The sequence below is a fragment of the Abrus precatorius genome, unplaced genomic scaffold (genome assembly GCF_003935025.1).
Source record: "Abrus precatorius isolate BTA unplaced genomic scaffold, Abrus_2018 Scaffold11, whole genome shotgun sequence".
NCBI classification, from domain to species: domain Eukaryota; kingdom Viridiplantae; phylum Streptophyta; class Magnoliopsida; order Fabales; family Fabaceae; genus Abrus; species Abrus precatorius.
Window position 1 is genome coordinate 8,301,848 of NW_020874303.1, and position 60,204 is coordinate 8,362,051.

Consider the following 60,204-nt stretch of genomic DNA (forward strand, 5'->3'; position numbering starts at 1 on the left):
CATTCCATCCATATCAAATATTATCTAGGAATAAATGGGAGAGGATGAAGATAACAAAGAACTTGAGACATTCTATTCCTGGATGATATTTGATATGAATGGAATGGAATAGAATGCCTCAGCTTCTTTTGTTTTTGACTTGTCTATGTATTAATAATTTTTTTTGGGTAAATTTGATTATGAACAATTGTGTACTATTAATGGAATAGAAATAAATGGACTCTATCTATGTTTTCCTGCCATAGTTAAATATCTTTAGATGAGTAGAATTGACTTTGATAACAAATTTTACAAAATTTTATCTTTTAATAATATGTTGTTAGTTTTTACATAATTTACTTTTTTTTTGCATAATTCGCTTAAGACGTCCAAAATTTGCTTAAGTGAATGACAACATGAGGCTCATGTTCCCGCCAAAACATGAGATAATTCGAATCCCTTTAAAGTAATATTCTAAATAAATAAAAGATTGAAATATGCATGAGTATGACAAAGATAAATGATTTATCCCTTATTATATATAATTATCACTTAGGACATACTGAAATGCTCCATGACATGCTCATAATTGTAAGAGAAATTTGTGTAATATATATATATATATATATATTGTTATATTGTTGTAGAAATTAAAAAAAATTATAATAGGAATGATGAAATGATCATTCTACTATTTTAAAATGGGTTGAATAACCCGTTTAAGAATAATTTTTTAAAATAATATAAATTAAATAAAAATAAAGTTTTACATAAATAAATGATGAATTTTATAATATAATATTTATCTTTTATTATTGATTAAATTTGTGTTTGCAAGAGATTAGAAGATATTAAAAAATTGTAATTTTTATTATTTATAATTGTGCTAACTTTTAAAGAGTGTGAATATAATTTAACTTAAACTCTATTTTGGTACTAAAGTTTATTATATAGGTTAAGATGTTCCATGATAATATGGCTAAATACTCCTAATAAGTTTTGGATAATTTTTTCTATCGGGTGAATTTTTGAAAATGCGTTAACTTAAATTTTTAATATGGTGTTAAAGTTTATCCCATTTTAATATTAGTGTACCCCCAAAAGTGAATCTTACAAATTTTATTTACCAACTATTCAACTGTGAAGGGGTGCTCACAATATCTTTTAAGAATATAACCAAAATATTCTTTATAAATATAATTCTATTGTCTTATAGGAATAAGTTACAATATCCATTTCTATTATCGTGCTTTAAAAATTTATAATAAAAAAAAAAAATTCATATACTCGTTTTCACACTTCTTAAATAACAACTTTAGTTAAAATAAATCGATATATTCATCTTTATTACCTGCATTTTAGTTAATTAAAATACATTTCAATTTCATATAAAATATTAATTAAAAAATGTTATAAATATAATGTAAATTACAATAAGATTACTACACGAAGTTTCAATATCAAATTAAATATGATAAATTACAATATTTCATATAAATTTAAACTAAAACATTAAAACAATTTTTCACCAATTGCAAGTCCTGTTAGAAAACTCCTATGTTATCATTTTCTAAGGTCGGTAAAAAAATGCATTAATGATAATTAATTATATATTTTACAGCAAAATTAATAGAAATAACCAATTTATTTAACCTTATATTTGGAATCAAAGTATTCAAAAATATTGCTTAGCTCCAATAATTATAATAAGTCGAGAATTAAGGTTTAAGGAAACTTGACAATTTTTAATGCTAGAAATATTAAGTTAAAAAAATTAAGGTAAAAAATAAAAAATGTTAAAAAAATATAAATGTAATATTCTACATTATACAATATATTATGAAATAATATATTAATTAAAATTATTAATATAATATTATATATTATATAGTATAAAATAATAAATTAAAATATCTAAATACATTATTATATATGATACAACAATAAAATAGTAATTTTATAATTTTATAAAAAAATATATTTATAGTTTAATTCTATTTCTCTCAAATTAAAAAGAAAATAAAAAGCAAGCATGAGCAATGAAAAATAGAATGAGTAGTTCCATTAGATTTTGTTATATTTCATTTTCTCATTTTACTAATGGGAGCGATGAAACAAAATATTACTCCACGTCAGCCTCCATTCTATTATACTATATAAACGAATATATAGTATAGTTCTCTAAAATTTTGTACCATCTAATTAGGCTTTAAAATATTTAATTGTTACCGCATTTTCTCTAAAAATTTTGTTATTAAATTAATCTTTTAAAATTTTTATTTATCATCAAATTAGTTTCTCAAAAATTTAAAGTATCATCATATTAGTTCTTAATAATTATTAAAATGATGAAAAGTATTAACTTGATGATAAATTAAATCTTTTAAAAAATCGATATTCCTTCAAATTAATTCTTATAAAAAATGTTAAAAAGACTAAGCTTGATTGTTTTTTTTAAATATAGTTTTTTGTTTTTAAAAATAAAAAATAAAAAAACTTATTTGTTAAAACTAAAAAACAAATTAATAAAAATTCAATTAAAACAGTTTTAAAAATTAAATCATCAAACAAATTTTATTTTAATTTTATTTAAAAAAATATTTTAATAAAATAGTTTTAAAATATATTTTTTAAAATTAAAAATAATTCAAACAAGCCTTAAGTATTTGGTTGATTATTGGATAGTTTCAAAATAAAATTTTAATATTTTTTTATCATTTCAATTTATAATCAACGGTGAGGGCAATTTTGAAGACACGCGTTATACGACTTTATTTTCGTTCGTTTGCTTTTACCGTTTTACTACAAGACCGCTTCCATGCTTTTATTTTATTCAAAGAGTGGAATAGGAGTAGTGTTTTCTTGGTTATTTATTTTGGTTAAATAAACAAAGCAGTGCCATTTTCTGTGAGGAGCACCGCAAATGGCAGCTTTGAACGTTAGTCGCATGGCTCTGCGATCGTGGAAGCTTTTCTGTCGCCCTTCCCCTCTTCTCTCTATGAAGATGCATCCATCCTCTCCTCCCCTCACTCGAAAGGCATCCCATTCCTCCCCTCTCTCTCTTTCTACTTTTCCATCGTTTTCACTTTCACTGCTTCAATCTTATTTTTCTGATTACCATTTTTACCTTTATCATGTCCAAATTTGGTATTCAATGATCGGTTTTATGTGTTTATCATCTTGTCTATTGAGTAATACATTAAATTATCAGCATTAGAAATTATCAAATATTTTTCATTTTAGTTCGTGGTGTTGTAATTTCAGGACCTAAATGACTGTCGTTTTGTAACTATAAAAATGATCGTTGTTGGGTAATTTCAGAGACTGAAATGATATTTTTGTAATTTTAAGGACTAAATTTCTGGTGCTCATAATTTCAAGGACTGATTTAATGCATTACTACAAAATGGATTATTATTATTATTATTATTATTATTATTTTGTGGGATACTCTTGCTACTTGTGCATGAGTCGGGGGTTTGTTTGAATTGCAGATAAGCATCGATGCAAGGGGTGTTGCTTCCCAGCTTAATAGTTCTGGATTGTTGAGGACACAGGGCCTTATTGGAGGGAAGTGGACTGATGCTTATGATGGCAAAACCATAGAGGTTGGCATAGCTATCTCTCCCTCTCTTCTCAATGCTTATTGTCTAAGCATCTTATGTATGTCATGCTGTTGCAGGTTTTTAATCCAGCAACTGGTGAATCTATTGTAAATGTTGCTTGCATGGGTGGAAGAGAGACGAATGATGCAATTTCTGCGGCCTATGATGCATATGGATGTATGAAACTTTCCAGTTTGATGATATATTTATCCTATATTTCAGATTAGAAGCTTAAATAATGGAGAGGATTAAGATATGTTACCATAAATACTACTGGAAATATATGTATATGCATAAGTTACTCAGTGCGTAGTTATTGAATAACTGAGGTACTGATGTTTCTTTTATAACATTTGGGGCAAATTTTCTTACAGTATAAACGCAATGAGATTGTTACCACGAATAACAATAAAGAGTTTTGGTAAGAAATGAAGTTGAATGGTCATTCATTTGTTTTCTTTTCTTATTAGCTTGCGGCCCTGTTAAGAGTAGCATCCCTTGCTACAAACAAAATATTAACTTTTGTTAAACTAAATTGGAAGGGAGTAGCTTCCAATTGAAACTGGGGGTAGTAGTTAATATTGTACATTGTTTTAAAAGAATTTCAACTTTATTTTCAGAATGTTTGTATAAAGTGAGGGACTGAGGCGTTAACATATTTCAATATATAGTCATTGGTGGTGGTTATTACTCTACTTGATTTGCTCTGCTTCTATCATATCAATCATACCGTTTTATCTCATAAAATACCTTTGCTGAGGGATTGATGTTGTCCTGGTTCTCAATTTATGTTCATGTAATTCCTTACTTGTTATTACCACTGAGCAAATGGATCAATTAGCAAGGGGTTGTTCTATCTTAACTTGTGGTCTTGAGTTCGAGTCTTAGTGAATGCAATTATGTTAAATACTCATAGAGTGTAGTCGACTAGTCGGCTATAGTAATCTTACCTGCCTTGAATAAGATTGTTTCCAAAAGAGGATACATGTGGTTTAGACAAAAAAAATCTGTTATTCTTATTGGTGGTTTATTCACATTATTATAATAACTAACATTTCATTTGTGTAGCATGGAGCAAAATCACTGCTGCTGAGCGGAGCAAATTTCTGAGGAAATGGTATAGTTGCTCTTTGCTGATTTCAAGACCCGCCTGCTTTTTTGAAATATTTTAGTTATCTTCTGATTGTTTTAAGCTTTGGGACCATTTGGTGCTGTTAATGTAATTAAATTTATTTTAGCCACAAATACTGCTTTTTCTAGTATCATTTTTTATTATTACCATATTGTGTTAATTCACTTCATAGAGTTATTGCACTAAAGTACTAAAACAGTTTGTGCTCATTTGATATGATATGTAAATAAGCATGTTCACAACATTAGACGCTTAAAATTGCAAATTTTAGATGGGAAGTGTTAGAATGTATGAAAAATATCCAATAAAGGCTTTAGACAAGTATACTATGTACATTGAATATTTTAATTTATGAGGAACTTCGTGATGCTGTAAATTAAGGTAGATTGGAAATGCTAATTGGATTTTGAATTCTTCAATGGCACCAACTTTATAATTCTGTAGTATAAGGGGTTGATTTGGGATTGCTACATATAATACTTTCAGCAGAAATTCTCAGTAGCATATAAGACAATGATATACTCATGATATATGTATAGATAAGTGTTGGGTTGTGTGCTTGGTTAAAAAAATCATTAATTGTGAAGTTGTATTTTCCTATCTTTTTTTTTTACCAGAAAGACTTTATAAAGAAAGTAGTAAAGAAATGTTATTTGTCTCCCTATCTATCTTCCTTCTCCCTGTACACATTTGTTCATAAATTGTAAATAATAAATATTGTTGGTATTTTAAATTAACTATGTTTTTTCTTACCTTCAAGAATTGCTGCATTGGTTTATTATTATGCAAATTCATAGTACTTAATTATACACTTGTTGCTAAATTTAACAGGGAAACAAAGAACTAGTTTTTTCTGTTATTTTTCTGCTTGATTGCATTTGTTTAAATTAGAGTAGTTCCTGACTTTAATGAAGTCTGAATATGTATCTATTTGTTATCTAGTCACCTTATTTTGTCCTGATGATAGTTAGATTATGTTAATTTTCTCCTCAATTTTCAAGGTATGATTTGCTAATGGCACATAAAGAAGAACTTGCACAACTTATAACCTTGGAGCAAGGGAAACCTCTTAAAGAGTCTATTGGTGAGGTACAACATGGGTGAATTTTTATTATTGTGTACTTTGCCAATTGTTTCTTTTGTTTTCTTTTTTTATGCTTTTTCCCTAGTTGAATTTTGTTATTTGTACCGTATGTATGAAAGTGACTATTTGCAGATAAACTATGGGGCTGGCTTTATTGAGTTTGCAGCTGAGGAGGCAAAACGTGTATATGGAGATATAATTCCTGCACCATTAACTGATAGGCGATTGTTTGTTCTTAAGCAGGTAAATTTCAAGTTTAAATTTGGTGTCATAAATTTCATAGTTCAGCAGTTTCCTGGGGAAACTTTATAGGTAACCTGCACAACTGATTTCACTGCAATTGTTCATGATGGGATGCCTACACTTAGGGCACTGTGCTAAAAGAAGTGGAATATGATATCTTGCATTACAAATCTTGTAAAAGAATTAGGGTTGCATTTTAACACATTATTTTTTCATGGTTTAGCTCTAGTTCAAGTGTAATAATTTTTTATTGTGTTAACTGTTTTGTATTTGACCCTTTTAGTCTGTTGCACCAGTTGTACATGAGCTGCATTTTTGCAAGGCAGTGTAAATATATTGTGATGTTAATAACTCTAACCATGAGTTGCAAGTATAGTGTTATTGATGTTTAATACCATCATAGAAATTCAAACTCAAACTAATAGGAGGGAAAAGAGTGAATCAAATGAAGTAAAAATAAAGTAATTGGTTAAGGAATTAAAAATTGGAAGGTGTTATGCAAAAATATTACCAATGCATCCCACTATGATTTTGAATAAGAATTTTCTATTTCTTGCTTTGGTAGCCAGTATCCTGAGGGTACTAATTAGAAAGACCCTTTGAATTGATTACAAAACAATGGTTAATATGGATTTTCATGAAAGTTCAGTACATATTATATGGCATTTAAGTTGGGGATTTCGTTCTGTGTTTCTAACTTGCTATTATTTGCAAAGAACTGGGCATTACTTCCTTTGGTACTGCAATTAGTCTAAATTATTACATTTGCAACAAGTTCATCTCACATTGGTGAATGTGGAATTGTGGATAGAAGGGGAATTTCTCTAGGAACCAATTTTTTTCTTTCATATGGTACTGATCAAGTCTTTCATTGGTTAATTGTAAGGGTGGAAATGGGTTGAGCTGAGGTAGGGTTTGTTAGCCTGAGCCTAGCCTAACACTTGATTCAAGGCCAGAGTTGGAAATTGCCTGATATGGGTAATTTTTTAAAGCCTAGCTTGGCCTTTCTAAAAGCTTTGCTTGACCTATAAGCCACCTATTTAAAAGCTACTTTCCAATAAGGTCTTTAAAAAGGTTAAAAAAAAAAGAAGCCTTCCTCAATATAGATTAATGGGCCTAAATTATATATAAATCAATAGACTTAAACTTTTAAATAAAATAAATATGCAATTTCTAACTAATACATTAATAATAGTCATTCATTATTATTGTTATTGTTGTTATCATTATCATTATCATCCTCATCATTATCATCATCCATATTTATTTAAATAGGTTGGCTTGTTAAGCCTAAAAGACTTTTTAGATGGCCTAAAGTTTGAGTTCAGTGTCAAATAAGTTAGAGTTGTTTTATAAATGCTTGAATGTAATGTTAAATGAGTAAGGTCTTCACACTAGTGTGGAAAGATGTGGATGAAGAAGCTAGTTTATGAATTCTTAATTAGATTTAGTTCATGAAATATTGATAGGCAAGTCTTTAAAACTTGTGGACACTGTGGTTCAAAGAAGGATTAGTATCATGTGTCTTCAAGATACTAAATGGGTTGGAGAAAAAAGTAAAGAGCTAGACACTTAGGTCTCAAACTATGGTACATAAGAAAAATGGGAAGAAAGATTGGAGTAGGCATCATAGTGAACATGATTTAGAAAGAGAATATGGTGGATGTTAAAAGGTTTGTAGACAGGATAATATCAGTAGTGCCTATGCCTTGCAAGTAAGTTTAACAGTTCTTTTGAAAGAAAAGTTTTGAAGACGATTTAAAGGGGTTAGGTCAAGACATTTCACAAGAAGAAAATATCTTTCTAGGGTGTAGAGATTAAGAGAAAAAGAGCATAGAGAGAGAGAGACAAATTAGTGTGATGGAATTGGATATTCTACAATGTGTAGAGACCCTTATATTTATAAGGATACATATGTAACCTTACTGGGCCAAGCCCGTTATTATAATACTAAAATAAACCCTAATCTTAATACGTCTATTCTAACTATTCATAACATTCCCCCTCAAGCTGGAGCATAGATATTAATCATGCCCAGCTTGTTATAAATATAATTGTTACGTGTCCCATTTAAAGCTTTTGTAAACGCATCTGCTAGTTGGTCGCCTGTCCTAACATGAGAGATGAATATAAACTTTTGCTGAACTTTTTCTCAAATAAAGTGACAGTCTATCTCAATATGTTTCGTCCGTTCATGAAAAACTGGATTTGAGGCAATGTGTGTCGCTATTTGGTTGTCAAACCAAAGTTGCACAGGCTTAATACTACCAAATCCTATCTCTTCCAGTATATGTTTCAATCACATTAACTCACAAGTAGTCTGAGCCATCGCCCTGTATTCTGATTCAGCATTTGATCTTGAAACAACATTCTGCTTCTTACTTTTCCATGAAATTAAATTACCTCCCAAGAACACACAATATTTGGTAGTAGATTTTTTGTCCATAGATCTTGCCTAATCAGCATTAAAAAACGCCTTTATTTGTGCATGTCCATGATCTTTATACACAATTGCTTTTCTTAGTGTTTTCTTCAAATACTTCACAATGTGGATTAGTGCTTCCCAATGAGTATTCGTCGGAGATGACATAAACTGGCTAACAACACTCACTGAAAAAGCAATATCTGGCCTTGTGACAGTCAAGTAATCTAGTCTGTCTACTAATCTTCTGTATTTTTGTGGATTTGCAAAAGAAATTCTATCTGCTGTTAGTTTCACTCCTGGCTCCATAGGTGTCTCACATGGTTTAGCTCTTTTTAGTTCGGTCTTAGTCAATAAGTCTAAGACATATTTTTTCTATGAAAGGAAGATTCCTTGCTTAGAGTACATGACTTCAATACTCAAGAAGTATTTCAGAATTCCTAAGTCTTTTGTCTAAAACTTGGTTTGAAGAAATTTCTTAGGTTGCTAATTTCTTCTTTGTTGCTACTTGTAATAACAATACATCAACATAAACAAGTAAAATATAACTGTGGTTAGTCTGTTTGTGAAATACTGTATGATCACTCTCATTCCTCACTAATCCAAATTCCAAAATCACATCACTGAATCTCTCAAATCATGCTCTAGGTGATTGTTTCAAGCTATATAATGACTTTTTTAAACGACATACTCTTCCACGCTCCCCTTGAGCAATAAAGTCAGATGGTTGCTCAATGTACACCTCCTCCTGTAAGTCTTCATGTAAGAATGCATTCTTGACATCTAGCTGGAATAATGGCCAATGATGCATAGCCGCAAGAGAGATGAAGATGCAAATAGATGAGAGTTTAGCAACTGGAGAGAATGTGTTAGTGTAGTCAATGCCATAAGTTTAGGCATACCCTTTTGCAACAAGGAGTGCCTCCAAACGAGCCATAGAACCATCCGGATTAACTTTCATAGTGTAAACCCACTTACAACCAATAGCCTGTTTGCTCTCGGGAAGAGGAACCAAATCCCAAGTATCATTCGTTTCAAGAGCCAACATTTCTTCTTCTATAGCATGTCTCCAACCATCATGACTGAGGGCATTTGCAAGGGTCTTAGGAACAGAGAGAGAGTCTACACTAGCCATGAAGGTTTTAGATATAGAGGATAAATGAGTAGACGTCACATAAGATGAAATAGGATATGTGCAAGATCTCTTATCTTTTCGAATAGCAATAGGAAGGTCAAGGTCAGACATAGGATCTGTTGACACTTGAGGAGATAATGGTCGAGGTTGAGTATCATCTTAAATATCATTAGCTATGGGAGGCACATCATTTGAAGGCTGTTTTGGCCGACGAGAGTATGTTCGTTCAAAGAACTTGAAACTTGTATCAATAGGAGCTAGAGTTGCAATAGGATGTGTAGATTGGACAAGAGTATAAGTTAAGAAGGGTTCATCTACCTTATACATGGACTCAAAAGATGAGGACTTAAAGAATGGAAGACCTTCAAAGAAAGACACATTTGAGGAAATAAGATAACGACTAAGATAAGGAGAAAACAATGATAACCTTTTTGTGACCGAAAATAACCTAGAAACACACATATACGGGACTTTGGATCAAGTTTAGTTACCTGAGGATGAACATCAAATACAAAACAAATGCAGCCAAAAATTTTAGGAGGTAAAAAAAAAGAGAGATTGTGAAGGAAAAAGTATAGAGTGGGGAATATCACCATGTAACACAGATGATGACATGTGATTAAATTAAATATGCAGCAGCAAGAAGAGCATCAGCCCAAAAAAGTTTAGGAACTTTCATTTCAAACAGTAAAGCATGGGCTACCTCTATAAGATGACGATTTTTATGTTCAACTACTCCATTTTGTTGTGGGGTAACAATACAAGAAGACTGATGAAGTATGCCATGTTTATTCATAAAATTAGTAAAAGATGCATAAAAATATTCTTTAGTATTATCACTTCTAAGAATGCGCATACAAGTATTAAATTGAGTTTTAATTTCAGCATAGAAATTACAAAATATAGAATAGACTTCAGATCTAGATTTCATAAAAAACAACCATGTTACAAGAGAATAATCATCTACAAAGGTAATAAAATATTTAAAACCAGATTTAGAAGTAACTGGACAAGGGTCCCAAACATCAGAATGAACAATTTCAAAGGGGACATGAGCTTTTTATTTAAACGAGGTAAATAAACATTACGATGATGTTTAGCAAACTGACATGACTCAATAAAAATTAAACTCTATATTAGGACATAATTTCCTAAGAATTCCTAAAGACAAATGACCCTGACGGCAAATGAAGTTGGAAAGAAGACATTGTTTCATTCCTAGACGCAATAGAAGCTTGCGGAAGTCCTTCTTCTAATAGATATAGCCCATTAGATATTCTACCTCTACCAATGATCCTTTGTGTCACTAGATCCTGCAAAATATAAGAATCAGAAAAAAAATGTTACTGAACAATTTAATGATGAAGTGATTTGGCTGATGGACAACAAATTTAAGAGGAATTGAGACAAATATAATACAGAGGATAAAGGTAATGTTGAAATTGGAGTGATATATCTGTTGCCTTTAGTATGGACAGTAGAACCATTAGCGAGTGTTACAGAAGAATGAGAACTGGGTAGACAAAAAGAGGAAAAGATACCTGAATCCCCAGTCATATGATTAGTAGCGCTAGAATCAATGACCCAACACTTGGAAGAAGAGGAAAGACGTGCAATAGGATTACCTTTTTGGACCAAAATGGCTGTAGAGGATATAGACGGCTGTTGGGAAATCTGAAATTGAGTATACTGAAAAAAATTCCTTATCACTCATATGCACAGTACGTCCTTCTTTCTCCTGAGTAGCTATATCAGGTTAAGATACCGAGTTAGCGAAGCGGGAATTACCTTGTGAGTGAAAAAACGACTGATTCTATGGAGGATAAGTGCATTGATTCCGAAAATGGCCAAATTCGCTACAATTGTAGCACTGTACAATACCACGACCTCCACTACGCCCACGGCTACGATTACCTCTACCACCATTGCGACCACCACGATGACCGTATTGGGCTGCCAAAGTAGAGTGGTCAGGAGATTCATTTTCTGTAGTGCTCTTAAGCTCTTCAAAGGAAGACTGCATAACTTTGGAGAAGACATCAGTAAGATTATCAACTTGCTTGCTTGACAGAATCTGAGACCAAACTACCTTATATTCCGGATCAAGTCCGGAGAGCTAACTTAAAGTCATGAGTTTCTTTTGTTGCGCTATCATCTCGTCAATAGTTTTGCAGGTGAAAAGAGATTGTATCTCTTCAGTATGCTTCTTAAACTCCAAAAAATAATTCATTAGCTTCCGCTTATTTTGTTTGGGTTGATAGTTTATCCTGCAAGAGAGCATATAACCGATTCAAATTATCAGGTTTCCCAAAAATAAATTGCTAAAAATCCCACAACTCTTTCACAGTTTTGCAATAGGTAATAATCAATGTTATCAATGGCGAATGGCGGAAAGCAAAAAAACTGCCATAAAATTATGGCGGATGCCATGCCGGAATAATGACGGTCATATATATATATTGCAAAATGTGATATAAAACTAGAAAACTAACTGCTTATAAAAGAAGGAAGGTTTTGAGAAAAAAATAATAAAATGGTTCTACAACATTGAAAAAAAACTGAAGTTATAACAGAAAAATAGAGAATTAAAATAAATATGGAGAAGGAAACTTGGAAGTGAAAACAGAAAAATAGAATCAAGAAAACAAAATAATAAGGAAAAACGAAAAAAATGGGAGAGTAAAACAGAATGGGAAAGGGAAAAACAGAACTTAAAAAAAAAATAGGAGAGGGAAAAATTAAGAAAGAGGGAATAAAAAGCTGAAGTTATAACAGAAAAGTAGAGAATTAAAATAAATATGGAGAAGGAAACTTGGAAGTGAAAACAGAAAAATAGAATCAAGAAAACAAAATAATAAGGAAAAACGAAAAAAATGGGAGAGTAAAACAGAATGGGAAAGGGAAAAACAGAACTGAAAAAAAAAAATAGGAGAGGGAAAAATTAAGAAAGAGGGATAGAGTCCAAAGAAACAAAATAGAAAATGGACGTTGGAAAACAGGGCCTTCCACTCACAGTTGCCGGAAAACAGCCGGAAAGGATGTCTTCTCCGGCAAAAATGGTGAAGGAGATCAAGGAGAAGTTAGCTGCAGAGAGAACCCTAAATATTTTATCCTTCAGAAAATTTACCACTTGATAAGAGAAGGTAAATATTTTAAGTGGAAAAAGTCTATTTTGCCCTTCAAAAACCCTAAAATACATAAAGCAAGGGCAAGATTGGAATTTTGCTCTCTTTCTCCATTACACTTCAAAAGTGCACACCCACACCAAGACACTACAATTAGGGCTTAACCTCTGCGAAGAAATACTTCACAACAAGCATCACATGGCGAACCGCTGCTCCCCAGCGGCACAGTAGCCCACTGCCGCTCCACAGAGGCACAACAGCGATGAAGAAAGGAAGAAAATATGTGATTTAGGGTTTGGGCTCGTAGATTTTCTTTTTGGAGCAGGTTCAATCAATGGCCCAACTCAATTTTTCCTGCAAAAATGCCATTTTTCTACATTTTCCGCCATGGCCGCTGTTACCGCCATGTGCGTAACGGCCGTCATTGAAAAACGCCAAAAAAGGGTAACGTTGTAACGGCGGGGTCAAAAACTGCCACCGAATTCCGCCATGGCGCCGCCATGGCTGCCATTTAACAACACTAGTAATAATTGCTTGTAATCGTCTATCAACAGAGTTTATTAGTAACGCAAGGATTTTTTTGACGCGTATCTTCCATGTGTCAACATCCTTAGAATTGATAGGTGCTATTTTAATCAAATGATTATTCTTTCCTATTCCACCCAGGCTAATCTCAAATAAATACTTCCACACCATATTCTGTAAGTTTGGATAGAGATATAATCTCTGTAACAGCTCTCTTGTGCTGTGCATCTTGCACATCCTAGCTATCATGTTCAAATTGTAAACGTTGAATTACTGTATATTTTGGTTACCAGAAAAATTTTCCATTCCCACAGCAGCCATGGTTGGCCTTTTCTAAAACTGCTGTTTTTTTTGTTTTTTCCGGTGGCGCGGTCGCGGTGGCAGCGGCGGCGGGGGTGGTGGTGGCAGCAGTGGTGGTGGCGACCAAGGAGAGAGCCTAGAAAGCTCTTGATACCATGTAGAGATTAAGAGAAAAAGAACATAGAGAGAGAGACAGATTAGTGTGCTGTAATTAGATACTCTACAATGCGTAGAGACCCTTATATTTATAAGGATACATATGTAACCCTACTGGGCCATGCCCGTTATTATAATACTAAAATAAATCCTAATCCTAATACTTCTATTCTAACTATTTATAACATAGGGGGGTCTAAATAAATATGTTAGTTGTGAGGCAAGGTAAATTACTACAACTTATGGTAGTTTTGGTTTTGAAGAGATAAATGAGAAATGACAAGTTATTTTTGATTTCTTAATAGCTTATGCTTTGAAGGTTGTGAACATTTGTTTTAAACTTTTAAGAAGTTTTAATCTGAGAGATAAATTTTGGTGCTAAGATGCAAGTATGCAAGAAAAGGTCAGAGATAGGAGAAAGTGTTTTATAACTTGACATGAGTACAATACAACAACAACAATCAAGCCTTATCTCCTTGGGTGAAGTTGGAGAGGTACAATATTGTGGAACATTGGTTAGGTATTAGTATGTTAGAAATGAGACAAGGAAAGCTACGAGTGAAACACGATTTAAGATTTTTGAAGAGTTTTATTAGATCATAGGACAATGAGTGGAGTATAAAAGATATATAAGTTCATCAAAAATAGGAAAAGAGAATTAAGAGATTTAGATGAAGTAAAACACTTTAAAGATGAAGAAGAAAAATTTTTGGTTACATATAAGGTTATCAAAGAGATATGAAAGAGCTATTTTTATAATCTTTTCAATGATGGACAAAAATTAATCAATAATATAGAAGATTTAGAAAGTTAAGTGAAAGATCAAGATTTGACTTGCTATCACTGAATTTGAGTTGGAGAAGTAGAAAAAGCCCTTAAAAGTATGAATAATGATTAAGCTATTGGCCTTGATAATATTCCTATTAAAACTCATTTAGGATAGAAAATGATAGGATGTGAGAGTTGAATAAGAGTAAGATAAGATAAGAGGAAGATAGACTTTCATCTTAGAGCGTGTTTGGAATAGTTGTAAAAATTAGATTATTTGAAGAATCGATTGTGTGTAGAATCAATTATGTATAGAATCAATTATGTGTAGAATCTGTTTTTGTTTGGGTATGTTTGCTGAAAAATGATTATTGGAAAATTTTATTTTGTCCCAACAGCTTTACAAAGAGAATGCCCAATTTTTAGCTTTTAACCCAACAACTTTTCTCTTTAGAAAATAACAATCTGCAGCTTTTAATTTTTTCACCCAAACGTGATTTTAATCAGCACCAACAGCTTTTTTATCTCAAAAAGCTGTTGAAAAGCTTTACCAAACATGCTCTTATTTTAAATTTGATGCAGCCAAAATAACAAAGCAGATACATTGTGTTGTCTTATCTTCTTTATTTCTAACTCAGGCCTTCCATAGGATAAAATTTATATTGGATTGAAGGATACGACATTGCTATTGGATAAACATATATTCCATTGGTTCAACAAACATCACAGATAGAATATGATAGGAAAAGATATTTATCTTGTTCACTAAATGAACCCTTGAAGTTTAGAAGTGCATAGGAAAATAAGACAACATTTGGGTCACTAAACTATTTAATGAGATTATGAAATCTAAGAGAATGTTAGATGAGTAGAGTACTGTGGTTCCTTTATTTACGAACAAGGAAGATATTCTGAATTGTGTTAAAAAGGTCTATAATAAACATTAGTATTCTCTAAAGAGGTTGATAGAAAGGTACTAGAGTAAAGAAAGAGATTTGCATATGTTTTTTATTGACTTTAGAAAACATGGAGAAGCACTTTGCTTCCATAGGAATAATAGATGAAGAAAAGATGCATAGGGTAGAGAAGGCTTTGCAAGGACGTGCTTACGTTTGGTGGTTTGTGTAGAAACTAGAAAGTGGACTATCCAAGTGCATCATGGTGGGACCTTTGTGAGGAGCAAGAAGATGGAAGGGAAAAAATAAATGGTTGAAAATTGAGAATCAGAGTTGTAGTTAGAAAAAGGAACAGAAGATGAGGTTTTAGAGAGAATAGAACCAGCAACTGAAGGGCAAGAACCAAATGCAAGAAAGTTATAACTTACAATAATTGGGAGAAGTCTAACAAAAGCAACCAAACAACATTCTAGATGAATTATTAGAAAATATAAGCAAAAATGAAATTCTTGAGATCAAGAATCATAGTGATAGAGATGGCATAGAGACGAGTCTTCTTTTGGGTTACAAAGGGGAGGAAAAAAATTGAGAGAAGCTCCATGTTTAGGATGCAAGGGGAGCCAAGGACTACACTAACCAATGGAGGTTTTGGGCAGTACAAGCATAATCAGGTGTACGATCATGATAATCATCAGTTGCAACCATGTGCAGTAGTGCAGTTTGCAAGAGAGCCATGGGAATGGGATATCACTATTAGTATAATTATAGAGCCTCTGATACTCTGTTTCATGGCCAAAAATAGCACATAATATTTATGTTTGACCAGGGAGGAATGGAAGCTATTTTTGGGCTGCAAGGTGGGATTGATGTGGTCATCATGCTTCAATTGGTTAGAACATTAGTGGCACTCCATTTTAGCAGCCATAAGCTGTTCATGATGTGGACAAGGTGAGGCTTTAGGGGGAAGTACTGGTAGATAATAGATATCCATTAGTACTTAGTTTGTTGGGATGGGACTGTTAGTGAGGACTTCTGTTAGTTAGTTAGAGAGTAATAAATAGAAGGGACACTATAAATAATGGGGAGAGATTGAGAGAAATAGAGGCTTGGAAATTATCATAATTTGTGGGAGAGTTTCCTAGTCTCTTGAATATCAGGGGACCTATTGCAGTACCATCTTCCTGATTTCTTAATCTGCTTCTACATTGGGAGTAGGGATGGAATAAGTTTTTTCTCGAGAATGATTCACTTTTCTAATAATTGGTTCCAGTTTCTATTTAGTTTCAATTGCTTTTATTTTGAAAGTTTTAGAATATGATTTTACTGATTTTAATATCACTTTCTGTTTGATAATCCTGAATCTTAATATCTAGATACATGGCTCATACTTACCTCTTTTCTGGGATTTGCAGCCTGTAGGGGTTGTAGGTGCAATTACACCTTGGAACTTTCCCCTTGCTATGATAACTCGGAAGGTAGTTTGGTTTTGAATCTTTACTGTCCAGATTTTACCCATTTTCACTTTTAAGTGCTTTTAGAAATTAGTGAATAACAAAGAATATGGTAATTATGTGTTTTCTATTATATTAGGTTGGTCCAGCCCTTGCATGTGGCTGTACGGTGGTCATAAAGCCCTCTGAACTTACGCCTCTCACTGCTTTAGCTGCAGCAGAGCTTTCCATTCAAGCTGGAATACCAGCGGTAGTTTCTTAAACCTACTTTTATGAGAGTTGTAAAAGTTCATTGCATATTTGGCCTACAGGATCTGTAATTTTCGTTGTGATGTTTGGTAATTTAGTAATTAAATTTATTGAAAATCTCCATAGAGGCATGACATTTGTACATTGGGACCTTGTGATGTTTATAGAAAGTTCATTCTGATATTTTGGCATGTAACATGCTGTTATTGTAGTTTCTTTTCTTGTCTTTTACTAACTATACTATTTTACTGTAATTTTGGTCCCATTTCAAATATGTTAATCTTTGTTGTACAAATTTCATGTCCATGGAGCATAAGTATTGTACGTGTGAAGTAGGTCAGTGAAGAAAATACTAAGTTAGCTCCTTTGGATGTCCTTAATCATTTTTAGTTTTTCCACTGGATTGTGTAAATCTTACAGCAATTTTGATCCCAAGTCTTTAGTTTATCGATCTCATTTGTGGCTAAATTTTGTAGATCTTTTCTCTGCCTTTTATTCTTTCCTACTTTTCCCATAAATGAAGCTCCCTTTATTCTTTTTTATCCTTACTGCCCATCTTTTATGATTCTAATGGTTGTGATATTTTAATGACATAGGGTGTTGTGAATGTGGTAATGGGAAATGCTCCTGATATTGGGGACGCTATACTTGCAAGTCCACAGGTTCTGTGACAATGTAATTTTATGATGCAATTACCTTGTGAATGTTATTGAACATCTGAGAAAGAAATTATCAACCTTATTTAGGTAAGGAAGATCACGTTCACAGGCTCAACAGCTGTTGGAAAGAAATTGTTGGCTGGTTCTGCAGAGACGGTTAAAAAAGTATGCTTAGATATTGTCATGAATTTCTTCATACACGGTCTAAACATCACTCATTATATTCTAAAGGATTTTTCACCCTTATGTATATATATACATTTTAAATTTCTAGGTATCTCTGGAACTTGGTGGCAATGCACCTTGCATAGTTTTTGATGATGCTGACCTGGATGTTGCAATAAAAGGAACTGTAAGTTAGAAAGCATGACAATGCATGGTAGTTGTAATGGTTCTTTTGTTTAAAATATTATTTTTTATGGATGCTGCGCCTGATATCTTCTGATGATGGCTCTAACTGTAATGGATAATTCTTGTATCCTCATTCCTTATAATGATTATATGAAAATATTCATTATTTCTTCCACTGCATAATTTTTTATGCTTCTGTTAGATTTTATTTATGAGGCTAGAACAAGTGATCCTTGCTTCCTATTCCTTAGAATCAGTGGGTAAATTAACCCAAGTTTTTAAATACACACCTTACCTTGTCAAATTTGTGTTGAGTTTTTTAGACATTAGTTATATCCTTCGCTTAGATTTTTCTTTGTCCAACTTTTAACTGCTGAAGGTTAGGTATAAAAATATTTCTTTGGCTTCAAGTCTTATCTATTTTGCTATGGTGGACTGGTGATGCTATTTTATTGAACTATCTTTCAGTAGCCTTTTGTGGTTTTGACTTTTGACCAATTTGTAGATTTTTTCCCTGAAAAATAATCTTCAATTGATGATTAATTATTTTCTAATTGTATGTTTGAGATTTTAACGTGTGCTCTATGTTGTTGTGCTCTCTCTCTCGCTCTCTCACACACACACACTAAAAGCACAAAACACCATCAACTTGGGGCTTTTATAACTTCCCCAGTTTAATTTCAGCAATTTTGGAGATTGTGTTAATGTGAACTAACTGGTTCTGGTTCTTTCTTCTTGGAGATTATGGTTTCTATGCTCGAATTCTTTTGTTGATTTGAATCAATGGGTAGATTTGTGGTCGGGCAATTCCAGCAGGGGGGGGAGGGTAGTAATGACCAGCAAAGCTGAATAAAATGATTAAAATTGAAGAGGCTTTTAATTTTGGGTCAATTGCTAAGATTGACAGTTGAGGAACATGCTGTGATTCCCCCTGCCATTTTGTAATGGTGATATAAATAATCATAACATTTCATTAATTTGATTGCAGCTTGCAGCAAAGTTCCGCAATAGTGGACAAACATGTGTCTGTGCAAATAGAATTCTTGTGCAAGAAGGTTAGATGAAAATGGTGGTAAAACTAATGATTTTACAATTATAATGCATTTGTCTGATTTCTTTGCAATTTTGCTCACGAGAGTTGTGTTTGTGTACTCCTATTGGTTGATTGGCTGTTTGAAGTTTATGCCAATGTGAAAATGTGCATTTAGATACATTATTCCATTTTGGATAAACTTCTCAACAACCATTTAATGGAGAAGAAAATAAAATGAATCAAGAAGATAATATGGATCAAACTTCTATTAGTTAAAAATCAACTTATGCCCCCTCAACTTTTTTAAAAGTTCCCTCGTTTAAGTTCTCCATAAGTTGATTTTAACTTATGAGAGAAATTTAATCATTTTACTTCCTTAATTCGTTCTATTTTCTTTTCCTATGAATACTTATTGAAAAGTTTATCAAAACTGGCTCTGATAGACATTGATTTCTTTATTTAACCAAGTTGCTTTGTGAAGGTATATATGAGAAATTTGCAAATGCTTTGCTTGATGCTGTTCAGAATATGAAAGTTGGGGATGGTTTTGGTGATGGTGTGGTTCAGGTAGTTATTGATATATTTTTTTTTCTAATTTTTTATATTAGAATCTGCCTTTTTGAGTCAAACTGTCTTCGAAAATTGCCTGAATTACTTCTCTTTTTTTTCCCACTTATTCCTCAGTAATTTAGATTTCAGAGTACTTTTCAATATGATACTTCCCTTTTAATATTCCCATTACAATATGTTGAGTTCACTACTCTTCAGAATCCTCTCCTAAATTGAGAGAAAATGTGATAGTCTGGGACTATGGTGTAACTCAATTTCATATCCATCTCTGAACAGGGTCCTCTGATCAATGAAGCCGCTGTCAAAAAGGTTTGTGTTTTCCTTAGCATTTCAATTTCTATTTGTGTTGTTGCAGGGTGTCTCTTCCAGCTCATAGCAACTTCTTGGTTTACTTTGTGGTTTTCCTTACAGGTTGAGTCCTTAATTCATGATGCCACCTCAAAGGTTGGTTTTTTTTTTTTTTTAGCTTTTCCTTGCGTGTGCATCTCTACCTCACCCTCCTCCCCCCTATACATTTCTACGACCTTTTTGAATTATAAATAATGGAGTTAAGATCCCTTTTGGGGATTACTGATGTTTATTAATAATGCAATTTCTGTGTCCATATAATTTTCCTCCTTTGGAGTTATTCTTGGGATTATGCTTAGTGTGGAGGTGTTTGGCATTTTTCTGATGCTTTTTGCTACTGGGCTGTATGCTTGAACATAAATGGAGCCTTATTTCACTAGGATCCAGTTCGGGTAAGCTTAGCAGAAGTACTTGTAGGAGAAGAAAATAAGAAGATAAAACAAATAAAATTTATCTCATAAGTTAAAATCAACTTATGCTCTTCAACATTTTAGAAGCTTTTTCAATTAATATTTATAAAATGAGGTTCATAAGTTGATTGATTTTAACTAATAAGAAATATTCTATTTATTTTATCTCCTTCTTTTCTTCTCCTACAAGTATTTTTATAGAAGTTCACCTAAATTGGGTCTAGATGGGGTTAGCTACATTGATTGAACAATGCCATTATGCTTTAACAAAAACCAAATTTTCAGAAAATCCCTTTATATCAGGGTCTTTTTTATTGGTTTCTTCTAAATCTTTTCTTTGTTCTTTCCATATCTGTGTTCTATACTTGGACTTTTATTTGAAATGGTTCTTCATTTTGTTTCAAATATACTTTTTCCTTTAATTTTCTCTTGAAAAATATAGTAAGATGGATAAATATGTCTAATAATTAATATGATGATAGTTCTGACAATTCAATTCCTTTTGATTTGTAGGGGGCAAAAGTAATTCTTGGGGGTAAAAGACATAGCCTTGGATTAACTTTTTATGAACCTACAGTCATCCGCGATGTCAACAATGAGATGCTCATATCAAGGTAAACCTTTTTTGATGTTGTGCAGGTTTCTGAGTTGTGCCTCACATTAGACTAAAGTTTTGACCAGTAGCTTTGACATGATGTTTTAATTAATTTCTAGACTAATTGATACTCACAACTATACTGCACAGTTTGGTTATATTATATAGTATTTGGCCTTATAAGTTGGATGTTGTTATAATGAATGGATAAAAAGTAAACTCTTAAATTTGGCCTTAAGCCTAGTTCAATCCCAAAAGCAAACTTGAAAGGTGAGAGTTGTTTTAGCCATAGTTATCAATAGTGGCCATAGCGACCGCAATTGTAGCGTAGTGGAGTGAAGCGGCGCAGCCCCGCTATGGCGACCTAGTAGTGTTGCAGTTCAGTGTCATGCCGCGAATAGCAACTGAAAATGGCGGCTGTCATGGCCGCTATGCTCTCTTCTCTGAAAATTTCGAATTTGCCCTTTGTTTTTTAACGTTGAGGCTTTTAAGGGGAGCGATCTTGGAATATTCCCTCCCTTAGTTTCTGAATCTTCTCCCTCCCTCTAACCTCTCAACTCTGCTCTCATTTCATCTTTGTTCTCGATGTTTTCACCACTGGAGTGTGGCCTTTATCTTTGGCGAGACTTCTAATAGGAAAGAGAATTTTTTCTAGTCATCTTCATCTCCAGTGAAGCCTCCAATGTGACCCAGATTGTTTTGAGTCATCTTCTTCAAGGTCAGTGAAGCTTTCGATGTTATCCAGACACTTTCCAGTCATCTTCTACATCTCCGGCGAACTGCACATTTTTCGGTCTGAACATTTTTTTCTTTTCTGTTTTCTGATTTCCTTCCTTTTCTGTTTTGATTCTTCTACTCTGTTCTGTTTCAAATTTCAAAGCTTAAAGTAGAAGTAATAGCTACTCCTGCACCCTTAGCTGTTTGTTATTCATTTCCTTCTCTGATTTGAGTTTTCTTTTTTTGTTTTGTTCCAAATTTGTGTATTAATTTTATATTTCTCAACATGTATATGTTTATATTAGCGGTCATCCTCCTATCACTATCCCCACTATAGCGTTTTTGAGGTTGGCCGCTTTGTGCCACTATCTGAGATTGACTATTATGATTTTAGCCCTCATAAAAGCTCTTACTTTTTTTTTTGTTTAATATTGTACTGGGAAAGACTTGGAACCTGGTAGGTTGCACTGTTAATTGCATTGGAAAAATCTCTGGGATCATTTTTTTTACAGTCAAGGTGGCCCATGTTGGATCCACGACAGAACGCTGCCACCATTTTAAATTTGCCTTAAACTTAATTCAATCCAAAAGCTGATTCATGAGGTGAGGATTGCTTTACTTTATAAGCTCTTGTTTGGTCCATTAAAGATATGTTAAAAAAGTCCAATAATCCATAACCAATTTAATAAAAATCCATCCGACCCATCCATTAATTAATTTTTATGTATGGATATCCAATCCATCCATTTAAAATATATTGTAATATTTTTTTTTTATAAAATAATCTTTAATATTTATTCACATTCAACACTAAAAAATCTAGAACCTACCGTTTAAAGACCTATATCCAACTAATAGACTTTGGATTACTTTACCTAATAAATTACAAAATATTGTGGATGGTTCATTATCCAACCAACAACGAGGATCCAACCCAACCCATTCATTAATTTTTACCTTTATAATTGGATGATTTGGTTAAATTTATGCATAGATGGATCGGATGATTAATGGATTGAATTGCCACCCCAACTTTGCCGATGAGGTTTCAAGCCAATGTAGTTAATACAGTTTACCATGCTTTTTAATGTACTTCCTATGTATTCTATATTTGCAAAAATTTTGGTATAGTTTTATACTTTTATTTCACTTTTTCTTGTATTAATCAGATGGAACTTTGCTGTTAATTTTTGGGGGACTTTTTTCTCTCTATTTTATTTGCCTGCTTGATTTGTTTACACCAGACAGGAAGTATTTGGACCTGTTGCACCCCTTTTGAGATTCAAAACTGAACAGGATGCTATCAGAATTGCAAATAACACTAACGCAGGTAGTTCTTGTCGCTCTATTTTCTAATATGATTCTTCTTTGTGCAGCCTGGAAGGATGATTCCCTTTTTCCTATACTGTCACATTATGTTACTAGTTTTGCCATATCTGGTCACTCTTGGTTTAACGTTGTCAAATTTTTTTGCCATGGAACTACGTGTACCTATGAAGGTTTGGGCTCATATATATTTACAAACAGTATCCAACGATCATGGCGTGTTGCTGAGGCTCTTGAATATGGACTTGTGGGTGTTAATGAAGGAGTAATTTCGACTGAGGTGCATCTCATTCCTTATTAAATGAGATTAAGTGGCAATGGAATGTTTTTGTTGATGGATTTGACTACGCATGTATGCGTTGATGTAGGTGGCTCCATTTGGTGGTTTTAAACAGTCTGGTCTTGGAAGAGAAGGCTCCAAATATGGGATGGATGAATATTTGGAGGTAAGAAAGTCTTCAGCTATGTAATTCTCCTCCTTTGCTTTAGAAACAAGACTGTTTCATAGTCCATGGGGGGTTGATGACTCTCATTTTGGTTGTGGTTTAAAGTAGCTAGAAATAGAAAGGGGATATTTATGAAGCATTTTGAGTGTTGTGGACAGTTAAGGGGTTGTGTTGAAGTCTTGATAGCATTTTTAGATGTTTTTGGTCATTGGAAATGGGCTGGAAATTTGCTATATGAAATAAAAATGATATCATCGTCCTCTGGATGCTCCAAGTGAAGCTTGCACTGTTAGATCATTCAACTTTTTCATATGTAGTATTGGTGGAGAATTAGAAAGATTCCTTACCTTGCTTTTTTCAATGCGAGTAAAAGACAGTAAAGTTTTCTAGCCGAAAGATAAAGTCTCATATCAGCTGAATGCTGTTAAATATGTTTAAAAATGCCTAAAATGAAGCTTCGTGCACTAAAATTTAATTTATTCTTTTGTAATAATGTTGTTCTCGGAGGTGTCAGTGTGTTGTAGTTGGTGTCAATGTTATGTCAAACATGGATATGGCTTCTGTCTTGGAGTTCAATTGCTCAGAACTAGCAAAGCTCTGGACTGAATGCATGCACGGTCAATTTGTCATTTCTTTTGGATAAACTATACATTATAATGTGTGACATTGTTGAAGTTTATTCTCGCTACTTTTCCAGATCAAATACGTATGCTTGGGAAACATGAACAAAGATTGAAGTATGAGATGTACATGAGGCAGTGCCAAGCTAAAGAGGGAGGAATTACCTTGCTTTTGAGTGGAAGAATATGCATATAGCTGCACGCGTGTTCTATACAAATAAGTGCGGGCTTGCAAAAGACTTCCCCTTTTTCTCTGTTTTAGTATTTTTTTTTTCATCTTCTCCCTTTCCATTCCCTAATTTCTATCTTTTAGGATGTTAAATAATAAGGTCTTTTAGAATATGAAAATACGCTCTATAGAAGGTATGTGGTTTAAAACAATGCAAATAGCCTATGACCATTTTTGATATTTAGTTATGTTATTTGAACAATTTTTTGGAACACTTGTTCTGCATTTTTGTACTCTATTATACTTAAAAATTTTCTGCCTTTCTGCCATCACTTCAAAAGTAAAGAAAAAAAAGAAGAAAAGAAGAAGAAGCAATTCCATAATGGTTTGTTTAGGAAGGAGATTTTTGAAAGGAAAGAGAGGAGAGGCCATGTTTTATATTTTAAATTAATATATTTAAAATTAATGTTTTCATAATAAAATATATAAATTGATATAAATTTAATATACTAATAATGTGTTTATTATTATAAATGATATATAATTTTTTAATTTAAAATTAAAAAATATTTTTTATTTCAAAACTCTTTTTAAACATATTCTAAGGTGTGGTCTTATAGTGTAACATTTTTGTTTGGAGTTTTTTCTCGTTATTCTAAGGTATCTACAGGAGATGGATTAATGAGATTGTCTACAAAAAGTTAAAAATAGAAAGTTAATATAACTTTTTACACAATAATTTAATTTTATTAGTCCATTCAAAATAAGGTTATTTATCCCTTCGACAAATCCTTTTGTTTAATATAACGATGTTCAGTAGGTTTTACCAAATCAATGAGCTCAAAAATTCCAAATTGGATTCATTTGAATCAACGGGCAAGATTCAGTCAATTTTGACCAAACTGACCTTTATTAGTTTGGAGAGATTGTTTTTATACCACTCTCTGTTATTTTTTTTATAATAAAATAATTTACAAATAGTTTTACATAAATTAAAATATAAAATTATAGTTCTTTGAAAGTATATAATGATTAAATTTCAAAATTGGACTTAGTTATAATGTCTTTATTTATCATTTTGCATTTATTTCCTAACTTAACATATAGTTTTAATAAAACTTTCAATTCAATCAATTAGCTTTCAACTTTCATCATTTAGTTAACTTTTTATCTTTAAGTTACTTTTTCAACTTCCAGTTAACTTATTCACACTGATTTTATCAAATACATCTTATATTTAAAAGCACAAGTTATTCTTGTATTAACAAAATAGTCATAGCCTATTTAAGTTTGTATATTATTATGAAAAGCAAAATAAAGGATAATAATATAATACAAGTAGATATTAAGATGAAAAGAAGCTTTTACTAAGAAGGGAAGGAGAAGAAGGAAGGTTAAAATAGAAAACAAAATAAGAAAAATTAAATGAAGGGAATAAGAGAAAGAGAGGTTAAAGTCTAAAAATATCAAAAATTAACGATGAAAATAAACTATTTTTGAAAGATATTAAAATAATATTATTTTGTGTCTAGAGTAAGCTGTGACGTGCATAATAAATCATCAATTTGTTATCACATTTTAACATTTATATAATGACAATGACTAGATTGATTGATGGTTCTTAATTTTAGAGGTCAACCTTTAAAATTTTAAATACTAAAAGACTAATTTTAGTGATGCTACATATTTGAAAGATTAAAGTGAAAATTTATTTATTTTTAGAATTATGCTAATTACCAAGAACTTATTAACCCTTAAAAGTCCAATTGTATCTAGATCTCAAATATCCTAAACCCTGAGCGTCTATGTCCACATCTATTGCACCCCTATGTGTTGTAGGCTAGAGTTCCACCACATGCATGGATGGTTGGGTAACTATGTAATCTTGTTGCATTAAAACTCACGTAGCCTTATACTCTAGTATAACAAGCTGTGGTCGATATATATTCTCCTAATTTACACTTACATCTCCCATAGTTGCCTCCTCATTTAAGTCAAAATTAGGAGGTAGATTGTGCTAAGAAGGCGAAGCTTCATCTACAACAAAATTATATGTTGAAAGAAATTCAAGAGAAATTTCACCAATATTGCTACGATCAACATACCTTCTACCTTGTTCTTCCCTAGTTCTTGAACCATAATGAACATCTCTCACACTTGCATTTGTCCTTCTTATGCTTGTGGGGGTTGTCACTACAAAAAAATCGCTCATTTGTGGTGGTTAAATTTTATAATTAACGGTAGTTTTAACTAATTCTAAATTTTATTTTGGTGGTTATGAAATTGATGTTAAAATTGGTGACACAGCCAAATTTTGGTGGTTTTGAAATGCCGCTAAGTTTTTAAATTTGTGGTGGTTATTTAGTAGCGGTTTTGAATCGTTGCTAAAATTTAAAATTCAAATTTCAAACTGTGTGGAAAGAAACAGTACTCTGTTTTAAAGTTTGGCTTCCACACTTTTCTCCCATTCTTATTTTCTACTCATTTCTTTCTTTTGTTATTTGGGTTTATATTCCATTTATTTTTTAACATCATAACATATATGTTATTGATGAACGTTTTCTTGTTGTGTTTAGAAGATTTTTCTCAAATCTTCATCAAAATTTAAACAAATTAATGTAGTACTAGGGTTACCCTATATTGTTTCTCGTGAACATTGGCTATTAATCTTCATTAAACATGTTGAAGACATTAATTGAATAAAATAGGGAAGTTTTGTAGTTTCAAATCAATATAAAGAGCAGCAAGCAAACAAGTTTAATTAATTCAAACAATAGAAAGTAGTAATCCTTAGTTCATCCACATAGATTCTATCCTCATTCCACTCAAGATTTAACACTCATCCTCTCTTCCATGAATTAGGTTAATTTAACAAGCGAAAATCAACCTTATGGTCCTAATGAAATTACTCAATTTGTTAGGCTCTAATCCCTCATCCCAAGATTACGCAACCTTAGAATTAAACCTAAGATTAAGCAATCCCTAGTTTAGAATCTCCTTAAAATGAATTAGGGTTAATTAAGCAAAGTCCCCCTCATTCACCATTAATTCAATTCAAGAGGCAAGGAAGAAGTAATTCATGAAAAGAAAGGAGTTATATTATCATTAAAATCAAGGAACTCAAGAATCCATGTGAACTCACTAAGGATTACACAAAATTTAGCCTCCATGGAAATGGGGGTAAAAAACACAATTTGGAAATGCAGAAAACTCATTGGCATTAATGTAAAAGCAAGAGAAATGAGAAACCAAATCATAAGTTGGACCCTTGACTGCCCTAAGCTCTGGAAAATGTCCTAATTTAGTAAAGAAGAGAAAAAGTACAAAAAATGTAAGAACTCTCTGCCCTAATTTAGCAAAAAATCTATTTATACTAAGGTTGGCGCCCTCCAAAGTGATTACTTTCATTCTTTCAAAGTAGACACGTGCAGCATCAGTTGGTTTTTGCCTTTCTATAGTGTCCACCATCAGCTTTGATAGTAGACACGTGCAACACTAGTACATTTTGGGCACTCTGGAGTGACTACTATGAACTTTGATAGTAGCTACGCGCAGCATCTTCAATTCTGCACACTCTGGAGTGACTACTATGAACTTTCATAGTAGCCACGCGCAGATTTAGTGGATTTTGGGCTGCTATAGTCGTCACTTATAACTTTGAAAGTGATCGCTTTGGTCACTTTGCTGAAAGTAGCTTACTGTAGTGGTCACTATCAATCTTGAAAGTAGTTACTTTCACCTTAAATTCCTCAAAATCCAATAATTCTTCAAAATAAGCTTGAAGATTCCTGCCACATTATTCAAATGATCAAAACATGTAAAATAAACTATCTAAATCAATGTAAATTTACCAAAAACTAAGAAACCTATATTATTTAGCCTAATTGGAATATTCATCTTATTTACACTATCTAATCCTATTCTTTTCTATAAAAAGTAATAAATGATGTATAAAAATTTAGTAAAATGTGGATTCATCACAACCCCAAACTTAAACTTTTGCTTGTCCTCAAGCAAATCAAAACTCAAGAAAGTTACATGTAAAAGGGTTGGATTTATCCAAAAAAATTTTCTCAAAATTTTTCATTCCAATATTAGACCCTAATTGACACTTTCAATATTTCCAAAATCATGGAGTCATTCAACAAAGAAGGCACACTCATATCAATTAATTTTATGCAAAGTCCCATACAAGTGACAAAAATTCAACAAGGTTTATTATACTTCACACAATGCAAAGAAATTATCTAGCTCACAAGGTGGTGTTTCACTCTTCACTTGTCAAGTGTTTCAGGCTAGGTATTTTTCCTCAATACATGCAAATTGCTCTACCCTACCATCTGCTTGCCCATATTCTCAATCTGTTTTGCCTTAATAATGATTTACCTATCAAAAGGACTTGGTTGGTCACAAATAGGGATAGGTAAGGTTCAATTTGATCAAGGAGGGTCAAAAGCTCAAGTGGGTTTTCAAGATAAGAGAATCCTTTTGAGTGAGTGAATACAATCAATTAGAATGAAATGCATCAAATGAGGTAGCCTAAGAGATTCAAGCATTCTTTCACCTTATTTTTCATCATTTTTCATTATGTGAAGATCTCTTCAATCTCTTGGACCTTGCTTCATTTTATTTTCTTTCCTTTTCCATTCTTTCTTTTATGATTTCTTAGACTTTGGCAACCACTCTTTTTCTTCAAATTTAAGCATTTTTTTTACATGTATTAGTAACATGTATGATGTCCACCACCCCAAACTTGAGAGGTTGCTTGTCCTTAAGCAACTACAGTCAAAATCAACACCCCAAACTTAGTGTTTGCATTCACTCTTGATGTTACTCAAAAGAAATACGTTCTTGATGGAAGAAAAAAAATGTTTTGACAGACTAAGTTTGACAAAAGAAGGGAATGTAATACAATAAGGTACAAGGGTGAACAATTGTGAGTGGGTGTGTGTAAATAAGGCCTCAATCATCTAGATAAAAATTGCATAATGCATATTCAACTAAGAAGCAGGGCAAGTTCTAGAGGATAGATGCAAAATTACATGGAATATAATATAAAAAGGAAATTAGGGGCTCATTTCTCTACTATGGTAAAAATGGTGATAACTACTTAACATCATGTGAGGATAACTCACCTTGCAAGAAAATATATTTCGCATGGCATGGAGAGAGAATTATTTACAAAAGTAGTGTGTGTTCATGAATTGAATGAAAATTGCAGTAAAAGTCTAGAATTGGAATTACAAAATTAGATTCAATGAAAAAGAGAAATAACAAAGAATTATTTTTGTATTTTGATGTATAATTGTGCAGGAAAAATGAGGTTAAGAGTATATGAAATAGAGGCAAAGAACTTCACCCCCTTTTTATGAATGATAGTGCCTCAACTCATGGGCAAAAAATGATGCTCCTCTTGATGGAACTGAGGACATTCTCTGCACAAAGAGACAATAGATTCAGCACCAGAAGAAGCAAAATAAACTCAAACTCAGATTATATATACATATATACATATATATACATATATACATATATATATATATATATATATATATATATATATATATAGCATAAATGAGTTAACTTGCTGTTCAGAGTAGAAGCAATAAAGGAAAATTAAAAGCAGGAAAAATAAATGGAAAAGTATACTAATTACAGGGAAATTAGCAGAAAAAATATGTACAATAAAATGGAAGGGTAAATAAATAACATAAATAGAAATTTAAAGCTAAATAGCATCCTCATCAGAGTTGGAGGAGAAGTCATCATCAGTTGAGTCAGAGTCTGTGTCTTCATCATCCTTCTCCTCTGCTATTGCAACTGGGTCTGATACTTTCTCCCCCTCTGAGCTGTAGGTGTGAAAGGTGGAAGATCATTTTGAACAGTTGCTCTACGATAAGGGGCTGAGAAGGTGGGAGCATGGTAAATCTACTGTGCAGTCATCCCCATCTTCTTCCCTATGTTGAGCAACATAGTCTCTGTGAGGGTCAGAGAAGCCTTTTGACTAGCATGTATGGCATCCTGTCTAGAGCTATTTGCTTCAACTGGTCCTTCATGTTGGGAGGAAAGCCTTTCTTTCCTACAGCTTGGGGAGGCATCACTAGGGCTGAGCTCTTCTTAGCCTTGAGCAACTCCTTCACCATAGCTATGGTGATGCAAGGAGCTGCTCTGATTCTCTGCTGATACTCCCCAAAATCAACTCCAACATCCGGCAGAGCATAGTGATGATGGAGGGAAAACCCATAGAATCCTTTTTCCTAGCTAGGATCTCCATGATGGCATTGTTGATAACATCGCCAACATAGATGGGCATCCTTGTCATAATAGCATAGACTAGCTCTGCTCTCTTCACTGCCAGGGTAGATGAATGCAGAACTGGCATGAAGGAGCTTAGGATGAAAATGCTCCAGACCTTGGCAGGTGGGAGGAGATGCTTTGTAGTCAGATTCTTGAGTTGGAGCTTCATATCAAATTCCCAGTTCTCTCCAGTCTTACATATCTCTTTGAGGATCGGCTTGTAGTCCTTCTCCTCTAAGTAGCTGAAAGTAGTGTAATCCAACTGCCCAAGCCTCTTTTTAGGAAGAGGAATGTTGAGGATCCTCTGGATGTTGGAAGGGTTGAAGTCTATCACCTTACCTCTGACCATGGAGTGTCTGTATGGGAAATCATCTCCCTTAACCCTGAGGGCATTAGCATAAAACTCCTAGGTGATGTCCTTCCACCTATGCCCAACACATGTGGTAAACAAATCCCACCCCCTCTTCTGGATTTCTTGCTCAAATTGAGGGTAGGTCCCTTTTTGCAGGTCAAAATTCCTATCCTGCACAATGTGTCGCCTCAGAATATTTTCCTTGAAGTAATTCTCGTGGGCCAGGGACCTGAATCTGGGATCATGGTCAGGCTGAGGCCTATAGGAAGAAGCAGCAGCTGGCTTGGCCCTCTTGGCCCTAGTGTGTTCTTCCTAGGAGTGTTTGCCATTAATCTGCACATAGAAAAATGGATAAATCAGTGATAGTGCATAAATGAAAGAGAGAAAATTCAAGCAATTTATAGCACTGTTGCAGAAGAAAGTAGCTACTATGATGGATGAAAGTAGTTACTTTTGCAATAAAGCATGACAGAATGCAGAGGTAATGGTGTGAGCATAATTTCCCAGCAAGTGTGCATGAATCAAAGAAAATTGAGGCAAATCAGAGTAGTTCTACATACAAAAGTAACTACTATGCTAGTTAATAGTAACTACTTTGACAGTTATAGAACAAACAGTTAGGCACATGCAGAGGAAATGAAATGAATCATGCTAGTTTTTGCAATGTTGAAATGATAGAAGTGGTCATTATGAAAGTGGACACTTTCAGTGAAGCTTATCAGCATGAATATAGCATGTAGACACAAAACACTGTCAAATTCAAGTAACAAATTAGGTCCAGTGTAGAAGAAAATAGTTTTCAGTTCAAAGTGATCACTATGTGTTGGCAAGGTAACTATTATGAGGTTCACATTCTGCAACAGCACGTTCAGTTTAAAGTCAAGTATTGCAAAATAAAATCAATCACAGCAGAACAATTTCAAAATAGAACCCATAATTCATGTGTTTAAAATGCAAAAAAACACATATGCTATATTGAATCATGGTCTGCAAAAAAGTTCATTTGATAGTAGTTTGAATGTAAAATTTAAACATAGAGTGCATTTGGATCCAAACAAACTAATTTCCAATTTCTAAATCAATCTGCAATATGTGGAATGCAGAAAGCAAGCTATGCACAAGATGAATGCAACTAAATCAGCTAAAGTAAAAAGTATGTGCAACAATATGGGTCTAATTCAATGCAAGTTTCTAGAATTCAGAACATGGAGTGAGTAAAATACGATTACATAGTAATGCAACTGAATCAGATCAGCAAATGAGTGCAGAAAGTGAGCAGAACACAAAGTATTCACAGAGAGTGGTCACTATGAATGTTGATAGTAACTACTCTAGAGCAAAAACACTTCAAATTCAAAGGAAAAATGCAATTCGATTTCTAATCATGAGAATTGGAATTTCAATGCATAGAAATCACATTCAAGACTAAAACAAACCTAGTGGGAGCATAATTTCAGCATTATACACAAAGTAATCACTACGAAATATGAAAGTAGCTGCCCTAGGGTTTAATCATGTCAATTTGCACCAAATGAATCAAATTAATCATCCCACTAACTTTAAATCATGTAATTATCCTTACAGAAATTGATTCTAACCAGTAATTTCAACAGAAAATGGTCCTAATAAAAAATCCTCAATTTAAAAATGAAGAACCCTAACGTAGAGAGTGAGGAAGAGGAAATTACCTGGATTGGAGTTCGAATCAATTGCAAAGGTGTAGGAAAGTAACGTTCGAATGCAAGGAATTAAACTCGAGGGAGTGAGTGCTCAGAAAATTTGAAGAGCAGTGAAAAATTCTCAGAAATGAATAGTTAGAATGAACGTGAGAGGGACTCAATTTATATGAAAACGATGGACGTGGTCATGCACAAGGGGTTTTACAAAAATGGGGTACGCGTGGCTACTATGAACTTTCATAGTAATCACTACAAGGGCGCCTTTTCTCAGTTATTTCAAAAGAGGTTGCGCGTGGCTACTATGAACTTTCATAGTAGGTACGCGTGTCAAGTGTTCAAAAATGTGTTCTGTAGTGGTTACTATGAAAGTTCATAGTGAGTACTACAGAGGCGCCTTACCCTGTGTATTTTCCCAGAGTGCTGCGCGTGGCTACTATGAACTTTCATAGTAGTAACGCGCAGACCAACGAATTCAAAAGCCTTCAAAGTGGTCACTATGAAATTTGAAAGTGACAACTACAGAGAGTAAAGTCACATACCTTGGTGGAAAGTGACCACTATGGTTTAGGGAAAGTGATTACCTTCATTGCAAACCTCAAAATTCTTTCCTAAAGTCCTCTTTCTCCACTTGGACTTCCATGAATATATGCAGAAATTGAGTCCAAATAGAAATTGGTGTCACAGATTGCAAAGATGCAGTAGGAGATGATGATGGTTCAGAGTGATCCCTATGTGTCCTAATGTTCCTATGAAAAGTCCTATCAATCTCCTGGTCTAATGGATACAAATCCCCAGGGTTTGATCGGGTCATGTACTAGATATCAACTAACTAAATTGAAAGCAAATTGAGTAAATGAAATAACAAGAATAATTTGAAATCTCTCTGCAGAATTATGTAGCAAAAGTGCAGAAAAATAGAGTAATATGCAGCAAAATGAGTGCAAAAATTTGAAAGTGAGTAATTGAAAAATTGCAGCACTTGAATGAAGGAAATGATGTAGAAAATCTTGCAACAAAAATGCAGAAACAGACCACAAAATTCATATGGCTATCAACATAATACAAAAACTAAAAAAAAAATAAAATGAAACAAACACACTAACGTGCAAAACACAAAAACAGAGCACCAATCATGTTCAACATAAGTTTAGCACAAAAAATTCCTCGGCAACGGCACCAATTTGATGAGACAAGTTTTGCTACTCGTTATGCGCAAAGATTGTCGTTAATCCTCATCAAATATGCAAAGAAATGAATGAAATACTAGGGTGTTGTCTTAGGTCATCTCCAAGGAATTTTTGGTTGGGAACATACATTGAACAAGTGTGAACATATATTTTAAAGCAAGTAAATTGGGGAGAGGTTTGTCAATTTCCAGATTTTAATTAAGAGCAAAATGTAAACTAGTGAAATTCAATCAATTAAGGAGAGTAATCCCTAGTCAATCAATGAGTTCTATCCCTATTCTTTCAAATGATTAAATAATCCCCTATTTTTTGCTTGAATTAAGTTAATCTATCAAGCGTAAATTAACTTTAGCATCCCTATTAAAATTAAACATCTTAATAGGCTCCAATCTCTATCCCTAAGATTAAGCAATCTCAAAGATTAATCAAAATTAAGCAATTTTGGATTAGAATTTCGTTTGGGTAATTTAGGGTTCATTAAGCAATGTTCCCCTCATGTAAATTTCATTTCATTCAGAGATTGGGGTTAATAAATCCAAGGAAAGAAAGAGTAATATTGCCATTAAACCCAAGAATTCAAGAACCATATGAGTTGACTAGGAATTATAAGAGAATTTAGTCCTCCATATGGATGGGCTTCACAAATAAAAGAAAGAAATGCAGAAACGTAAGCAACATTAATGTAAACTCAATGAGAATCAAAGGAAAATTGGAAATTAAAACCTATAATGGACCCATGGCTGTCACTCAAGGCTCCAAAGCTCTGGAAAGAAAATGTCCTAATTTGGCAAAGAGAATGAATGAAAATAAAATGTTCAAGTCCCCGTACCCTAATTCCTAAAATCTATTTATAGTGGAGGACATGTCAGTAAAGTGTCCACTTTTGCCTTTGAAAGTGTCCACTTTTGCCCTTGAAAGTCTCCACGCACATATTTACGGAAGCTTGCCAATTCTCTGGAGTTGCCACTATGAAGGTTGAAAGTAGCTACTTTGGAACCTTTAATGCTCAGACTTGCTGTAGTTGCTACTTTTGCTCCTGAAAGTGGCTACTTTGGGGGCAACTTTCATCAAAGGGCCAAGATTTCTTAAAATTAACTTAGGGACTCTGCAAAATTATCAAGATAATTAAAATTGCAATATATATCTATGTAATTAAATGCAAATTAACCAAAAATTAATAAACCTATAATATTTACTCAAAATGTGATTTCTATATTATTTGCACTATCTAAGTCTATTTTTTCTATCAAGGAGCACCAAAAAGGCAAGTAAAAATATAATAAAAAGTGGATTCATCACAATCCTTTCCAAAATCTTCTTAATTTCTCTGCGGGAGAGCTCAGTCTGCCCATTGGTCTGGGGATGATTAGGTGTGGATACTTTGTGCACTACTCCATAGTTTCTCAGTAGAGTCTCAATAGTTCTATTGCAGAAGTGAGTACCCTAGTCACTAATCAAAGCTTGAGGTACTCCAAACCTACAAAACAAATGAGTACGCACAAAATTTGCAACCACTCTTGAATCATTAGTTCTTGTGGGCTTAGCCTCTACCCACTTAGAGACGTAGTCCACAGTAAGCAAAATATATAATAAACCAAAGGAAGGAGGGGGAGGGGAAGAACCCATGAAGTCTATACCCCAAATGTCGAATACATCACAATATAAAATAGATTGTTGAGGCATTTCCTGCTTCAAGGTGATAACCCCTCCAGTTCTTTGACATCTCTCACATGTAGAACACACTTGCCAAGAGTCCTTGAAGATTGTAGGCTAATAAAAACTAGCATCCAATACTTTTCTTGCAGTCCTTTGGGGCCAAAGGTGGCCTCTCCCAGTGAATGCATGGCAGAAATGCAAAACTGATGCAACTTCTTCCTCAGGAATGCACCTCCTAATCACTTGATCACTACAGAACTTCCACAAATAGGGGTCATCCCAGAGGCAATGTTTGACATCATTCTTGATCTCTTCCCTTTTAATCCTTGGTGCATCTGCTGGAAAAACTCCTGCAACTAAAAAATTTACAATGTCAGCAAACCAAGGCAACTTTGAAGTACACAACTCTAATAGTTGCTCATCAGGGAAATCATCTTTTAGAGGAGTGAGTTCAGGGACTCCCTCTATCCTGCTTAAATGATCTGCCACCAAATTTTGTGCTCCACTTTTATCCTTTATCTCTACATCAAATTCTTGAAGTAGAAGCATCCACCTTATCAGCCTTGGCTTCGAATCTGTCTTCTTCAAAAGGAACTTAAGAGCAGAATGATCAGTAAACACTACAACTTTTGACCCTAGCAAGTATGATTTAAATTTATCTAAAGCAAATACTATGGCTAATAGTTCCTTTTCAATTGTGGTATAGTTACACTATGCAAGATCCAAAGTCCTAGATGCATAATAAATGACATGTGGATCCTTACCAAACCGCTATGCTAAGACAACACACGCAGCAAAATTGGATGTGTCACACATGAGCTCAAATTAAAGTGTCCAGTTTGGTGGCTAAATGGTGGGAGTTGTGGTCAAGGCTGTCTTTAGGCAATCAAATGCCTCCTTACACTTGGCTCAAAACTCAAAATCAATATCTTTCTGCAGTAACTTGGAAAGAGGAAGGGCTATCTTGGAAAAATCCTTGATAAAGTGCTTGTAGAAACCTGCATGGCCAAGAAATGCACGCACCTCTCGCACACAAGAGGGGTAAGAAAGCTGTGAAATGACATTAAGCTTAGCAGGATCTACCTCAATTCCCTTCTCAGATATTATATGTCCTAAGACTACCCCCTGCCTAACCATAAAATGACATTTCTCAAAGTTCAGAACAAGGTTCGTCTCTATATATCTTTGTAAAACTCTATCCAAGTCTCCTAAGCATGTAAAAAATGATGACCCATATACAGAAATTCATCCATGAAGACTTCAATACAATGCTCAGCCAAATCAGAAAATATGCTCAACATACATCTCTGAAATGTACCGGGAGCATTGTAAAGCCTGAATGACATTCTCCTATATGCAAATGTACCAAATGGGCATGTAAAAGTGGTCTTCTCTTGATCCTTAGAAGCTATGCATATTTGAAAATAACCAGAAAATTTGTCTAGGAAACAGTAGTGAGACTTACCTGCCAGGCGCTCCAGCATCTGATCAATGAAAGGTAGAGGAAAGTGGTCTTTCCTAGTCGCCTGGTTAAGCCTCCTATAATCAATGCAGACTCTCCAGCTGTTCTGCACTCTAGTGGACAAGAGCTCATCATTCTCAATCTTCACCACTGTAATCCCTAACTTTTTGGGCATTACTTGCACTGGACTCACCCATGTGCTATCTGATATCGGGTAGATGATGCCTGCCTGGAGTAGCTTGGTGATCTCCTTCTTCACCACCTCCAAAATGATTAGATTTACCCTCCTCTGGGGCTGACTTACTGGCTTGGATCCCTCTTCCAACAAAATCTAGTGCATGCACAGGGAAGGGCTGATTCCAGGTATGTCAGCCAAGGTCCATCCAATAGCCTTTCTATGCTTCCGAATCACATCGAGCAACTGCTCCTCTTGGTCCTCATCAAGCTCAGTGGATATGACCACAAGGAACTTCTCACCTGCTTCCAAGTAAGCATATTTTAAATGCTCAGGCAAGGGTTTAAGCTCCAAGGTGGGAGGCTGCTCAACTGAAGGAAGTGGCTTAGCACTCTCATTTGAAATGATCTCTGCAGCATTTAAATCATAAGGGTTAGATTCAACTATACTTGTTGTACTCAATGAATCACATTCTATCCCTTTCAACTTTTCAATGTCATTAATGTCAGAAGTTACAGAATTTAAATCCAGAAAATCAGAAATACAAGTATCACATAAAGATGAATTAGTACAATATTCACAAATTTTAGTATCTATGGTATGTACACAATCAGAAAAATCAAAGAAAGAGTCTCCTAAAAATTTAACAAAACTATCATCTATCAAGTTATCAGAAACATCAATGTGGAAAACTGAATGCTCCTCAGGTGAGTGCTTCATAGCATCCAGTATGTTGAAGCGAACCACACTCTCTCCAAACTCCATAGTGAGAGTCCCAACATGCACATCAATCTTGGTCCTGATTGTCTTCAAGAATGGCCTCCCCAAGATGATAGGTGTAGCTCCTTTTATTGGCTTTTCTTCTTACATGTCCAAGATGTAGAAGTCAGCCGAAAAGATCAAGTCATTCACTCTCACTAGAACATCCTCCACAAGGCTAGCTGGATTAGTGGTACTCTTGTTTACTAGCTGGATGATGACACCTATGGGCTGCAATGGTCCTAAAGTCTTCCATAAATCTTTTAAAAAATAAAAATCTATTAAAATAAATATTTTCTGAAAAAAATAAAGTACTACCAAAGTGTATTTGACAACAAAAAGCAATATAAATTACACATTGATATTGTAAAACATTGTATAAAATAAAAAATAATATTAAACAATTTAATACTTAGTTAATTTATAAATATAATTTTATAACTTAATTAATAAATTAAGTATTTTAAAAAGAAAAAAATATTTACAAAATAAAATTATATTTTAGTTAATTAAGAAAAGTAATTATTTAATGTATTAAAATTTTAAAATATTTTAAGTTAAAAGATTCATGTTACATAAGATCTAAGGTAATAATGAGATCTAACATTGATACACATAGGTCTCAATAATTTATAATGCATAAGACTTAAGGTAACATTGATACACAAAAAAATATATTTTAATTGATTAATAAATTATGTTTATTAGAGATGATTTATGGTTTAATTTTAAAATAAATTTATATTATTTAATAATTAAGAAGAAATTTTTTAAAAGAATAAATTTTAATCAAATAAAAAACATATAATTGATTAATTTAAAAAATTTAAATTTTAAATAAATTGATAGTAGATAAAATCTAAAGTAACGTTAATATACATATATAATTTCAATAATTTATAATGTATAAAGATAAAATTATTACACATTAGCATTATAAATCAATATAAATATTTTATTTATTTATTATTTGTTATATAATCTTAAAATAAAATATTTTTATTCACCATGAAATAAAACATGAATCTTAATCAAATCATATTATTCTATATAAAGATAATATATCAATAAGGATACAGATGATAATAAATAAAGATGATCAAATAGGATGAAAAATATAAAAAAAAATTAATCCTTAAAATTATTCATATCCATCTCATCATTAGTGATGTTATTATTTATAAAGACAAAAAAAAATATAATGTACCAAAGAATTGAATATTAAAAATTAATAACTAGATAAAATATTAAACGATAATTTTAAGTAAAGTATGAAATTTTAATTTTTTGAAAATTAACAATTTTCTTACTATTTTATTATTATTTATAGAATAATAAATATTTAAATTTATAACTAAAAATAATATAATAAAATAAGTGTTAAGATAAAAGATACCAAATAAATAAAAATAAATTTTGATACAAAATTTTAGTTTGAAAAGTAAAATATTTTACTAATTATGTTAAAAAATTAATTCATAACTATTCTTTTAAGACTTTGACCCCTTATTTGAGAAAAAGTAAAATATATAATTAAAAAATTAAAAAATTAAAATTACTTTGCTTCACCTGAACTGATAACATGAAAATTATAAGAAGGTTAATAAAATCAAACATATTGTACATCAGGTCCTTAGTAAGATTAGACTTAGGACTTGCAAAAGATATAAGACGCATGGTTCTTTTATTAATTAGATTTGACGATTGATTTAAGAGATTTACTTTTAGAGAAGAAATAATATCAATAAAAATGGAAAATATTTTTAGTGTAAGGAGATTTGATTATTGGTTGATGATGATTTTAGTGTAAGGAAAATTGTTGCGATGCCTTGAATCTATGCATAATCTGGTCTTTGTGATATTTCTTGAATTTCAACTGTTATTGTTTTAATTTGTTGTAACTGAAAGTTACGGTTTCAGGGTAAATTGAGTCATTATATACATCAACTTTAAAACTTGAAAATGCATATTTCTCTAATAAGAAAAACGATGAAATGAGAGATTGTAATGTGAGTCGCAATGGTAACCTTTTTGATGCTTTAACGGTGGAGAGATAAATAATATCAGAAAAAGAACAATTTTGTTTCTATCTCTTTTAGGAAAAAATAATATCAGAAAAATTAGAATTATTCTAAAACAAAATGTGGTATTCCCACATATCTCTTGGTACATAATCATATGCATTTTCTAAGTAAAAACTAGTTAGATTTAAATCCTTTTCTTTATACCAATATTGTTACAGATTTTATTGCAATACACATTTATTTGTCAGTTGTAATAAAAATGAGCATTTAAGACTTCTCAACATTGCTTTCTTAGAGACTATATTACAAATATTTACTATTATTATTCTTTTTTATAAATCAAATTTAAAAGTTGAGAAAGTTTGAAATAAAATAAAATTTAGAACTAAAAAGAAAATAGAAAGTGAAAAAATTACAAACTTTATTTGAAATGGATAAAAGCAATTATATTCAATTGTATTAAAGCAATTATCAATCATCTAATCAATTACTACCACTACCTAATGATCATAGAATAGTGACAGTCTTACATTTTCTATTTGTTACCCTAATTATCATTGAAAGTAATAAGATTATTAAAGAATATCTTATTTGTTAAACTCAATTAGCTGATAAAAAATTTAGATAATAGATTAATGCTCTTAACTTTTAACTCAATTTACTTTTAGTTACAATAACTTATTAATGGTATGATCATTTATCAATTAGTTAACTAAGATTAACCTTTAAGTGATAATTAAATAATATAAATAACAATAAAAATATAATTTTAATTAACAAATAACATCAATAGCATAAAATCAAACAAAAATTGAACTTTAAAAATGATTACATCACAAAAATCTTCCTCAACAATATGGCAAGAGATATTTAGTCACATAGCTATAAAAATGAAACAAAAGTAATTAAATAAATGTAAGAGTGAGGTCCTTGATATAGAATGTAAAATTTAAAAGATATGACTTAACCTTTTAAAAATTCTAATTTTCTAATGACTAACACTGTAAGGCTCGACTAAAGCGTGTCCTTGATAGAGAACAATATCATCTGGTACATGGCATGCTTGGCCAAAATTCAGCACAACTCAGCATGCTCTCTTCATAAGGTTTATTAGTTCAGTATCAGATGCTATGATGTTAGTAAGGGCGTGCTGAATATATTCTTTACCAATTTTACTCTTTTTTTTATGATTTTTTGTATTTTTTTATAATTTGTAAAATTCTGTATCATCATTTTCATCATCATTTAAAAGTAAATACAATGAATCTTTAATTTCTTTATACTCGAGTATCTAGTCATGATGCAATGTGTTATTTGTAGTTTCAGTCGATTATACGATCTTTATAATAACTCATTATTAAACTTTATATCAATAGAATCTGTGATGTGGAATGTAATTTTTTCACCTAAATAAAATATCAATAACAAATAAATAAACTTAAGCAAAAATATATTCTTATGGTGTTTTTTTTTTTTTTTTTTCTGGTTTCCCATCCGGTTTAATCCAGATCCAACCCAAGCCGCGCATCTTGTTAGGTTAGTGTAATTATATATATTTATTATGCCAATTGATTAAAGTTGCGTAGACTTGAACCATGTGAATTAGTTATATGTTGGAATATAAAGGTGATGTAATTGTAGAATAAGGAGTAGTGCGGTTACTGTGTTGCATGATGATGTTGACTGAATGCAAAGTGTAATGTGAGTTGAATAATGATGGTTAAATGTGTTGAGTGTTTGAATAATTTAGAAAGTATGGTTAATAATTGGTAGTATTTCATTCAGGAGAGAAATTTTGGAGTCTGGGTGCAGCGTATCTCGCTCAAGCACAATTAGTCTTGCTTAAGCGAGAGCAGCTAGGATTGCCTCAATTGTAACATTGCCTAGGCGAGAAGGAATCTTGCTCAGGTGAGAGGCAACCTTGCTCAAGTGAAAGGTGCTCGCTCAAGCGAGGTGTCACAGGAGTAATAGGTAGCTCTCTGGTCGCAATCTCGCCCAAGCGAGAGTGCTGCTTGCCCAAGCAAGATGTATCTTGCTCAAGTGACGAGTTTCTCACTCAAGCGAGAATATCATAAATTTGAGAGGTTCTACTGTCTGATTTTCTTGCCTGGGCGAGGGTTGTCTCACTCAAGCGAGAGCGCGCGGGCTGGAGGAGTATTTTAAGGGGCCTCAGCACCCAAAAACTTCATTTTCTTACGAGACAACTTTTCTCTCTCATTTTCTCTCTATTCTCTCTCCTATTACCCTTAGAGAAAACTTTCTCGAAGCTGAATTCCTTCCCAATCAAAGCGAGATCTTTTATCTCATCGAGATCTAGATCTGAACTGTTCAAGCTTTATTCCACACCCAAACGGTCGATCTCTTTCTACGGAACCCATTAGGAGCACTATCTTGGAACTCATTCCAAGTAAAGGGACCTTACCTAATCTGATTTATTTCATTTAGTAGAGGCTAAGATGTTTATATAAAAGATTTCATTATAGCTGAGAATAGTGAGCTGTATAAGTTAAATCGTGAGTTAGAACCCCAGAACTTATATAATTGAATAAATTTCACTATTATCGAATAAGTGTATTTCTTACTATATAATAAATGTTTGTAGTGTTGTGGTGAAAAATGATATGCTAATTTGTTGTGATAAATGAGCTGAGGATGTTAATATATGCTGAAATGTTGAGTTTTACTGTGAATATATGAGTGGCTGTACTAGTGAAGCTGGATTAAAAATATTTATTGCTGTATTGCTGAGGCTGAAAATGAATATTTTGTTGTGTTGTAACCTGTTGGTTTAGCTATGTTGCATCCTATTCATTATCATCATTTTAGAGCTGATTAGGATGCTGAGTTGTGCTGTGTCTGGATCTAAATACCAGGATGAGTCACTCCCAGACCGAAAACAATTCCTCTGGATTACTTAGGCTGTGAAACCAGATAGAAACTGAATCGTTGCATTTGCATTAGATGGACTGGGAATGGGCTAGACATGATGCATGTTTATTGAAGCTGTATAATGTTGTGTGCTGACTGTTATGAGCTGTTTAAATAATTTCATCTATATTTATTCATTTTTTGTAAGAGCATGGAGTTAATCATTTTGTTGGTCTAGGTCTAGTTTGTTGGGTATAGGGAATTTATATGTTGTAAATACATATAAATTTTATGTAAATTTTAGTGTTACATGAAAATATCCAAGAAGTTTCGTTATTTTGTTAATGTGAATGCCAAAGTTCAATTTGCCATAAGTCTATGCTTTTAAACTCATGTATATAATATTGAATAAATGAATAAATAAATTAAGAATGGTAACGCGAAATATCATTGATTCTTTATAAAAAGAGGGTCGTGACATTTTAGTGGTATCAGAGCAATTGTCTAGGTAAACCTACGGGGTGAGGTTGTTAGGCTTCAGATTTAGTATTTGGAGTAATGAGTTTTGGTTATGATTTATAAGCCAAAGTCTTCTAATCAGCTGATTATGTGAGAGAATGAGCTTGATCACCTCTGTTTTCTAGCATGATAAATGTCAGGAATTTTTGACTTATGAGACTTGAGTGAGCTATAGGTAGGTTGGGTGGCTGAGTAAGATGTTGCTAAGCTGAGCTGTGAGAAATGGTCAAAATAAGTTGTGTTTTGTTGTTTGCATTAAACTGTAAATGATAACGTGATGTTGTGCTAGATGAGTTGAAATGTATGATAAGTCTGCTTTTATATGTCGTTATATGTTGAGCTTGTGCATGTACTATGTTTATATGTGATGAAGTATATCTTGTTGTAAATGTGTTTGTTGAAGTAGATTAGCTAGATGGCTGAATAATTAAATTGAGATGTGAGTTGCTGTAAATATTCTAAGTTGATTTTGTTTTGCGTTAAAGATGGCAAGACCAACTAGAAGACTTGCTTCAAATCCTCCTCTGCCTTATGTGAACCAAATGACTCACTCTATGGAAGACATGACAGCTGCCGTGAGGCAAAGTCTGAATATGGTTCAATAGCAGTAAGTTGCGAGCGAAGCAGCCGCTGCAGCTCAGGCAGCAGCAACAGCTTCTGCCGTAGCAGTACCACCACTTGAGTATTAGGGGCTATCAGAGTTTAGGAAGTGTGAACCCCTCAATTCACTGGAATTGATGGACCAGATGCAGCTGAACTTTGGATCTGAGAGATTGAGAAAATATTTGTTATTATGGGGTGTACTGAGGATAGAAAAGTTGTTTATGCAACATATATGCTAGTAGGAAATGCATATAGATGTGGCGGCAAGGGGCTCATATTATGTTAGAGGCACGAGGAGAAGCCATTACGTGGGAGGTATTTAAGAGTAGCTTCCTAGGAAAGTTCTTTCCACCTCACGTCCGTGCTACGAGGGAAAGGGAGTTCCTGAGTTTGGTACAAGGAAACTTATTTGTATATGAATATGCTATTCAATTTGAACGGCTTTATCGATTTTATTCGCATCCAACTTTTGAAAAGTGAAGATGTCAAAGGTTTTCTGATGGGTTGAGAACTGATATAAGGAAAACTTTGATTCCGTTGAGGATTACAGAATTTGCCGATTTAGTGGATCAAGCCACCATCATTGAAAGCCTTAACTTAGAGAATGCTGGTGGAGTAGGGAAAGCTCAGTCTAACAGACAAGCCAGTAGTTATGAAGGAAATAAGGGTGCTAGACCCTTATAGCAGACCATATCATCAGCAGCAATTTTGACCTTTCCAGTCTAAGGGAGCGACGTCATCAGCTCCTAGACCAGTGGGTACTGCCACCTCTGCTCCTCAGCCTAGGTGAGAAAGTGCTCCATCTTTTAAAGCTCCAACCCCTACGACAGTGAGATGCTTTAAGTGTGGAGGACCACACTATCTGAATCAATGTCAGCAGGCTGATACGAGGGTCTGTTTTTCGTGCCAACAGTCAGGGCATTCGGCTAAGGATTGCCCTATTTTCCACAGTGGAGCAGCATCGTCCACTGCTAGTGCTTTACATGCTATGAGACCCAGAGCAATTAGGGCTCCACAAGTGACTAGGCCTAGAGTTGAGGGTCGTGTATTTACTGTTTATGGGACAAAAGCTACTCAAGCTACTGATCTTGTTTAAGGGACATGAGTTGTGGCAGGTACATCCTTTTCTGTGCCTTTTGATTCTGGAGCCACGCACTCCTTCATTACGGATGCTTATGTGAAAGATTTGAAATTGTCTGTTAGTGATTTAAGATGTGATTTAGTGGTGACGACACCTATATTGAATTCGGTAACAACTTCAACAGTTTTGTATTGGATGCCCTATAGTATTTAAGGGACGTGAGTATAGGGTTAATCTTATTAGTATCTCTATGTTGGGCTTGGATGTAATTTTGGACATGGATTGACTGACTGCCAATCATGTTACGATTGATTGTGCCTAGCGACGTTTAATTTTCTCTGAACAGCAGGACCTATCGAAAATGATTCCGATGAGCCAAGTGGAGGTAGCTCTTGAGAAGGGAGCGTCATATTTTGTCCTTTTAGCTATTATGAGTGTAGAGCAGGAACAGGAACTTCAATTAATACCGGTGGTGCAAGATTTTCCTGAAATCTTTCCTGATGATGTTCCTGGAATACCTTCACCTAGAGAAATCGAGTTTAGCATCGACTTAATACCTGGAGCTGAGTCAGTATCTATAGCACCTTATCAGATGGCGCCGAAAGAGCTAATGGAGTTGAAAGGCCAAATTAAGGATTTACTACAGAAAAAGATGATTAGGTCGAGTGTATCACCTTAGGGAGCACCGGTCCTTTTGTTGAAAAAGAAAGATGGAAGTTCTAGACTTTGTGTAGATTACCGTCGACTGAACAATGCTAACCATTAAGAATAAATATCCATTGCTGCAGATTGATGATCTGATGGACCAGCTGAAAGGCGCTAAGCTATTCTCCAAGATTGATTTAAAGTCTGGATATCATTAAATCCGAGTTAAGAATGAGGATATTCTAAAGACAACTTTTCGTACTCGGTATGGGCATTATGAGTATGTAGTGATGTCTTTTGGAGTTACTAATGCCCCAACAATATTTATGGACTACATGAATATGATCTTTAGACCTTTTTTGGATCGGTTCGTAGTGGTGTTCATTGAGGATATGCATTTTTGTTGTGTTGGTATGTATGTGCTGCAATGATCATATGATAGTACATTAGTAGAAGGTACAGGGAATGTATCAACTTTTCAAGCTGGAAGGTCTAGTTGAGAGACATTGAAGTTAGCAATTTTTGGGAAGAGAATGGAGTTAATCATTTTGTTGGTCTAGGTCTAGTTTGTTGGGTTACTAATTTGTCAATGAATGTAATTATGTGTCAAACACTTGTATTTTGAGACTCTCACTGAATTATTATGTTGTAAATACATATAAATTTTATGTAAATTTTGGTGTTACATGGAAATATCCAAAAAGTTTTGTTATTTTGTTAATGTGAATGCCGAAGTTCAATTTGTTATAAGTTTATGCTTTTAAACTTATGTATATAATATTAACTAAATGAATAAATAAATTGAGAATGATAATGCGGAATGTCACTGATTCTTTATAAAAATAGGTCATGACACATCTGGATGTGGTGGGTGAGTATAAGTTTATGCTTTTAAACTCATGTATATAATATTAACTAAATGAATAAATAAATTGAGAATGATAATGCAGAATGTCACTGATTCTTTATAAAAAGAGGTCGTGACACATCTGGATGTGGTGGGTGAGTATACTAATTGAAATTTTTTGCATACACAAAAACTTAAACGCAAAACCTTGCTTAAGCGATACCGTGCTGCTTGTCACTCGAACCAACTTTCGTTGATTTTTTTATGGTATTTCTACCATGCATTTTAATTGTTAACATGAGTTGTATCTCATTATTTTCATATAACAATGGTGGAGTGTAACTTTCATCATTATTTCGATGGAAAGCTAATCCATGCATAAAATAGGACAATGATTGATTGCAAATAACTTAAAATATATTGATATTAGATATCAAATTTGAATAATTATATTATTTAATAATTTTTTATATAATATAAGATTAATCAAATTAATTATTTTAGTTTAAAATTTTTTTATCAAATAGATCATCTTTTAAAAAAATTATATAAAAATAAATAAATAATTACTCTATCATTTTTTAATGCATTATATATTTTTATAATATAATAAATAAATGTTACATTTTGAATAACATATTTATAAATATTTAAATCATGTAAAATTTGAAATTCATGATCACAAAAATAATATAAAATAATTTATAATATATTCTTAGGATATTTCTATCATGCTTTTTAATTATTAACATGAGTTGTATTTCACTATTTTCTTATAACAATGGTGGAGTATAACTTTCATCACCATTTCTATGGAACGTTAATTTGTGCATACAAAACAATGACTGATTGCAAATAAGTTAAGACTTATTATATTAGGTGTCAAATTTGAATGCGTATACTATTTCATAAAATATAAAATTAATTAAACTAATCATTATTGTTCAATTTTTTTTTATCAAAGAGATTAACTTTAAAAAATATATAAAAATAAAATAAATAGTTACTCTATATTTTTTTAATGTGTTATATATTTTCATAATATAACAAGTAAATATTATATTTTAAATAACATATTTATAAATACCTAAATTATGTAAAATTTAAGATACATAATTAAAGATAATATAAAATAATTTAACAGTTAAATTAGTTAATCCTACATTTTATAAAAATTTATTTAAGTAGTGTAAGTATTTAAATTCAATGTAAGATATTAATGAAACCTTATTCATTACAAATTATCGTACATGTTAATATAAGAGAACTTATGCTCCGAAAATTTTAGCATACTTAGCACTGCGTTATTATTATTATTATTATTATTATTATTATTATTATTATTATTATTATTATTATTGCTATTTAGTAGTCTTAGAACATTAGTTAAAAAATTTAAAACATTTTTTTATTAAAAATTATGCAAAAAGTGCATCAATAATTTTTGCTACAAATTTTTTTATATTTTTTATTCTTTAATAATACTCTTAAGACATTGATTAATAATTGTATTTTTTTTAAACTATTACTATTATTTTAGTTCCAAAAAATGAATATTGGTTGTTGCAATTTGCACACACTATTGAGATGGATGTTCTTGTGATTAACATAATTTTCAACGATTTAATTGTTTCAACTATTACAAGTTGATATTATATATAGGATGTTGTATACAAACATTTTTATTTCTCATTCACACATTTTAGTGCACTAAATTTTGTGATATCTTGTTTTTAAAAGCTTATTATACGTATATTGTTATTATACTCTATTAAGTATTTTTAAGAAATTGAAAAAAAATAATTTCGAAATACGTACTCAACATATGTAAAAGTACTATATACATATCAATTATTTGGGTAGTTGACACATTGTTTCCTGGTCCTACTGGACACGTTCAATTTAATAGCACTTATTGCTTTGTTTTACTAAGTCAAAAATTGGCAACTACCTATGCAACGGGAGCAATCCATGTATCAACAAAGTAGTAAAGTGCTCATAACAACCACGTTAAATCATTCACACACTCTTTCGGTTTAAAATATATATACGAGTAATTTACCCTGGTGATAAGATCCCTAGGCAACAGAAAGTTTCATATGGGAACATATATATTCCGAATTCGGTTCATATAATAGTAGTTTATCACGAAAAATAAAGTTACACGTTTATAATTAGATCAATTATTTTTATACTATCACGTTGGTAATGAGAGGGATATGCTTCTTACATTCGCTATAAATAATAACCAATGAACCACATTTATTACCACAAACATTACACAATCTCCTTTTTTCTCTTATATAAACACAACAATGGGGAATCAATGCTTTTCTGACAAGAAAGAATCTCTTCCAATCAACACCACATTCAAGCTTCCTGCTAATATACCAGTTTGGCCACAAGGTTCACATTTTATGTAGTCCAATCCTTCTTAATTAGTTAATATCATAGTGCTAATTATTAATCACCTGTAGTAATTATATGTTTCTTATAATGGTCTTTGAATTATAATTTACATGTAGGTGGTGGATTTGCTTCTGGAATCATTGATCTAGGAGGGTTAAAAGTCTCTCAAATTTCAACATTTAACAAAGTGTGGACAACCTTAGAAGGTGGACCAGGTAATGCAGGAGCTACTTTCTTTGAGCCAGCAGGAATACCTGAAGGGTTCTTCACATTAGGCCACTACAGCCAACCCAACAACAAACCACTTTTTGGATGTGTTTTGGTGGCAAAAGATGAGTCTTCATCTGAAAAAGGGGTTTTGGAGAAACCACTTGATTACACACTTGTTTGGAGCAGCAAGTCCCAAAAGATTAAGCAAGACAAAGATGGCTATGTTTGGTTACCAATAGCACCTGATGGCTATAAGGCCTTAGGCCATGTTGTCACAACCACACCTGAGAAACCTTCCCTCGATAAAATTAGGTGTGTGAGGTCAGATTTCACAGACCAATGTGAGAAACACTCATGGATTTGGGGACCAAGCAAGAGTGACGATGATGATAAAGGTTTCAATGTGCATGAAGTAAGGCCAAGCAATAGAGGCATTCAAGCACCTGGTGTTATTGTAGGAACATTTTTGGCCCATAATGGTGGCACTCCTAGCCCTCTCCCTATTGCTTGTTTGAAGAATACCGACATGAACTATTCATCCATGCCTAATCTACCTCAAATTCAGGCACTACTCCAAGCTTATTCTCCATTCATGTACTTGCATCCTGATGAAAAGTTCCAACCAGCTTCTACTAAATGGTATTTCACCAATGGGGCATTGCTTTTCAAGAAAGGGGAAGAGTCCAAACCACTGGCAATAGACCCAACAGGCTCTAACCTCCCTCAGGGTGGGGGCAATGATGGTGCCTATTGGTTGGACCTTCCTTCTGACAAAGCCAACAAAGAGAAGGTCAAGAAAGGGGATTTCAAGAGTTCTCAAGCTTATGTTCATGCCAAGCCCATGTTTGGTGGATCTTTCACTGACCTTGCCATGTGGGTTTTCTACCCCTTTAATGGGCCTGGAACAGCCAAAGTTGGGCTCATAGATGTTCCACTGGGGAAAATAGGAGAACATGTTGGGGATTGGGAACATGTCACACTAAGGGTAAGCAACTTCAATGGAGAGCTAAAAAAGGTTTATTTCTCACAACATAGTAAGGGTCAGTGGGTTGATGCTTCTCAACTTGAGTTCCAAAATGGAAACAAACTTGTGGCTTATTCTTCCTTGAATGGTCATGCCATTTATCCAAAATCAGGACTTGTTCTTCAAGGCCTTAGTGAGGTTGGAATAAGGAATGAAACTGAAAAGAGTGACATGGTGATTGATATGGGGGTGGATGTTGAAATTGTTTCTGGGGAGTATTTGGGATCCGCAGTTGTAGAACCACCATGGCTAAACTATTTCAGGCAATGGGGTCCAAAAATCACCTATAACATAGCTGAGGAATTAGACAAATTGGAAAAGGTGTTCCCTGCTTTGCAAGTGCTTGAAGATGGTTTACCAAATGAGCTGTTTGGAGAGGAAGGACCCACAGGACCTAAGCTCAAAGGAAGTTGGAGTGGTGATGAAGTTTGACTTTTGAAAATCTTGGTGCCATTATTGAGACCAAGCAATTAAAAAAAAAAAAGAGATAGAGACTTTGGTTTATTAATTATTACGTGTATTTATATGTTTTCTTGATGTATCTATAGTTATCTACATTATTTTGAGGCTCCCTCAAGCATGTGTTGCTTAGTCATAGCTTACAAAATTTGTTTGTTTGAATTTGCACAACTACATGCATGTGGTATTTTTCTTCTGTTGTTAGGTGGAAAAGACAGAAGTAAAAGAAAATGTTTTTTGTGTGCACTTGGCTTGGCTTATACGATTGTGCCCATTAACTTATTGAATCTGTTAACAAGTAATTATTATTTTAAATATAAATATTCGTGTAGAATAAAAATTTATATAATTTGAAATTAATTAGTTTAGTGTGCATAGTTTTTGTGCTTCAAATATATTTCATAATTTCTCTATTGAAAAAAAGCTTGTGTGAACTATTTGTATCTTTTTTTCGTAAAAAAAAAGGAAATGAAAAGAACAACGTGTGAAAGTAAGCAAGTAAACAAGAGGTTGATATTTAATACAAGTATTGAGTTTGAAAGGTCAAGGGAGATAGATGCACGCCATTTCAATGGGTCGGTAGCCAAAATTAAAGAGATATTAAAGAGATTACTTCTCGTGTTTAAAAGAAAATGATTGTATTATAGTCAGAGTTCAGGTTAGAATTTGATAATTTTAAATAATACGAAAGTATTAATTTGGCAAAATATTATTTAAGAAACGCTTGGCGTGATTTGGGTAAATTTTTTATTTTCTAAATTTTTGTTTATACCACTGCATGAATTCGTTAAATTTTCGTATGTAAATTTTTCATGTATTTAGCAATCCACTTTAGAAGCAAAAATGTCACCCTAGAATGTGTCAGGTCATTAGATTTATCTCCGAATTCACAAAGAATCATTTCAGATTCAGTACCCCTTTTATATGCGTATATGTATGCAGTTTCAATAATTAAATCTGCTTTGTTTATTGTATAATTAAGGCATACAATGAGGCTTTTAGTTAAAGAGAGATCTTTGTCAATGGATTTTCGTTAGTTCTATCCGGGCTTATGATATAAAATTTTAAGAGTATTTGATCGTAGAACAGGTAACGTTTTCATTCGTACTTAACATTGATAATCTCTCTTTTAAGCATGAGTACCTTTTACTAGATATGTGTTTTTTCCAGTAAAAGCTTTTTATTTCTATCTCGAGTATTTGTAGTAACATAAGTACTAAAGTTCTGCTTACTAATATTCTTTCAAAAAGACTTTTGATATAATAGTTATTTTATAAGAATTTATCACCAATTCTACTATGTAAGAGGGCTTATAATACTTCAAAGATCTCAATCAATATCACAAGCAAATCGTACCAATAAATTTGAATACTATATACAATTCAAAAATTTAACACTATCAGGTCATTAGTCATTGTTATTTATATGTTAAAATTTTTCATCTCTATCCAATGCTAGTCAAGTATTATTTAAAAATTATAAGATAGAAAAATAAAAAAACATATAAATACAAGAATTTATTTTGTATTTATTCAGTATAATAACAACATGTAGTCTTTTTGAGTGTATTGAGGATTTGGGTCACTGTGTTAAATGAGATTTTATAATTTTGTCCGTTCAAAAATTGAGTATAGCTAGTAAAAATTATAAAATTATGTTAACAATTTGGAAATACAAACAAGAAGAAATAATTGATTTTAAGGTATATTTTTTTCCTTTTATTTTCTTTTTCTTTTTCCATGGTGCTTCTAGTATAGAAAATCCATAAAATAGAATCGTACGAGAGATTAGATTATTCGAATTGTGGGGGTTCCGACAGTGGGTTATCTTTTTCGACGTGTTGTTATAAGTAGATTTCAATGTCTAATATGAGTAAGGGATGAAAGCGTGAGACTCAACATCCAAGTTGATAGGCATTAGCACTGAAGATGAGGTTGCTCGTAGCCGAATAGTTAGCCGTTAATATTTTCTTTGATCACTCTTTTTATTTTTTTTAAATTAATCAGCAAAAAAAATAATTAATAAGGTACCAGAAAGTACCCAAACCTATGTACAAGGTTCAAAATAACTACAAATCTTTAGGAACATTAATGGTTCCTCAAACCATTCAAAGAAATAAATTTTTTTAATAAATTCTGTGTTACTCATAAAAAATTTTTAGAGTACCATACATAAAAAAATATTTAAACACATATTTAAATAATAAATTTATTTAATAATAAATTATTATATTTATTATATTTGAATAAATTAAAGAATATTTAAATTAAAATTTAAAAATAAAATAATATTATTATATTGATATATTTTTTATATTTAATTATTAAATTAATATATTATTTATAATTCTTTTTATTTATAATAAATAAAAATTACTTAAATATAAATTATATTTATTTGAAACTATAAATTTATAAAAAAATAGAAAAATAAAATAAAAAATTTAATATAAAATATATATATATATATATATATATATATAATATAGAACTATGTAGTAAATAATATAATTTTAAATAATTTATATATAATAATATTTTTTTAATTTGTCACGTTTTTTTTTTATTGATATAAATTTTTTAGGTATGGTATTCATACAAAAATTTTAAAGTACGAAAGCACACATTAAATTTTTTTTTTCCCTTATAACTAATCTAAGCCAAGTTCATGATCTTAATTTAACCAACTCTATGTTAAACCTTCAAAGCTATTATTCTCATTTCTAAACACTATTATTTCTGTGTTTTCACAATAGCATATAATGCCAAACCACACGACCCACTAAGCACACTTAGATTTCCTACCTGAGAATAGGTCCCTATGTTGTATGTAGTTAATCTTGAATTCTGAATGAATGAGTACTCAGAAATCCAATTACATAAAACATTCCACCCAAATAGAATATGAGAACTTACAAGTAAAGAAGAGATGCACCATTGTTTCTACCTTGAAGCGACATAAAACACACTTGATGTTGTTGTTGTTGTTGTTTTGGATTGAAATTCCTCTTTTTATCAAATTCTGTTTGGTTGGAATTCTACCCAGAACAGTTTTTCATGAAAAGAAAAATCCTTATAAGATTATTTGGCCTATATATGAAATTAGGCTGAATCCACATTTTGTATATTCCTAGAACATCTATATTTTTATATTATAAAAATTGGTTCATTGTTTAAACTACGTTATTTACCCTTTTAGGATTCTTGTTATTGTTAATTTGTACTAACAAATCATGCGTGTGCTTAGTATTTTATGAGTATTCTAAAATAAAACAACAATATTATAAAAATTAATTTTAAAATTAAATTGTTCTTGCATAGGAATTGTTTTAACGTAGTTTATGGAAATCCGTATTGACATACGACACTTAAACATAGCAAACTACATCATTAATGTCGTAGTCCAACGTGTGTATTAAAAAATGAATTTATAAAGCAATTAAAAGCTCAATTTGATAAACAAAATTATCTTTTTAAAATAATTCAAATTACGCAAAGTATAACATATACGAAAGTATTTAAACAAGGTAAATATATTAATTTTAAATTATGAAAAATACTTAACTTATTTATAAATTTATTTATTTATTAAAAAAAAATTTAGGGTGCCATAAATTATTTTTAGACCATAATAGCAAAAGAGATAAAAAAGAATAAAAAAAATTGGGGGTGAGCACGACACTTGTTCACCCCTTCCATCTGCCACTAGTGTTTAAATGTGGCTTCTACTTGGTATATTTTAAACCAAAAAATGGTATATTTTCATATTAGACAGAGTTGAGGAAGATATGGTCTAATTTGGGTAAAAAAATTTAGAATATTTTTTACAGGAGAAAAAATAAATATAAAAAATAATAAATATTATCTCGTAAATTAAAAATATTTTCTTCTTCTATTAAAAATTTCTTTAGAAGTTTATTTAAATTTGACCTGATTATTGGGTTTAATCAAAATTAGATCCTGAAGTTAGATAAAAGCAAAAATTGATGGTCTTTTCTTTTTATGATTGATTTTGCAATCCAACATTCTGTTTGTTTATGCTTCTTCTTTATTTTTTTTTTCAATGTATTGAATTATATCTATGGGTTGGGCATCCCTTTTCTTAAAAAATATAGTTGTTAATATACATTCAAAATTCAATAATTAATAAATATTTACAAAAAAAATATAAATAAAAAATTAAATTATTAATTAATTTATCAATTTATAATATATATATATATATATAATGTATTGTATTAGTAATATTTTTTATATTATATTAATATTATAGTGTAGTTAATTTTATGTATATTTATTAACTTAAAATAAAAATTAATAAAATAAATAAAATAAAATATTTTATAATTATTTTTAATTTAATAGTTATTATTATTTTTATTATATATATATATATATATATTAAGTTTTATTACATATTTTTTTTATTAAGATAAAAGTTTAGAAATATAAGTTATTTTAATTTAAATATAAATTTTATTAATTCTTACTATACTCATATGTTATTTTTCTACATCATTGAATTTTATAATATAAATATTTTTTATCTATAATTTTTACAATAACTATTTATTTACTTTTTTAAATATAATAATTTTTTTAACTGAATCAACAAATTTTATGAGTATTATTTTTTGTTATCAATTTTATGTATTTACTGTAATTTTATTTATTAAATATAAGATGTCTTTAAACAAACAAAATATAATTATCATTAAAAAATAATTAAAATTTTTAATACTTTAATTATAGTTATTAACATACATTTGAAATTCAATAATTCACAAATATTTATATAAATAAAAAATTAAATTATTAGATAATTTATCAATTTATATTTTATATATAAGTATATATTTTAATTTATTGTATCAGTAATATTTTTTATATTATATTAATGTTATAGTATTGTTAATTTTACGTGTATTTGTTAATTTAAAATAACAAATTAATGAAATAAATAAAATTAAATATTTTATATTTTTTTTAATTTAATAGTTATTATTATTGTCATTATATATATATATATATATATATATTACATTGAATTTAAATTTATTTATTTTTTAAAATATAATAATTTTCTTTCAACTGATTCAACAAATTGTGTGAATGTTATTTTTTGGGATCAATTTTATGTATTTACTATGACTTTATTTATTAAATATATAATGTCTTTAAACAAATAAAATATGATTAAAAAAACTAAAATCTTTAATAATTTAATAATTTTTAAAAATAAATAAAAAATATAAATAAAATTTTATTTAATATAAAACATTTATAATTAGTGTTCAAATAATATTTTAAAAATTATTATAATTATTTAATAATTATCAATAACATAGATGAAAAGTAGAAAAATATGTAAACTAATTTGATAATAAAATATTTATATTTTCATTAATATTAAGATTTTTTTTATAATATGCTTTGTTAACAGGCTTCAGACTAGGTCAGGTCAAGATGAAAATAAAGTCTTTAATAGGTAACAAGTCAGACTCAAGCTTAATAATTATGTTACAGGTCAGGCTTGTTTAAAGTAAAGCCAGGTCTAGCCTGTTTCCACCCCTAATCGTAATGTAATGTATTATATGGTCAATTATTTAACTTATCTCTTTTTAGAAAAAAAAAATTGCTTAATGCATTTAAGGTTAGCACATTTATGTAAATTTGAGGAGCTTAGTTATACTTTCCAAGTATGCGGGAGTTGATGTTTCTTCATGGTTTTATCTCCTACGGAAAAAACCTACATTGCTTGAGTACAAAGTAAAGGCATATAAAGGCACTGATTATCAACATTGGAATTAATTAACTAATTAATTTATCCATCATCACAATTGACTGGAAACAACAATCTCGGAGCAAGCTTTCCTCAAATTCCTTACATTTGGCAAATGTACTCAGCATGTATTAAGGTTTTTGGTCTCCAAATTTCAAGTCACATTGGACAGTACTTGGAAATAGAGGCAACTTAAAAGCCAACTTGACCGAAAGAAGAGAGAGGAGAAAAAAAATCTTAAGGCAAATGATTAAGATAATCAATGCAAAACTACTATAACCCCTTTCTTAATCAAAAGCTGTTTCCTTGTCTTGTTCCTTTTGCTTTTCACTAAAGCATACTCTTATAATATAATATAATATTTTATTAAACCCCCCAACATATCATTTTCAATTCAATAAATTGTATCCTCTAATTGGCTAACAACTAGGCAAGGTTTGCGGTGTTACAAAGTGATTCAAGACATTACATAGATACAGTTAGGGCTAGATGTTTGCCTGTTTCTTTGTTTGGTCTCTTTTTTGCTAAAAAACAAAGAGCACAAAAGAGTGAATGTTTCTTGCCTGCTTATCCTATGGCTGATTTTCCTAATAATAAGTGTTTGTGAGGGGTAAGGGAAGAAGGTGTGGGGACAAAAGAAGCTTCTGTGCTTTACTTTGTTAGAGTTATTGGGAATTTTTTACGAGACCCAAAGCTGTGAATGGGATAGTAAAACACAAAGTGCTTGAATTGAACTGATAATGATTTACATGTGCATGGAAGAACGTGCATGCTTGACTGCACAACTACCTTATGTTAATTTAGAAAGAAAATTGTCAGTTATATATAAGATCGGTTTCCTAAATCAATATGGAATGCATGCTTTGAAATAGTAACACTAACACCCCCTCCATTTCAAATAACATTTTCCTTTTAAGATCAATATTACACCCATTTTAAAAGAAAACTATTAATTATACGAGTTACTTTGTAAAAATAAAAAGTTAGCATATAATTATAAATTATTTAAATAAAATATTAATAACTAAAAATATTAACAAAAATAAATAATGCATTTGTTAATTTTCTAAAATAACTAATATATCAAAACAAATAAAAAAAAACTTAAAGTCTCGAGTTTTTTTTTTTTTGGTTACAAAAGTAAAACAAGTTCCAGAAAATTTGAAATGTAAGAAATAAAATTTAAAAAAAAATACATTTGCTGATGTATCATCTTTCAGCTTTAAATGTTAAGACTTATAACTTTGTGACATAAAGATAGAAGCTTCCTCGATATGTGCACGCATGGAAGTGCGTTGTATTCTTCCTACCCTTTAGGCTTTATTAGCTTTTCCTCTCTCTCTCTCTCTCTGAGTACTACACTAGTGGAGTAAGGGAGCTTTCTTGCCAACTTGCAGGTGCATAAAATTTCTCTGCAACCAATAAAGGTTGTGGCGCCACCCTTTTTTTATCCTTAGGAAAGAGAAGCTTCATGGTCATGGATCCACTCTCACATAGTCACATTGTAAATATATATGATATAAAGAGAGACACTAAGAGGAATGGAGACAGGGAGAAGGTTTGTGCATGTGTGTGTGCTTGTGTATATGTGGATTATACTTCTTTTAAAGCAAGTATTAACACGCTGTAAGGCATGGCTACTTATAGGGTCTTCATAAATCTATGAAGAAAATGTACCAAAAGATTACTACACATTGTCTAAAGCAGCAACAGCAGCAAAAGGATTGTCCCTCTTTTTTTCTTTTCTTTCCTCTTTTGGTTACGTAAGAGTTGCACAAACTTAAAATCTCATCTCTTCCTTCTATCGCTTGATCTAACCAAATTAAGTAAAATTTAATTGTGAATTGCATTTTGAGAGGTTAGTTTCACTGATTCAAATTATGATCCGCAACTATAATTACATTAATTGTATCTTCTTATTAATTGTTTTTGTAATATAAAGGGTTTTAAAATCTCTTTCAATTGTGACTATAAATGCAATTTCAATCTTAATTAGTTTCTTAAAAGGACGTTTTCACTGTATCGGGTTGTAAATACTACTTACTTGTAGAACTAATAAAGGTATAGGAGTTCTATTAGATAAAGATAAAAAAAGGTAAAAACTTCCAAGTGAAATCTTCTGCTATAAGATGTACCCTTGTCTTGATCATCTTATTCCCACGGAATATAGAGCAGTAAAGAAGAGGAAAGATAGTGAAAGACAGATACCCTCTGTCGGCTTCAACTCATCCCCATAGGAACTTCAAGGGAAAGATCATCTGGCAGTGTACCTCTATACACTTGAAAATGACACAACATTTTAAAGTTGATTATTCTTTCTTTTACCTTTCTTCCGTTCACTGCTTCATCTTTCTAAAATCCATGTTATATATGCCTGGAGGGCCAGATTTGTCTTTAATTCATTAAAAAAATAAAATACAAATAAAAAACCAATTTGGGTTGTTATTCAATTTTCCCGAGAGAGATTTGCTTCAATCATTGAGTAACTAACTTGTACCAACTAACTTAAAATGATTAATGAGTAACCGTTGTATATAAAGGTTAATTGCTGACTTATATAACAAAGTCACCTCAAACACCAAAATAAGTCCAAATAGACATGAAAGTCAAGTTAGATAGAAATTTTTATGAATATAAATTATATATCATAATTTATTGATATCCAAGTGTATATCTAAAGGTTGGAGTACCTACTCTTTCTAATAATATAATGTTTTTGAATGACAAAAAATAACCCATTTAATTAGTAATGTTACTAATATTCCCATTCTTTATGTTTAATTTGGTTTTATTTTTTTAACCCTCTTTGTGTCAAACATCAGTATAAACGTGCCCGTAAATTGCATCCATGATTGATATGATATATGTGCCACTGTCTTGTTACTGCCAAAACTGGATGTAACTTTGATGGACCTTTTCCCTTGGATATTAACGTACCACATATTACCTCTCAAAAAAATTCTAGGAAAATATTGCTTAGTAGTGACGCAGAGAATGTTTCATATGTGATGTCAGACTAAAAAATTAAAAGTGGGTCCAGGAAGGAATAAAATACAAAGAGAAAAACCAGCAATGTGATAAAAAGAAGAAAAGTTTTGCTTGCTTCCAATTTTTCTCATCGATCAGAACAACACAAGCAGATCTAACAATTGATCATCAGCAGATGCAGAAAAATTAATAAAATTTGCTAGATGAATTGAAGGAAAAGGAATGAATTCAACATTAATCCAATCATTAAAGGAATGAAACAATGCTAGATGAAAAAGCTACAGTGAGAATGCTCACATTCAAGCACATTTATACGTGCTTTAATTATATTAGTTAGAATAAGACTTTGGTTTAATTTGCCATGCAGGCATTATACCACATCACAGTACATGAGGGAGGAAATAGCCCTCGTATGAACTGCTAATTTCCAAGACCGAATTCAAAACCCTAGATATCATACTATTTAGAGAGTTTTACATCAAGTCATCAATTACACATAACATAACCAAATGATCTAATTAAAACTATAATTCTCAGTCACCCAAATGGTGAGTTTCTACCTTGGGCCATGGTACCAGTACTGATCATAGGACTCATCCTTTCAGCCTGAAGAGGTGCTCTTCTTGGTGATGGCCTTTCAAGCTTCATAGATGGATCGAATTTTTTATCCCCCACTACAGCTTCACCCTGAAGCACAGGCTTTGAGTCATAGATCTCAGACATGGGATCAATATCGGTACTAGTGCCTCTATCTAATGATGCTGGAGGTGCAATCTGAATTTGATCACCTTTGAAAGGGTCATCTTGAGGACCAAGGCATGATGAGGCTGGCCCCAAATCCTGAAGCCTAAGATCATCACTCCAA

At 31.9% G+C, this 60,204-nt stretch overlaps 3 protein-coding genes across 6 annotated transcripts in view; 2 read left to right on the top strand and 1 right to left on the bottom strand.

Moving 5' to 3' along the window:
- Positions 1–2,814: 2,814 nt before the first annotated feature.
- LOC113854807 (succinate-semialdehyde dehydrogenase, mitochondrial) lies at positions 2,815–24,648 on the top strand. Its single transcript, XM_027486044.1, has 20 exons — positions 2,815–3,016; positions 3,474–3,587; positions 3,662–3,761; positions 4,653–4,701; positions 5,718–5,805; positions 5,933–6,043; positions 16,783–16,845; positions 16,961–17,071; positions 17,667–17,732; positions 17,817–17,894; positions 18,004–18,081; positions 19,069–19,135; positions 19,595–19,680; positions 19,960–19,992; positions 20,095–20,127; positions 20,955–21,055; positions 22,998–23,083; positions 23,253–23,359; positions 23,448–23,525; positions 24,223–24,648. The coding sequence occupies exons 1-20, from the start codon at positions 2,903–2,905 to the stop codon at positions 24,259–24,261; spliced, it is 1,602 nt and encodes a 533-aa protein (XP_027341845.1). The 5' UTR covers positions 2,815–2,902; the 3' UTR covers positions 24,262–24,648.
- A 24,106-nt stretch (positions 24,649–48,754) lies between these two features.
- On the top strand, positions 48,755–50,579 carry LOC113856150. The gene is made up of 2 exons (XM_027487843.1): positions 48,755–48,874; positions 48,994–50,579. Exons 1-2 carry the CDS (start codon positions 48,784–48,786, stop codon positions 50,541–50,543), a joined length of 1,641 nt encoding a protein of 546 aa, XP_027343644.1. The 5' UTR covers positions 48,755–48,783; the 3' UTR covers positions 50,544–50,579.
- A 9,054-nt stretch (positions 50,580–59,633) lies between these two features.
- Positions 59,634–60,204, bottom strand: part of LOC113854612 (myb family transcription factor APL) — a 2,243-nt gene continuing 1,672 nt past the window's right edge. For 2 of the 4 annotated variants that reach the window (XM_027485722.1, XM_027485724.1), the window contains exon 6: positions 59,634–60,204. This exon is cut by the window's right edge and continues 359 nt beyond it. In XM_027485722.1, coding sequence (XP_027341523.1) covers positions 59,877–60,204 — 328 coding nt within the window. In that variant the 3' untranslated portion in view covers positions 59,634–59,876. The other 2 variants (XM_027485725.1, XM_027485723.1) reach the window with 1 other exon arrangement.

Bases quoted from the DNA above. Each gene is read 5' to 3' on its own strand.
- LOC113854807 (XM_027486044.1), top strand. From the start codon at position 2,903: ATGGCAGCTTTGAACGTTAGTCGCATGGCTCTGCGATCGTGGAAGCTT. The intron at 3,588-3,661 runs GTTGGCATAGCT...ATGCTGTTGCAG, and splicing joins ATGATGGCAAAACCATAGAG to GTTTTTAATCCAGCAACTGG. The intron at 19,681-19,959 runs GTAGTTATTGAT...ATCTCTGAACAG, and splicing joins TTGGTGATGGTGTGGTTCAG to GGTCCTCTGATCAATGAAGC.
- LOC113856150 (XM_027487843.1), top strand. From the start codon at position 48,784: ATGGGGAATCAATGCTTTTCTGACAAGAAAGAATCTCTTCCAATCAAC. The intron at 48,875-48,993 runs GTTCACATTTTA...ATTTACATGTAG, and splicing joins TATACCAGTTTGGCCACAAG to GTGGTGGATTTGCTTCTGGA.